This window comes from Nicotiana tabacum, chromosome 3 (genome assembly GCF_000715075.1).
Source record: "Nicotiana tabacum cultivar K326 chromosome 3, ASM71507v2, whole genome shotgun sequence".
Taxonomy (NCBI): domain Eukaryota; kingdom Viridiplantae; phylum Streptophyta; class Magnoliopsida; order Solanales; family Solanaceae; genus Nicotiana; species Nicotiana tabacum.
The window spans coordinates 148,649,028-148,721,116 of NC_134082.1; the positions used below are offsets into that span (position 1 = coordinate 148,649,028).

Genomic DNA, 72,089 nt, shown 5'->3' on the forward strand with positions numbered 1-72,089 from the left:
GTTGGGGTGATATAGTCATTTAAGTTCTATATTTATGCTAAAATATTGTTAAAATATTTTTAGTATATTTTTATAATTGCATTTTTTTATTTTTAAAGCTAAATTGCATATAATTGCAATATTAGCCTTATTAATGTATTATTACATTTATATGCATAAAATTGATCTTCTATATTTTTAAAATGTTAAATATCTATTTTAAATCATTTTAGTACACAAAATTATTTTCCATAAATTATCTATTATTTATAAATTATATAGGGATAAATTGGCTATTTAAAATATAGCCAGATTGCATTTCAATTTTAGTCTTAATTTTAACCCAACCCCAGCCTAATTTCGTATTAAATTACCCGACCCAAAGCCTAAACTTGCTTACCTGACCCAGAACTAATTAAATCATGGCAGTTGATCTAAGAGATCAACAGCTCGTATTAACTCCTTCCTTTTTTAATCCTAAACGACCCTAACCCTATCTCATTCTCTCAAACCCGCCGCCTCTATATGTTCCCATCTCCTCTCCTCTCTCAGTAACTCAACCTAACCCTAGCCCCTTTAACCGCCGACCTCTCTTCTCCGGTGATCTCCCATCAACTCCTAAGCCTCCAATGGCTCCTCTAGTGCCAAGCTTGCCTTCTCTAAGGTTTTCAAGGGCCCATGGCCATATCGACTTGCATCTAGGGTTTGTCACTTGTCTATTCTTGGCTACTCCAGTGTGATTTCGAGCAAAATCATGTTGTATTTATTACGATCCTTGGGATTCTAGACAGGTTATTTCATCTCTATATGGATTTCTTCTAAAACCCTAATTTCTTCCTATATCTCTTAGATCCGTACAGACTTAAAACGATTTGAGTTTGTTTCTTTGATATTTTACACTATCCTTGGAACTCTTTACGAGAATTATATGGTTTCAAGTGTTTTCACCTTCTTCTAAAAAATTAGGGTTTCAGAACTTCTTTTAAAACTTTGTTTAAACTTCTATTTATTGCATATTTCGACTGATTCTATGATTTTACTACCTTTTCAACTCACCTATGTTGAAAGCCCTAATTTTCTAGATTTCTTCGTTTGGTTCTGTGTATTAGCATGACTACTCGTTTCTTGTTTGAGTTTCTGTGACCATCTTGTCTCGAATATGTTCTTATTGAGTTTTTTAGCCTAACTCATATCACCTCTATGTGCTTATGTTCGTCTTGACTGTTCAAGGATCGCTTCTTTCTTTCAGTGTTGTTTAACTTGCATGTTTGATATGCCTGATTATTCTTATCTTATTCTATTTAAATGCTGAATACTGAATCACGACTCTCTCTTTGATTAACTCTGAGCTCCTTATTTCTTGGCTTGATTTGAAAACTTCCCCTTAGACCTCCGAATCTCCTGTTTAAACTTGGTTTATTTTCTTATTTATGGGTACCCATGATACTCTCCTTAAATCAGTAATTTCGAGTCCTTGATTCATTGATTTACTATATGCTGCTTTTCGATTATTTCCCTATTCTACAGCTTTATTTTGTTTTCTTACCTTATTTGGTTAACCGAGTATTTTACTGATTCTGCACTAGCTATTTCCTTAATTGAACTCTTATGTTTTTACCCCTAATTGTCAATTTTGTACCTAATACCCTACTTGATTTCTTTCCTTAAATATTTTCTGCCCATTACTGTTGGTTAACTATCCCTTAATTAAAGGGGTACTTGCATTGATTTGATTCTGATTAGTACTTGATTCCATAATTACTATACTACTATGGTTCTTGCCTTATTTTTACCTAGTTTTAAACTACTATATATACACACACTCTCATTAACACAAACACGCGAACATTGGTTCAAAAACTCTCTTTTTCACACTAAAAGCTTTCTGCTCTCTTTTGTGTCACTTACTACTGTCTAAAGTCAGCCGGCTGCAAGCCAAGGCTGACTACTGGGTTCTCTTCCACTTTGTGTTTACTACCCCCTTTACTAGTATGTTCTAATTTTAATTCAAGTCCCAAAAACAATATGCTTCTCCTATTATTTCAATTTGTCATGTTTCTAATATGCTTTTACCTATGGTTTTGTTGTTCAACCTGAAATTAGCATGTCTACTTCATTGTCTCCTTTACTGCATGATATATACCCCTTAGGATTCCCTTCTAGTATGTCTTAATGTGTCTATGTTTCCCTAATCTCTGGCATTCCCTTTCTTGTGTAACGTAATTGGCTATCCTAAGCTTCTTGATTCTGTATTAACTCTACAGTTCATGTATACTTTAAAAAGTCTTTACCCCCTTTTAAGGGCCCTGGTTCTGTACCTATGTGTATCTATGTTTACTATGTTCCCTATGCTTACCCCAAATCCCCATTACCCCCTAAGTGGATGTGTGCACCTGTCTGACTTCATGTATTGAAGTGCTGATAAACTTCTTCTAATTCTGTATTTAGTTTGGTTGATTGTTGATCACTTACCCTTTTTAAATTGTATTATTCAATAACTCCCTATATATTTTACAAAACCATTTGAAGCAAATGTCTTTTAATATTGTTTTCCTACTGAAACCTTTTAAACTATGTCAAGCACTATCACTCTACTCCTAAGTCACTAGGTTCTGCCCCCTCCACTATGTGTACTGCCTTGGAATCCTCTTGAGAACCCTCTAAACTGTGTCACACTGAGGCTGGCCCTTCCACACTGTACTTATTCAATTTGGTTACCAAGTCTAGGTGTGAGCACTGCCCAGGATCCTTGAGATCCTTAGGGAACTTTGACGCACCTAGACAATGATATTGTCTATGAAATTGGCATTTGAGGCCATTTGAGGTTTTGGGAAATCACTTGGGCCTGCTTCAGGCTCCCTATAGCATAACTTCTTCTTTTCCTTTTTTTTCATCTATTTATGTAATGCATTCAGATGGTCTGTAATAACTTGTAAACGAATATTGGGGTAACTAGTGAAAAAGGTGGGTAGTTACATATTTATGGGGTAATACGGGTAGAAATCATGCTTATAGGACTTTACATTTTTGCTATGTTTGCCTTACCATGTTAGAAATCATGCCTATAGGTCTCAAGTGGTTCCGATAATAGAAATCATGTTTGTAGATCTTAAAATCAAATTCACAAGTAGATACCATACCTATAGAACCTTCATATCTTGTTGTGTTTGTCTTACCATGTTAGAAATCATGCCTATAGGTCTCAAGTGGTTCCGACTTAAAATCAATCTCACAAGTAGATACCACGCCTATAGGATATGATCCAATCCAACTTCTGTTATAACGGATATTACATATGTTTTTATTTGTTATCATGCCTACCATTTTCTAACATCAGTTTTTAAACACAATTAGATATCATGCCTATAGGGAACAATACCAGAAATTATGCGTATAGATTTAAAGCAGTTTAGTTTAAACAAGTTAATCCAGTTCACGATTAGTTCACTTCGAAATTAGTTTAATTAGTGGGTTTTTTTCCTAAAAATGAATTCTTAAAAATTGCTTTAATCAATCATTAGACAACATGCCTATAAGGATTCAAGAGTCTATTTTAAAAAACCTGCCTTGTTTTACTATATAAAATGCAGTTATCAGTATTCCGCGTATAGGCAAGCCTAGGGCGTTTTCAAAATCTTGCAATTCTAAAACTATTTCTGTCACTTAATGTTGTTCTGATTTAATAGGCTAAATAAATCAGTAGGCAAACTGATATGGCCATTACTTCTGAGTTTATAAAATAAACTGCCTATCTTCTGTGTCTTGATATTCACTTAGATATCATGTCTTAGGATACTGTTTAACAAAAGGCCCTTATTTGTGTTTGAGTCGTGCTGCTTGTGTGCATTGTTTGTGGAGGTAAACTTGAGCCTTCAATTGCTTATTTCTTGTGTGCTAAGGTCCTAATTGTTCTTGCATGTCGCCTTAGTATTTCCTCCTTTAAACCTTAGGGGTCTATCTAGAACCACATATAGGTAAAGGTCCTAAATCCCTCCAGGACTATTAAGAAGGGACGGGTAACAGCACGTAATAGAGATCGCTGACCAACACTCGCTTTAATGACCAACAAGGGAGTGGGAAGGGTAGATATGGGATATGATGACTACGCACTAATGTCACGTGTAGCCCCTTATTGAGGAGTGTTTACCGGATATTGTGTGGGGTGATCTTATAGGCTAACCAACCTAGGACTCTTCCTTTCCCAAAATTCCATTTTGTTTAAAACTTTATTTTATACAACTTGTTCAAATCTTTATCTTATTATTTGAGTTATGCAACGTGCTTTACTTGTAACCTATTTGATTCAACTATTTATCTGTTAATGGAATAATTTGTAAATATAAGTTCGGCTGGGACTCATAGTTGTGGACCACGAGGGGTGCCTAAGACCTTCCCCTCGAGATCATTTAGATCCCTTACACTAATCTCTGATCATGCAAACCAATCTAAGAGTTAATCACTCTAGGTTCCCTAACGCACCATAACCTGTTAGGTGGCGACTCTTCAAAAACCCAAATTCCCAAAAGGAAATGAGTTATTACCCCCCATGAATGTTGAAACCCGAACTACTCTCTCTCCGCAGAGGGGAAAAAGGGGGCGCGATAGCATACATAAACTAAACAACAACACATGATATTCCCCAATAGAAGCAAGATTAAATAAATCTGGACTCACCTTGACGCATGCATAAACGATGCATCAACGAGTAATATTCTCCAATAAAAGCAAGGCCGCATGCAACATTCTTACCACTTCACCGAGCCCATCCATCGCCAAGCAAAAGTAAATTCGACCATGTTCAAATTAACAAGTCAATGTTCGACCTCGCTCGAACTCATCACAGGTCACAATTCGACCTCGTTCGAATTCACACCCATGTGACCCCCAGCCATCGCCAAGCGAAAGTAAAATTTGACCTCGTTCGAATTAATAAGTCAGTGTTCGACCTTGCTCGAACTCATCATGGGTCACAATTCAACCTCGTTCGAATTCAGACCCATGCGTCCCCCGGTTGTCGCCAAGAGAAAGAAAAATTCGACCTCGTTCAAATGAAGTCAACGTTCGACCTCGCTCGAACTCATCATGGGTCACAATTCGACCTCGTTCGAATTCACACCCATGCGGCCCCCGTTCACCGCGAAGCGAAAGTAAAATTCGACCTCATTCGAATTAATAAGTCAACGTTTGACCTCGTTCGAACTCATCACGGGTCACAATTCGGCCTCATTTGAATTCACACCCATGTGGCCCCCAGCCATCGCCAAACGAGAGCAAAATTCGGCCTTGTTCGAATTAATAAGTCAACGTTCGACTTCGCTCGAACTCATCATGTGTCACAATTTGACCTCGTTTGAATTCACACCCATGTGGCCCCGGCCATCATCAAGCGAAAGTAAAATTTGACCTCATTCGAATTAATAAGTCAATGTTCGACCTCGCTCGAACTCATCACGGGTCACAATTTGACCTCATTCAAATTCACACCCATGCGGCCCTTGGCTATTGCCAAACGAAAGTAAAATTTGACCTTGTTTGAATTAATAAGTCAACGTTCGACCTCACTCGAATTTACAAGTAAAAACTGACTCCGCCCAAGTTGGCGAGACAAAATTCGACCTCGCTCGAATTAACAAGTCAAACGTGACCTCGCTCAAACTGGAAAGACAAATTTCGACCTCGCTCGAATTAACAAGTCAAAAATGGCTTCGCTCAAAATTGGTAAGACAAAATTCGACCTCGATTGAATTAAACAAATCCAAATTGACTTCGCTCAAATTTGTAAGATAAAATTCGACCTCGCTCGGGTTAACAAAGTCAAGTTCAAATTAGCAGGTCGAATTTGATCCCACTCAGATCAATTACTAGAAGTAAGGGACTTATTGCGAGAAAATCCAAGAAATTTGAAAAAGAAAAGAGAAGGGAAAGACAAAAACATACAAACGAAGACGAGCCGACTATTCCATTCAAAGAAAAAATAAGTATCTTACAAAGGGTCAAAAAGGGGGCCCCTACACAGCCAACCAAATACAAAAAAAAACTAAGTACAAAAGGACAAATTAAATGCACAAAGGTTTCACTCAGCATTATCACTATCCACGCCACCACCTCCCTTCACGCTCGGTTCGACCACTTCGTCTCCACTACCATCCTCTCCAGCATTGTCATCATCGGAAGGAAGCCATCTTCAATATCAGCACCCCCACCAGCCTCCGTTGTCGTAGGGTCATAACCGTAGGCAAAACGAGCCTCACGTGCCTTAGCCCGAGTATCTTCAAAAGTGGCCTCAGGAAAGCTCCCTTCCATCCACAAAACCATATATATATATATCGTTGGGCCTCAGCATGGACCCATAGCTTGTGTCGCACCCCCTTTTTCCCTCCTCTTTTTTATGGGTAAGAGGTTCGGTTTCTACATTCACGGGGTGTAATGACTCATTTCCTTTTGGGGATTGAGTATTTGAAGAGTCGTCACCTAACGGATTATGGTGCGTTAGGTCACCTAGAGCGATTAACTCTTGGGTTGGTTTGCATTACCAGAGATTAGGGTAAGGGCTTGAAGTAACCTCGAGGGGAAGGTGTTAGGCACCCCTCTTGGTCCACAACTGTGGGTCCCGACCAAACTTATATTCACAAATTAGTCCATTACAAGTAAGCAGTTGGATCAAATAGGTTGCAAGTAAAGCACGTTGGATAATTCAAGTAGTAAGATAAAGGTTTGAACAAGTTGCAAAATAAAGGTTTAAATAAAGAAAGGATTTGGTAAAGAGGGGTCCTAGGTTAGTTATCCTATAGGATCACCCCACGCAATGTCCGGTAAACACTCCTCAATGAAGATCTACACGTGACATTAACACGTAGTCATCATATCCCATGTCTACCCTTCCCATCCCCTTATTGGTCATGCAAAGCGAGTGTTTGGTCAATGATTCCTATTGTGTGCTGCTACCCGTCCATTCTTAATGGACTAGAGGGAGTTAGGACCTCTACCTATAGGTAGTTCTAGATGTACCTCTAAGGTTTAGAAAGGTAAAAATTCTAAGTCGACAGTCAAAAACATCTAGGACTTTCACACATAATGGGAGCAATTAAGAGGCTCAGAGTTTCCTCCTCAAACAAACACATAAGCAGCACGACTCAAGCACAGTTAAGGTCTTAGACTCAGAAGTTACACCCTAGTAGTTGCCTAGGGACTCTTTAAAAGTCTGTTAGGATCAGAAAATGTTAAGCAATGGAGACAGTTTCAAAGAATGCATTTTTGAAAATGCCCTAAAGGCTTGCCTATACGTAGAAGTATTGATGTCTATATTAATACAGAAACAAACAGATTTTGAAATAGACTCCTTTAATACCTATAGGCATAATATCTACTGAGATAGTTTGAAGGAACTTGTTTCAGGAAATACTTAATACTTAATAAAACCAATGCAGAAATGAACTAGGCGTGATTAGTCGATTTATTAGACTAAATTAAACTATCAGACAGTATTGCGAGTAGAGCTCCCTATAGGCATGATATCTAGGCGGATTACTGATTTTAATTGATTTGCAGCAACATACAAAAATACTCATTATAACTGAATTGGAATTAAGTCCTATAGGCATGACATCTATTATTGAACTGATTTAAGACATGAATGTTTGGAACCTATATGCATGGTTTCTAAACATGAGAGAATGTAAAACCTTATAGACATGGTTTCTACTTGATGAGCAAACAAACTTAAAAGTAAAGCCTTATAGATAGGATTTCTATTAGGCAAAGCAAACAGATTAAAGAGTAAAGTCCTATGAGCATGTTTTCTATTAGCAAGCAATCAGATTAGAGAGTGAAACCTTATGAGCATGTTTTCTATTTAGGAAAGCAATCAGACTTTAAAAGTAAGGTCCTAAGAGCAGGATTTCTACCCGTATTACCCCATAAAGTATGCATCTACCCACCCTTTTTTACTAAATACCCCAATATCTGTTTATAAAATATTACAGGCCAATGAATGAATTACATAAATAAAATAGAAAATTAAGAAGCTATTCTATAGGGAGCCTTCAATTAGGCCCAGGTTTCCTAAAGCCTCCAATGGCCTCATATGCCTCTGTTCCATAGACAAATTAGAGTCTAGGTGCATCAAAGTTCCCTAAGGATCTCAAGAATCTCGGGCAGTGCTTACACCTAGACTTAGTAACCAAAGATTGAACAAGTGCAATGTGGAAAGGCCATCCTCAGTATGCCAGAGTTCAGAGGGTTCTCAAAAGGATCCCAAGGCAGTACACATACTAGAGGGGGCAGAACTTATTGACTAAGAGTAGAGTGAGAAGTGATGGACACATGTTAAAGAGGTTTTACTAAGAAACTGTATTTAACCAAAGTCTTTTCCTTTGAAAATAATGTAGTAAAATGACAGAGACTTGCTTGAAGAGATGAACAGAAGTCAAAACACCTTAGGATAGGTTTACACATAGCTAGTTCACAGAACCAAGTAAATTCAGTAGTCACACACAGGGGTCAAGGGGTTTGGGATACATAGAACATTTGACTACAAACACATAACCCAGCAAAGGTCTAGGACTGGTTTAGACATGCTCAGAAATAGCTGACACTGGCATAGTCACAAAACCAGACATGAAGAATACAACCACATAGATGGGTGATAGGGATTTGGGGATTCATGAGATATAGGATGGTAAGTACACAACAAGTAAGAGATTATTGGTAAGACATGCTCAGAAACACACATACGGGGAATATACTGATCTAAAGGAAGGGGAAGGCATAATAACTTGCTGATATTGTAAATCTTAACTACAAGTTTCACAACATAACCACAAATAGAAGCAAACTAGAAATAAGAGAAACTGAAACAATAAGAGAAGCATGTTGTTGTTGGAACTTTGAATTGAAACTAGGACATACCAGTGAAAAGGAGAGTAAGCAGAATGAAAAGAACAAGATAGCACAAATGATTAGCCTTGGCTTGCAGCCGGCTAACTTAGACAGTAGCAAATAGCATAAGAGAGAGAGCAGAGATTTTTTTGTATGAGAGATAGTTTTGAATCCAAGTGTTCATGTGTCTGTGTTAATGAAAGACTAGAGTATTTATAGTTTGAAAACATGTAGTAAATAAGGTAAGAATAATAGTAGCATAGTAATTAAGGAACTCAGAATCAGTCAGTCAGCAATCAAGGCAAATACTCCCTTAAGTTAAGGGAATCAATTCAAACGATAAGAACAAGTATCATATAAGCTAAGAAAAAATCAGTACATGACTAATAAGGAAAGAATCAAGGTTCAGAAAGCATAGGGTAGTCAATTGGACTAGGTTCAGAAAACTCCAATTAAGGAACGATTCAGTAAGAACAAATACCACAGCAAATAAGGTAGGGGATCAGTCAGTTTAAATAGACGAGGTAGAGTTTTAGGGTTTTAAAAGAAAATCTTTCAATCAAGCCATCAAATAAGGGAATCAGGATCAATCAAAAGGGAGTCATGATTCTATACTTCAACATATAAATAGATAAGAACAAACAGACGTAGCAAACATGCAAGGTCAGCAATATCGACAGAAAGGGGCAAGTTTTGAAAAATCAAGATGAATACAATCATATAGAGGTGATATAAGTAGGCTAAAGACTCAGTAAAAACCCATTTGAAGCATGGTAACCACAGAGACTTAACAAGAGTCGAGTAGTCATGCTAACACACAGAACCAAAACAAAGACGATCTAAAAAATTATGGCTTTTAACATATGTGAGTTGAAAAAGCAGTAAGAACATAGAATCAGTCAAGATATGCAAGGATAGAAGTTTCAAACATAAAGAATCAATTTAAACAAAGTGTAGGAGAAGTTCCAAAAAACCCTAAATTTTGAAAGAAAGTAAAGCAGCTTAAAGTTGAAGACTTTTCAAGAGAGGTTTGTGAACAGTGTAGAACATAAAAGAAACAGGCTTGAAGCGTTTAAAAAAGGCCCAGATCTATGAAACACAAACGAAAAATAGGGTTTCAAAGGAAACCTAGGTAGAGATAGAAGAACCTGCTTAGAACTTCATAGATCATAACAAATATGGTAGAGCACGTGATTTTTGCTTCACGAAAACTACTCCAAAAGAAATCAAAAATAAAACAAATTTCTTCTGTGTACAATTTTGAGAATTTGCGTGACATTTTTGGTAATTATTTTGTCCGTAAATGTTTACCCTTGTTGTGATTAATTAAAAAATACAAAAATACATGTTGCATGCACATTCAAGATCTAATTGTATATTTGGAATTAATTAAACCATGTTTTATTTTAAAAGAAAGAAAATCACAAAAATATGTATTTTGTTGCATTTTTGTCATTTATGTGTGCCATTGTGTAATTTTATTTTTTAATTAAATGTTTGACTTTGTGTGTTAATTGTTGTTAAGGTTTAATTAACGATTTTTGTAGGCTAATTTTGGTTTTACAAATTATTTTAGAATTTTATTAATTGTTAATTAAAAATAGAAAAAGAGAAAAAGTTGAAAACAATAAAGAACACTCGGTTTGGGCCCAAAACCTAAAATGAAAATAGGCCCAAACGAGCTGGCCCAATGTATTAAACCGGTCCGTCTCCTCAGAGGTGCCCGAACGGCACCGTTTCTGGCACAGTTGAACGGGGCCATTGATCTCAAATGGATCAACGGCCAAGATCACATCTTTCATACTCGTTCCTGTACCCGACCCGTTTCCCGATTCGAACCGACCCCCAATTAAAACCAAACGACACCATTCCCTTTAAGTGTATTGATCTGGGCCCTAGATCTCATCAGATCGAACGGCTCAGGATCAATTCCCCCCCCGCGCCCCCCAAACCAACCCCCACCCCCCTCTCACTTCTTCGTCTCTCTCAACTCAAAGTCCGGTCCCCTTGAAAACCCTAGCCACCACCCCACCCATTCACCTGAAAGTCGGCGGCAACGGCGCCGCTGGCCATGAAAATTACACCCCTGAACCACCATGATCCCCTCTCTCCAAATCCACACTCATCTTACCTAGAATCTTCCCCGAACGTATCGAATCTTCATTTGAAGGTTCGAGCAAAAACCTGATCTACACCAACCGACCCCAGATTCACACCAGTCACGCCCCTGGCCTCATTCATAACCAAACCAAGCTTGGTTTGGTTTGAATCTAGGTAGAGACCTTCGATCCCCAAATCGGACCGTATAAACCCTAGAACTCAAAACCATGGGGGTCTGTCCAGTTTAAAGGAAGAGTTGGGGTCTAATAGACCTTAATCGAGGTGTTCTCAGCCGAGGACACTTCGATTAAAGTCCGTTCGACCTCAAAGAGGTCGAGTCCAGTTCGAGCATGGGTCATTTTGTTCTTAAGCTTCTGAGGTAATTTTCCTTTCCTATTTGTTCCGTTGGTGTTTGTTTATATCTGTTTTTTTTTTGTTTTTGTTTTTGTTTGTTTATTTAAGGTGGTGTATTAATTTTTCAATTTTGTCAATTGATCCCTGTGTCTATCAATATGAAATCACCTCTGTACTTGGTCAAGGTTAATTATTTGCTATTGATTGTATGTGTTGTTCGCGTAGTCGATTCGATATATGTCGTCGATTAGTTTTACAGTCTTGAATGGTAATAATTTGATCCATCCTGCTTTATTTTGATTAAGTCATTTGTCTGAATTCAGTTGCGAACTGGTTATAGGTTGTAGTTTGTTGGATAGTTAGGGTCCACATTGTTAGTTAGCTAAGTTTGAATTGGTTATAGCTGAAGGGACTAAAACAGATTGAAACGGGGGGGGGGGTAAGGCAGCAATTTCAGGAACTTTTAAGAGGGTATTTCCGGATTTAAAAGAGTCTGAAAATGGCTTAATTTGAATGGCTGTCAATAGGGTATTAAAATACCATTAAACTGATACATTGTTTAAGAATAATGGGGAACAAGACTTAATGGCATGGGGAGGTTGATTAAAATAAGTTAAAATACCCATAACTTTGATTAAAAAGAGAAAAGCATGCGGTATGGGGGGCTGTCAGGAATATCATGGGCATTTTCTGATTAGTTTTAGTATGTTTAAGGGGGTATGGGCAGAGAAAAGGTAAAAAAGGTATCAAGGCAGCCTGGTGCTTGCCTATTTTTGCCTATAAATAGGCTCATTTAGAACAAAAGAGGCTGGATTTTTTATCCTCAGAAGCCAGAGAAAAACAAGAGTGTTAAGGCTGGTTGATCCTCATAAGGCTAAGCTTTACATCAAAGAGCTGGAGCTTGTCTTTTTCTTTGAGTGTTTGACAAATCAGAAAACTACTATTTCTTGCATCTGTCTGTGTTCTTTTGGTACTATTGGATTTCAGTTTGGTATTTTCCTAGTTTTCTATTGGTTGAGCACTGTTCCATTGGGTTACGGCTTGATTTTCTGCTTGGTTTTCTTTAAATCTGCCACGGGTTGTCTATTACTGGTTGTTATTGGCTTCACTGGTTGTTGCTGTGTTGCTGAATCTGTTGTGTTGCTGCTTACACTGCTGTTGCTTCTACTGATTTTCCTTTGCTTCTTTGTTTTCCAAATATCAGGTATTTATCTCAACATTGAATGATGTATAAATGTCAAGTTGATTGAAGCCTATTTGGAAGAAAGAATGAAGTGCAAGCACTACTGTTATGGCATTGGTCTCTATGCCGTTTTATTTCCTAATCATTTTGAATGCTCAAGTTCTGTTAGATAGGTAATGGTAATATAGAGATTTGAATAATTAGGATTTGTTATAATTTGTGTAATTTGGACTAAGTGAACCAGTAATATGTGATGGACTGTGATGAAATGAGGAACTATTGAGTATAAATGTATAAATATTTTGGTCGTTGAGTATTAGTTGAGATTGGTTTGAATTGATGGCCGTTGGTTAAGTTGATTTCCAGTATTATCAAAAACACTTTCAATATGTGAATAGGAAGAATGTAAGCTATCGAAGTAAGGTGATACTTTTTCTCAACATGGCAAGTTTTAGATAACGTGAATTAGTATAAAAGTTCGAGTTCTCGAATTCAGAGAGTTTAGAGCAAAGTTGTGGTTTAAAAGGCAGGAATTATTGTTAAGTAGATACAATTAGTAAGGATAATTATAGGCAGTGCATTTTAGGCTAGTGTCACTAGATCTTGACTTTTCAATTCTCATGGTAGCCATGTTAATATTCAATTTAAGCTCGTAAATCGGCACTTTAACAAATTGAGTAATAGTAAGGGATTTGAAACTCGAATTAGTTTGCAATATATTTGTAACTGTGGTTATAGGAGCTTCTGTAGGATAAGGAAGTCGAAGTTCGGTCATCTCCTAATTCACGTTCGCTATCGTACCATTGGCTCATTATTTGGAATACAGTGCGTAGCTTCGGTTTCATTCTTTTGAAATAGATTCGAATGCGGTTTTCCTTAGGTTTAGTTTTAATCCAGTAATTGATTAAGATTCTTTCATTTTTAGAGACGGACAAAAGTAGAAGAATGTAGCCGCTTTAGGATGGTCCTTTTAAAAATAAACGAGATGAGCCTCGCTGGATAAACACATAAACGGCGGGGCCCTCGTTAAATGTATGTATTAAATACTTAGACTTTGGGATGGACCGTTTAGCAAAATTTCACGGCCCTACCCAAAATAATGATACGCTAGTCGCTTTAGGCGCGTATTTAATAATGTTATCTTCTTAAACTCGGGTGCACATTTATGTGACCCAAATCTAAATCTCGACGGAGTCGAAATGTGTCGCTAATCACGGGTGCATTGATTGTGACGTGGTTCGAGATGCATGTCCACGGCGTTGCAAATTCCTTTTAAAAAAAATAATGAATGAGACGAGCCTCGACAAACAAAAATACACAAGCTGCGGGGCCCTCTATACGTGTTGGTAAAATTGCTTAGACTTCGGGATGGACCGTTTAGCAAATTTCACGGCCCTACCCAAAATAATGATACGCTAGTCTCTTTAGGCGCGTATTTAATAATGTTATCTTCTTAAACTCGGGTGCACATTTATGTGACCCAAATCCAAATCTCAACAGAGTTGAAATGAGCCAACAACCACGGGTGCATTGATGTGACGTGGTTCGAGATATATTTTCACGATGTTGCAATTCTCGATAAAAAATAATAATAATGATAAAAGCGGTTAAAAGTTAAAATTCGCACATAGGTTCAACTTGTATTAAATCAGATAGTCAAGCCGAATATGACAGTTGAGCGACCGTGCTAGAACCACGGAACTCAGGAATGTCTAACACCTTCTCCCGGGTTAACAGAATTCCTTATCCGGATTTCTGGTGCGCAGACTGTTAAACAGAGTCATTCTTTTCCTCGATTCGGGATTCAACTGGTGACTTGGGACACCATAAATCTCCCAAGTGGCGACTCTGAATCTTTAAATAAAATCCTGTTTCGATTGTCCTTTAATTGGAAAAACTCCCTTCTACGCCCCTTTGCGGGGTGTAGGTGAAAAAGGAGGTGTGACAGCTCTGGCGACTCTGCTGGGGATTGAACCCAGAATCTTTGGTTCAGGGTTCAGAATTCGAGCTTAGTTGAATTGTTATATTTGGCTTTATTTATTATTTGATCTTATTACATGTTTTGGCCTAAATGTGCAAAATGATGCTTTTTACCGCTTTGATATTATTTGAACTGTACATATAAACTGCGTCGAAACCTTCTCTTCTCACCTCCGGGGATGTACTCACTGGTTGAGACTCCCTATTCTGTTAGTGTTAATACCCTGAAATAAAAGAGGCTCGGAAAGTTTCTAAGTCGACTGGCCTTTTGGTTCCCGGAAAGGAGATCCTTCTTCAATTCGAGTTGTCCGCTCGGGTACACTGTCTAGAACATATACCCAGGTTGAACCTAGAATAACTTGACTTCATGTCGGACCCCTAGTAGGAACGTTTATTTGCATCATGTTGCATTTGACTTAGGGGACTCAACACAGGGTTGGGTCCGTCTAGGTCAAGCAACCTGAAATGAAAAAAGACCATCCTGTTGCATCCTGTTTGTTTTGCACATTTATTTGCTTCATATCTGCATGTTGACCGGCTTCTGAAATCGGGAATTTTTGGAAAATTTGTGAAAAAAGAGAAAAAAAATATAGTAGTGTAGGGATATAACTACTTATTTTTAGAAAAATAAAACCAATATCCAAGTAGTGTCAAAACCATGTCGAAGTTTTGGAAAAAATGAAAAAAATTGTCTTTTTTAGTTTGATTTATTTGAAAAAAAACGCAAAACAAAGGAGTCTTGTTTACAAGTTTAGTTTAGGTTGGATGAAGTACGCCGGTTTGATTCTCACAGGGCGTGAGATACTTAGGCAACCATCGTCGGGTCCAACCTCCACTTTGCAAAAAAAAAAATATAGCCCAAAAATGTCAAAAATTTTAATTTTTCGTCATAGAGTCGGGTGATGCCGTTTTATCAAAAATAGCCGAATGTTCCCAAAAGGGACGCCGAAAGGCTGACTTTGTATAAACGGCCACTTCTGTCATTTTTTTTTATTGATTGGTTAACTCGCACAACCTTAAAATCTTCGTCCCTGAAGTGCTGAAAGGTCGTGTTCGAAAAATCTGGTTTTTTAGGAAAAATAATAAAATCATTTTGAGTTAAATAAATTTTGGTTTGTTTAATCATATTAATAAATGTGCAGAATGAGCACGACTCAAAATGAACCTTTTTCAATCATGAATAAAATCCCCCTCCAGTTGCGGCTATGGTGGAATGATTTAGGCAAAGAAGGGCGTGACGAAGTCAAGAAACATCTGAAAGGTCTCACGAGTTTGTTGGGTATCAGGCCTCGAGGGGATATTATAAGGGCACTGGTCCCTTAATGGGACCCTGCGCACAATGTCTTCCACTTCTCGGACTTTGAACTCACCCCGACTTTAGAAGAAATAGCAGGGTACATCGGCAGTGCTGAGGTTCCGTTGAGGCATAAATACCTGGTTGCTCCAAGAGCCGTAGCGGTGCACCGGTTTTTGGACTCGTTGAAGATAGTCAGAACAATCCATAACCCTGACTTGGCAAAAGGTTTTTGCACTCTGAGCTTCATATACCAAAGATACAGCCACATAGGAGGATTCGACAAGCCAGAAAACAAGTTGTGCAGCAAAAGTAACCGTCGAAAGTGGGATGAACATAGACGGGTTGCTTTCATGATAACCTTCTTAGGGATTTTAGTGTTCCCAAGAAAAACGGGAATATTGACATAAAGATAGCTGGGGTCGTCAGTACTTTGCTCACTCAAAATGATAGCACGCTTGCGCCCATGATTGTATCTGATATGTTCCGAGCTCTCACGGCCTGCAAAGTCGGAGGGAGCTTTTTCGAAGGGTGTAACTTGTTATTGCAAATGTGGATGACCGAACACCTATGTCACCAAGCTCAGTTCCTAAGCCATGGATCTTTTGAGAAAACCTGAATAGAGGAGTTCTACACCAGAATTAATGAGGTCCACCTACCTGAAGGAGTCTCGGCATGGACCTCATATTTCCGGAACCTCAACGCCAGTCAAATACAGTGGACACTGGGATGGTTACCGATCGATGAAGTCATATACATGCCAGCAGCTAGGCCCCATTTTCTCTTGATGGGACTTAAGAACATTCAACCTTATGCACCGTATAGGGTTTTGAGGCAGCTTGGGAGGTGTCAGATAGTTCCGAAAGATGAGGATCTAAGCACCCAAGTGATTGAGATCAGTTCCGATGGCCAGTTTCCTGAAGCAAGGGCCGCCAGATTTGGAGCCAATGTCAATACTTGGAGGTAAATACATGTGTACTGAATCAGGCAAGAGGGGAAGTTTCACCCGGATATCAGGCTTGGTACAAAGGGGAAGTGTCGTCTGGAAGGCCGGCTAAAAGACCTCACCTTCAAGAATTTGCCAAGTCCTCACAAGAACATTGGGACTGGTTGGCAAAGGAAAACGAATATAGGGCCACAATAGGCAAGCTGAAACAGCAGGTCATAAATCTTCAGTTTGAAAAAGAAGTTGAGACCGCAGCCAATGAAGGGGACAGAAAGAAATCAGCCCAAGAGAATGACTCCCTTAGAGCTCAAAATCGACGAGTCATAATGGACGCCGACAACCAACGGAGGACACAGTCCGATAAAAGGTTGATAGCAGGGTTAAGGAATCAGGTCATTGAAAGCCGAAAAGACTTGGAAAGATCCGAGGCTAGCATAGCAAGAATACGGGCCAGATGGGCAAAAGGTACAGCAGCACGAAAAAGGCACATATGGCAAGTGAGAAGGGATTATGAAGGGAGCATTGCAATATTGAGAGAAACAAATTCCACTCTCAGAGATCGGGTCTTTAAACAAGCCCGAGATGCTAGAACGGACAGGGAGCGCTGCTATGATTCAATAGCCCGAATGGAAGAACAAATGGAGAGGTTCCAAGATCAGCTCATTGACAACACTCAAGTATTGGGACTAAAGAATCAACGAATAGAACAGTTGTGTATGGAAAGGGATAGAATCAGGGGTAGGATCGATGAGATTGGGCACTACATCACCACGAAGTGTTTAGCATGTGAGGAAATGCCCCGTGACACCCTTTTCGCCTCAGTCATGGGTTATGTCCACCGGATTATGGAAGAATTAAAAGGCTTGCAAAGAGGTCTGGCCCCAAAGCCCGCGGAAAGGCCGAACGATGCCTCGCGAGCACCAAGATTCAAGGCTTTAATGTATCCCTAATTCAAGTCTGCACTTGTTGTTTTTAAGAGTCTGTTGTCTACCCCTTTGTTCTCTTTTCATATCAAACAATGTTAATAGTGGAGTATGTATTTTGATTGTCTTTTTTCAAATGAGTAGCTTGTAATAGTGGAGTATGTATTTTGATGGACCACTCGAAACAATTGTGGCGGCCTCCAAACTCTGCCCCCTACCATGGAAGCTCGCCCGAAACAGGCATCGACTCCATACCTAGGCTGGTATCACCACCGGCTTCAGACACTGCCAAAACAGGATCACCCCCGAGGATGCCTCGATCAAAAGCATCCCCTCCGACATTATCCTATGCCTCTTTGACGGAGCCTCTTCGTCATCACCATGAGAAAGTTCGTTCGCCAAATGAATCGTGGGGACCTGAGTGTCCGACCGAGGAGCAGCCTCTGAATAACCAGATCTGGATGCGGACGCGATTTGCAGAATAGCTAGATTCTGGACGCCCTCATCCGTAGTTGCCACTAGCATGGGCCTAGCAAAAGAGGCCGACTGATGGAAAGTAAGAGCGGGATCCCTCACCCTTCTCGCCCCTCTCCGACCTGCCAATAAAAGATTCGACCAAATGAAAATGTAAGGCAAAGAAAAATACAAAGCAAAGAACTAGATAACTACGACCGAGACAAGGCGACTTACCTGCGGAAGGTTTGCACCCAAACCTCTCGTGAAAGGGTGCCCATTCTCGAATTCCCATCGTATGAGGTAGAATCGAGCTCATCACCCGCGAATATCAGCAACTTGTGGAGGGGGTAGTCTCTCGGCAGCAAAAATAAAAACTCAACGAGATCGCTAGAGGAAAACAACCAACAACCATTTTTTTTAAAAAAAGAGATGAAAAGAAAGGACTACGGGAGAAATCCTACGCCTCGGGGTACTCAACGGGGTAAGACACAACGTGGTCTGTGCGGACATAGAAGTAGTTTTCCCAAAACCGGCGGTTGGTCTTGTCATCCAGCTTCACCATCAGGCCCTTAGTGGCTCGGTGTCAAAGATGTAGCATGGTGCCCCTATGGAAGCTGGGGACGAAGATATGAAGTAGGTGTTGGAGAGAAACCCCCCGATTGGCCAGCTCCACGTATTTGATGCGCATTAAGAAGAGTTTGCATATAGGAGGAGAGTTGAGCCAGACACACCTCGTAGAAGCGGTAAAAATCCGCTGCCAGAGAAGGGAGGGGAAGCGTGTATCCGATGACAAAAGGGTATGCATAGAAAGTGCAGTATCATGGGCAGTGTATATGCACAACGTCAAAACCCGCTGGAACGAGTTCGATATGCTCAGGTATTCTCCATTTGGCTTTAAATACCGCGAGTGTCGCGACATCCATCGTAGAAAGAACAGGTTCCAGCTCATTCTTAGCAGGGCAATTGAAATTCGTCCTTGCCTTCCCTGGGTGGGGAACCACCTCATCTACCATCGGAAAACTCTCTTCCTCTGCCAGACCCACCCCCTCTTCGAGTAGAGGTATATCGTTTTCCGGTACTGGAGCACCAACAACTCGATCAGGGTTAGAAGAAGCACTAACCATCACTTCGGGTGACTGTATAGGTCGGGAGTGTAAAGAAAGGAGGGTAACAACCACGAGGATTGTTGGTAGAAAAATAAATACGAAGAACTGAAGAAGAAGGAAGAATGCCCTAAGATTGTCTTGTAAACGATTGGGAAACACTACATTCGAATGGGAAACTTTTTCCTACTTATAAAAGATATGGATATGCTCGTTTAAGAAACCAATCGCCGCTTTTTTTCAAAAATAATGGAAGGGGCACGAGAAACGATGCAACACACAAAGAACGTGTGCCATAATGACGTTTGACGAATTTAATGTCATTTCGAACTGACATAGTAGTATGACGAAGCACTCAAAATGTCACATCATCATCTCGCTAAGAGGTGCTCGCACATCGCCCAATACGCTCAGATTTCTCAAAAGTTTTCTTATTGACTAAGTCCGCCCATCAAGCTCGCCCAAAGACGACCTCAATAGGCGGATAGACTAACTATATGGATCGAAATCTGACCACACAAGAATCGGTACAAAAAGGAATGGCGAGGGGTCGATTAAGTCGTGGTTGTATTCATAAGACACCATAACGAAGAGCATCTCGGCCACGATCAAGGTCGAACCATCAGAAAGCCTGTATGGCGAAGTACACACCATGACACTTAGGGAGGTCGACCTAAAGTGCACTTGGCAGATTAGGGTATTCTGGCTAAGGACCATTGGGTAAAGGGGAATACCTATTATATATAATACTAGGTAAGAGAATTTGAAAGGGGGATTTTTCTTTCTCTCTGAACACAAAAGAACGGGAGAATGTTTCTGAGGAAAAACAAGAGAAAGTTTAGAACTTGGCTACTGATCTTTGTAATCACCATTATGGAATCAATAAAGATAGATCTCATAGCTGTTAATGGTGCACCTTCTTTTTCTTCTTTATTTTACAGTACAGAATAGTAGTGTCAAGAATTTAAGCCCGTCATATACATTTGATACCTTTTACAATCTTAAAGAGTTCATGAGCTTAACTATATCCTATTTTTCCTACTCAATATTCTTTGATCTAGAGTTAATTATACTTGGCTATGATTTATCCTTTATTTTCTTATTAATTCGTTTTAAGAAAAGCTTTAACACTTTTTTGGTAAAACAATAATGATGGTGGAAGGAAAGAAATTGAGGGGAAGGGTAAAATGGGTTAAGCGGGCTAGGGTGGGATGTCACGTGGTATCTACCTCATCAAATATCTGTGTCATGTAGGATTGGATGTTCATATTGGACAAACTTAACGAAATAGGTATATATTTGAATCAATAGTATTACGACAGAAATATATACAAATCCAAGATATAACGAGGAATATATTTAAATATTTTCTAAGAGTATATATATTTGGCCTTTTCCGTTTCAAGAATAGCGAGTTGCATCGCAAACCAGGCGAACTGAGCTGTCAATGACGCAGCACCAACACATTAATTACTAATACAAAATTTGGGCTTCTCTCGTTTCCCCATGAACATACCCTGTCAACAAAACTACTTCGCACAGTTCCTTTTCTATTCTTGTCTCACTTCTTCTGTGAACTGAAAACCTAAACAAACATAATTAAAACGAAAAGAGAAAATAGGAATATAAAGATCCGCATCCAGTTGAAATGCTCGAACCAGAACCACCGGCCACCGCCGTCAGTCTACCATCAGAAACGCCGCCACCGCCGTCATCCGACGAGGACTTTTTCTCGTCAGCATCGGCGGCTTCAACGTCCTCCGCGTCATCGCCTTTAACTCCAATTCCTTCACCACAGCCTCATCCGCAGATACCCATTTCATGGCCCCAAGACGGGACCCTAACCCTAGCCTGGGTTACAAATCTAATGCTCGCATTCGATTGGGGATCTAAGAATCTTCCTCCGGCTGAGCTCCCATCGGTGTTACCAGTAGAAGCTTTTGATCGGCTCGTACTGACGGCGTCAAAGATGCTGCATAAAGAACCCAATTGTGTACGTATCGATAGCGGGTCGGGTTTGGGTCCGGAATCGAGGGTTGTGGTGGTAGGCGATGTGCATGGTCAGTTGCATGACGTCATGTTCTTGTTAAAAGATGCGGGCTTTCCGTCAGATGATCGGTTCTTTGTGTTCAATGGGGATTATGTTGATAGAGGAGCTTGGGGTCTTGAGACCTTCCTTCTATTGCTCGCTTGGAAGGTAAAAAAAAAACTTCTTTTAACAAGGGTTTTAGCTGATTGTTGTAACTTGCACAGTTATTTCTAATCTGAATATTATTAAGGTAATGTAGTTTGAAACTCAGTTTTGGTAGATATTAGTAATCCGGATTAATTATGCTGCTATCATACCCGCGAAAAGTAATTTTATTATGCTTATTACGTAGCTACGAGTTGTGTTTCGGTGATAAGATAGAAATATGTGTGTTTGTTTATGGAAATTATATGAGCAAAAGTGATAGTTGATCAGGAGTGTCACTTTACGGGGTCACTTTGCATGGAGAGTTAGATTCTTGTAGAACTTGTGGAGCTTCTGTTTAGAGAGAGATATTTTCTCACTTTGTCTATGACAACGCCATTTAACATTTCTAAGGGTGCACAACGACAAAATACTGAAGCAAAATGAGATGGTGATCTGTAAACTATTAAGTACCAGAATTCATATCAATTCATGGTAATATGTAGAATAGGGATATTCAGTTTTGTGTTAGGTTTTATTACCCTTTGTCTTCCTAAAGTGCTGTATCAAAATGAATTTTCCTTGGTTATATTGCTTCAGTCTTGTACCTTGTTTTGCTGGGAGATAGTGATATGCGTCAAGCAGCTGTGAGTTTATAGCACCTTACTCTTGATATTTTGATGTTTGTGGCTTTGAACTCAACTGGTCCTCGAATATGAATTCCTATGAGATATCAGACAAATGCAACAGTGGATATTTAATGGAGCTGTATGTTTTTCAGGTTTTTATGCCCAGTAGGGTGTTTCTCCTTCGTGGAAATCACGAGTCAAAATATTGTACCTCTGTGTATGGTTTTGAAAAGGAAGTTTTAGCCAAGTATACGGACAGAGGGAAACATGTCTATAGGAAGTGTTTAGGATGCTTCGAAGGACTTCCTCTTGCCTCCATTATTGGTGACAAGGTCTATACTGCACATGGAGGTATTTTCCGCAGCATTCCTGTCACTCCAGCGAAAAGAGCTAAAGGGAAGAAGAATCGCAAAATAGTTTTGAATCCTGAAGTAAGTGCTTTATCTCTTGGTTCTTTGGAGGAGTTATTAAAAGCCAGGAGATCTGTCCTTGATCCTCCTTGGGAAGGTGCAAATTTGATACCTGGTGATGTCTTGTGGTCAGACCCATCAATGAAGCCCGGACTTTCCCCGAATAAAGACAGAGGAATTGGTCTCTTATGGGGTCCAGATTGTACGGAAGAGTTTTTGAAGACGTTGAACTTAAAGGTATACTGCCTAATTTTTATTTCTTTGTATATGCTCTTTTCTTGTTGTTATTGACACCGCCCTGCCGCTAAGTTAATTCTAAATTGTCTTTAACCAGATCTTATAGTACATTCTTATCATTCATTTCTGAATGAACATATACAATATAATGTGTCTTGTTTGACGGTTTTACGGTTGAATGATGTGATTGAACGTACTATTTGTCAGAATATAATCATTGAGTGTGTAGTTCTTGGATTAGATTTCAATAGCTTCTGTTTTAATTATGTTTAGTTGAGGAGTAAGTAGAAGGTTACGACTTACCAGGAGTCCAGGACAGCTACATGTCGAGGAACAAAGGTGATTTTTCTCATATATAAGGGAAGTAAAAGAAGAGGTGGAGTTAAATTGGAAGGTTTAGGTACCCCTACATGGTAGTTTTTTTAATTGTTACCCCTCCATGGTGGCTTATTAAATCCTTCCGAAACTAAATGGAAAGGAGAAAGTATACCACTCTTGTTCACTTCTTACCTTTCCAATCTTATCAGACAACTGGGTGCAAATTGATTAATATCTCACCTAAGTAATGAAACCAGCTATTTTCTCTTCCTACCAGCTATTTTCTCTTCCTTTACTCTCCCCTCAATTTTCTGGAACCAAACATGGTGTTAACCTTTGTGCTAGTTCCTGCAGTTTTTGATTCATCCATCCATGAGAGTACATCAGGAAAGGATTCACAAACTGCAGTTGCTTTATTATTATTTTTTATCTTACCCCCCAAATTTTCACTGGGACATATTTTTACATTGATGTATTTTAACTTGGTCATAACAATTCAAATATACTTTTTTTGTAACATATTAAGTCACTTAATATTTGAATCCATCAGTTTTCTTCTCATATGACTGACTCTTCAAATGGTGGGTCGTTGCCTGATGTGTATACTCATGGAGTTCTGTGCTCATCTCATTGCCATTTCAACCTGTATGATGAACTTAGAAAATCTACTATCAGGCAAGAGAAATGATCCAGTGTACTTTCAAATGGAAATTAATTAATTATCTGAATGTTTTGAGTTCACAAGAAGAATTAGCATAACCAATCCAAGCAACTCTAAGAGGTTGTCATGACATAAGATTTCTTGCGCGTGTCCTATCCTTCCTGTGCAGGGTAACGCTCTTTCCTTAGTTCCGAACTTTGGTTATTAATAATAGGACAAGGTCGTACGTTTTCATATAATACAGTGTGCTCTCCTAGGTTGTGGCCTGTAGGGCTCTCATCTCACCCTTACTTTCGTCTTGTGGTATTATGGACTTGCTTTTCAATCAAACTGATTTCATAACCATAGAGAAAGACTCCTTTGGGATCAGTCTGCAATCCTGGATGTAGTAGTCAATTATGCGACCTACAAAGAGTTGATGCACCTCTTTTGAATGTTAATCAGAAAAGTCTTTTCATCCTCGTCCACCTGAAGGGGGTTGGGTGTAGCATGTTTTTCTTGAGGAGAGCACTGCTCTCTATCTAGCTGCAAGGCTATAGTGTTAACCAATTACAAGCGCATAAGTTTTAGACATAGCTATACTGAGAATCTAAGAAAAGCATGCAATTTCCCGTAAGACAATGATCTGGTTGTTGTTTCCTAAAAACTAGTACATAAAGATAGTAGTGCACATTAATACCTGAAGTTCTTTGCTCTTTCCAACATAGCCAATCCAATGTAGCTGGACACCAGATATTTCCTAGAGATACATACTGAACAACCTCTGGAGATGAATTTACTTGTATTTTGAAAGGCAAAACCAACTCAGATTTAGCTTTATCGTGCTGCAACATCGCTTAATAAGGATGAGATAACACTCTGTTGGACATTGTAGCTGTAATAAGTCGCTAGTGTTCATTTTTTCCTGGAATTTTGTTTTCAAAGAAATAATATTTTCTTCCATAAATGTAGTCCTATCGTTTAATTGAAAAAAGAAAAAGAAAAAGAAAAAAGCTAAAAATGGTATGAGATCTTAATCGTAAGTATTGATAAATAAAAATTGCAAGTATCTATCAACAGAGCATCTAACCACCTAAATACTGAGGAAAAAGTGAAGAAGCACAAAGGATTAAACATATTTTTGGGAGAAATAGGCCTCTTGAGTAATAATTCCGATGTTCAGAGTTATTCCATCTATCCTTTGTATTTTCCGATTACGTTGTTCACATAGCTTTAGGTTCTTGTATTTTATGTGAGCTCAACACCTCCCTTTGTAACCTTTAACAATGAGAAACTTGCTAACATTTTGGTCTTCAATTGTTGCTGCCTCAGTTGATTATAAGGTCACATGAAGGTCCAGATGCAAGGGAAAAGCGACCTGGACTTGGAGGAATGGATGTGGGGTACACTATAGATCATGTTGTCCCATCCGGGAAACTGATTACAGTATTTAGTGCCCCAGACTATCCACAGTTTCAGGTATCTTCAATTTTGTCATTCACTATTCTTTAATCAGAAAATTCACCTTACAAGGTCACCTTTTGTCAACAGTCAGAGTTTGTATTTTGTGTTATACACGAGTATGGTGTTATCTTCCCTCTATGAAAACCTTTGTCGTGTTTACTTTCAGCCATCTTGTAGAAGGGTAGTGCCGTTACACTATGTTATTGTTGATAGAATATGTAAATGCTTGTAAGCTTTGTTAATCCTGAATTACTTTTCGTGAAAATATGTGCCTGAGCATACTGATGGCATATTAGGAACATTTATCTTCTATTGCCATGTGCTTTCGATGATTGCATCAGTCAGATGTAGAAATGGGTAATAATGAGTTGCAAGGTGTCTTTGTTCTTTGGCAACCAATATTTACCAAACATGCATAAAGAACTTCATTCTTCAGAAGTCATATCTTTCATATGCATCCTTTTGGCTAGAAAATTTATGGACTGGTCAGCGAATGATTTCCAATTAGAAGTCGGACAATTAATGCAGAGAAGGATACTCCTTGACTATGATTTTGTAAGTTTCTTAAAAGTGTTCTAGTCTAAATTTTCAGGTGGTGAAGTTCTGGTGATGCTTTTTATAGCAAAAAGACCTGAAGTATCTGAAGTATGGCTAGCATTAACCGAAAAAGATATCTAAGAAAGCTGTAAGGAAGCTTGTAAGGAAAGTTGTAAAGAAAGCTTAAAGTGAAATGAACATAATTTGATTTATTATGATGATTGGACGGTGTCCATTTTTACAAAAGTGTTCTACGTGCGAGGCTAGCTGTTATGTGCCTAGATCGCTTTTCTAACGTATCCCAATTTAATGCAAAAATCTTGGCACGATCTAGTTAATGACAGACTGCCCTACTTTTTGTTCGTCTGCACGGTTGCATGTTGAAGAGTAGTTTGTGGGCTTGATTAGTCATATTATAAACTGAATTTCCAATGACATAACCGGCTGTGTCTCTGTACTTGGCCCATTTTTTGGTGGAGTCCCAATAATCTTTCATGCTTTCAGCCTGGTAAAGGGAAATAAAGCCCACATTGCTTGCTCAGGTCCCTGCCCAAGTTTGGTGTTAACACAACCAATTGTCACTTCTAGGAGTATTAAGAAACATGCAACACTTTTTGCAAGTTTCCTAAGGTTCTATGAAAATAGACTAAATTTAGGCATTCAGCATGCAAAAAGTTTAAAATATATCTGATGCCATTTTCATACCTGGAAGCTGCAGTACAAATGGAGAAACTTATCTTTCTTGTTTGTGCTCGTAACTGCAGGCAACAGAGGATAGATACCGAAATAAAGGAGCATACATTATTTTGGAACCTCCTAATTTTGACGTCCCTGTTTTCCGTAGTTTTGAAGCAGTTACTCCAAGACCAAAGGTATAGAACAATTTGAAGCATTATCTTCTGTTGAACTGGATTCATGGGGTGTTCCTTCGCTAATAAAGAGTAAATTTTCTTTAAAGTTACTTGCATCTTCCTTGCTGTTGAATTTTGTAATAACATTAAGTAAATTATTGTGACAGGTAAATCCGTACTATGATTTTGAAGATGTCATTGATTCTGATGAAGAACTAGACTTGGCATCTATGGCTACATGAAAGTGGTTCCCATGATCAGTGTGGCGTTTGCAAATCCTATCTTATTTGTACAATATTTGTACATGTTTCTATATTGTTTTTGAGGTGATATGAGTAAAATTACTGCTAAAGTATTTATTCCTCCAAAGCTGCCTTGCCCGATAGAGAAATATGTATCATGGTTTTTTACTCGGAGCACTAGTGGTACAACTCTTTTTGTATCAACATTTATATTGGTTGCTTCTAGTATAACTAATGTCTTTCATGCTGCTTGTTTTTGCAACCATGGAGGACTTTACGTACATGTTATGCTTTTGAGAAGGTTTGTCTTTCAGTGAAATGTCCACTTGATTTCTCCAACCTTCTTCAGGACTTGAAGACTTCTCATTTAGATGGTCCAAAGTTCTGGTCTTGGGAGAGTTGTTATATGTTTTTTCAGATTGATCCATATTAATTAAGCTACATGTTTGTCAATGGGAGATGGGACTATATTATAAGGTTCCCTTTGTTATGTTGTAAGAGTTGCGGGGTTATTTGGTAGTAGTTTCCAATGAGCATGAAGCCTCCTATCTTCAAGTTATTCTCTACTCTAGTTTTACCTCAAAGGAAACGAAGAGTGGAAAACAGAAAAATTAGAAGAAGAGTCGGAACAATCCTATTATACAACCGACATTGCAATATGTTGGTTTTTTTTATTACGTTTCTTGTTGGATTAACTCTTTGGTGGTTACTTGTTCGAAACACAAGAGTACCTGAACAATTTCACGGCCTTTGTCCTAGGATGTTCTGTGGCAGGTAATTAAGAGAAAAGCTGCATGCTCTTTTCCTTTGTCTTGACTCTTGATAAAAGCTTTTATTTTCTAGAAACATGTTATTTGTACTCCATGATACTTTAACCGACACTTGAAAAGCTACTGCCTATCTCCAAAAGCTTGGCTTCATCGTCATATTGTCCTCTCCTTCATTATTGCTACTGCACCGAAGCTTCCATATCCAGCTCCAATGGCTGTGGTTGCAGAATTGCAGCTAGTGGTCGGAGTTTTTTTAAATTGGAGTTGAAGGCGGCAAATTGATGGGGGAGGAGAAGAAAAAAAGCTTTCTTTTATAAGTGTCAACCACTGTTTGGTCCATTTTCATGGCAGCCGCGTGAATATCACTCCATTTTCAAATAGACTATAACTAAGGTGTTAACATAGGCACATTTAGTTGAGTACTAGTAGTAGTTATAATCTCACGCATAACAAAATTCTTTCCGGTTTGCCAATGATAAAAACCAAAAACCGAAAAAGCAAACTGAGAAATCCTAACCAAACAGAATTTACTTTGGTTCAGATTGGATTGTATATCTACAGCACCAAGATTCCAAAAACCAATAAAATAAAATAAAACAAAATAATCAGATGAAACCCTTCTTATTGAATATTGATGCAGATGTATCCCAAGGGAAATACCGTAGAAAAAAAAAGAGAGTAATAACCATCCGCATTACATTTCAGCTCAACAAAAAATTCATTATGGGCAGCAAATATTGGATTATTGCAAAGAAATGCAATGTACAAGATCTCCACAAAAAGTCCAAATAAATCCCACTGAAAAGGCACACCCTATCCCCACAACAAGATCCAAAAAATAATTTAATTAACTGCAATATTATTATATTTAATCTCATCCCACTCTAACCAGACCAACATATGAAAGTAAATACTAGTTAATTAGCATTCCTTTCATGTTGTTCACCCCAACCAAAGGGGACAGCGCTAGCACACAAGGACGAGCACAATCTTAATATCCCTTCCTCATCTTAATGGACGACTGGTCCAGGTGTATGAAATGATCCCAACATGAGAAGAGAGAAAATATTAGTTCTTCAACTAATGTTACACGGCAAATCAGGTAGCGCAGCAATCAATTATGTCAATTAACACTAACAGCAGATTTCTTCCATGGAAGCTTTTGCTCATTGGATGAACCATCCATAGTTGGAGCTGACAACTAGACCAACTTATTCTGGAATCCGCACTCTAGACCATAAAAGCGTGAAGAGTTGGGAATCCTGCTAAAATAGGAAGTGTGCAATCAGCAAGCAACCTTAAAACTCATAATTTTAGGTTTAGAGTGGAGAAATCCATAGGGGCAGTCTCTTCACCAGGAAACCTTAAGTTATTCTGTTTTCAATTCCCTTCAGATATGCAATTACAAAGATTCACCCTCCACTCTTGTTATGAAACAATTTCTATAACACAAGGAACGACGAAGAGACCAGAAAAGAGAAAGCTTAGAAACCACCAAAAAGATGAAGTCAATGGATTAGCATGCACGGCAAAAATATAACTACGAAGAGATAATAGGGAGATTTAAAATAAAAAACCAAAAATGACAGTTATGGTTCCTGATTTAAGAAATCAGAGTAACATCGTAACCATGCATGACATATAAAAATGATTACTTGGAGGTTTTCTTTTTCTTTTGATAATTAATGGATACTCCCAAGAGATTAGTCAGAACTGATAATATATGCCTGAATGTGCCATAAATAGGTGTTTCACTAAGAAAATTACCTTCACTTGGTTGGGAGCCACTGACATTCTACACTTGATCCATTTAAAATCGAAAAACGAAAACAAAAAAATGAAGCAGCTCCTTTAAAACTGTCCTTGGCAAATGACAATATTGTTCACAATCAGGAAACTAGTACCAAAACCATTCAAATCCTGAGTTGAGCCCATGAAATATAAAGGAAAACAAAAAATTAAAAACATAGACCAAGTATTACTGAAATCATGTTACTAGCTTATGATTAGTGACCCAACTTTCTTTTAAATACTTGAAATTATCACACTCGCAGAGTTTCACACATGAATGCTCTCGCAAATTTTCATCCCCTTATCGACCTCTCTCTCTACCACTCCCTCAAGGGAGAGACAGGATGACATTTATAAATAGATTGGTTGATTTATGTTCACACAAAACCGACATTCCGTCATCGTTAAACCATTTCATGAATACAAAAAAGACCAGCAAATCCTTGTCATTACTCATTACCTTAAATTATGCATTTTGCTGGACTTGCCGGTGTAATTGCAGAATCCAATCCTGATAACCATTAGAGCCACCAACTGAGTCCTCAATTAGATGTGCAAGCAAGAAGAAGCCTTCTCTAGGCTGTTCACCTTGCCTCACAAGATGGCATAGTTGATAATATGATCTGTCACTCTCCCTTTGCTTTTTAAGCAAGCCCAACAGTTTTCTTGACATTTCATTATCTAGCTCTTGAAGTGAAACCTGGTTCTCAATAGAAAAGAAGAAACAAACATTAGAGACTGCAAAACAAGCAGAAAGTTTGCAGGAGTTGAATTCAAATATCAACACAGTGAAGGTCATAGAGTTTATTTGGTATGACAATGACATAAGAGCTTAAACAGAGATGTGACGATTCGTGTAGCAGACCCTAACTTGTTTGGGACTGGGGCGTAGTTGTTGTAGTGAAGGCCATAGGGTTGAATCAGCAAAGAGACCAGCTGAGTCAAAACATTGTTCCTCTATTCCAAATTAAATGCCCCAAGTTCTGTCTTAACTCAGGTTGTGCCTAAGTTGTGTCCTCTCTCCAAACAGGTGAAGTCATTCCCTGCACTATCAAATACCTTTTTTGGGGGGTGGGGGATAAGCAAGAAATGGAACCACCCTTATTATCAAAAGAGTAATGGTAGACCGAAGACCAGATCTTTCTTTGTTTTTTTGATAACTGAGAAATCCCAGAGGGCTAGTGAAGCACAGTTCAAATTCCTCAATAACTCAACCTAATCTCCAACTTTTTCACAACTTTTATTAAAAATAACACTTCGACTCATGACTTAATATTTGTGCGAAAAGAAAATGGGGCACTTAGATTCGGAAGAAGGGAGGACCATGCACCCTTTTTTAAGGGTTTCATAAGCAAAGAATGCCCTATAAGTAAACTCATTAATAATTCCCAGTGAACATCATATCACCTGTAAACAAACTTATTCTAAAATGAAGATGTGAACTACTCAAACAAAGATTTAAGACCTATCTCCATCAAGGGATCTCTTTCAAAGATCCAGACTAAATTTAAAATTGCAAGGCAACCAAAGAGCAGTAGTTATCTCTTTTTAAATGCCAAAATCATTATGTGGGTCTAAATTTCTTATCTTCCACGTGCTTCTTTAAGTGACATACCACACTGTCAATAAAGTGTAGATGCTAAAGAACCATAAATTGTGTGCACTTGCTATTTTTTGGACAACATATCGTTATCGACTTGGATCTCCATTCCAACTACTTGGATCTCAGCATTTCAGGGAAGTGACAGATCTGAGCACTCAAGATATTGACGGAGTATGTGCCTTCACCAGAGAAGATGATGTTATGAATGAAGCTCTTCTTTAATTGCAAACCTAGCCACATGCTAGCTAGTGCTGCTGACTACTGTATGCTCCGAAAAGCAAATATACGGGAAGTTTCTACACCTTCAGGGAAAGGAACTCATATGGGAAGTTTTTGAATCTTTGGGCCTTCATTATACACTTGCACAAAGGGAAAGAAATCCTGTTCTGAGACTAACCACAAACCAGAACGTGCAAACCAACTAAAGTACTTCTAAAGTACAACTCATCCATATCTAGGAACAAAAATAAAAGAGAAATCCCAAAATATGTCAAAAGACTGCCTTAAGCATGAACAATTCTGTTAATATAGTAGACAAGGCACACAATATTAACCCTGAGTTTCAAAGTCCCATCCAGTACTCTGCTCCATTGGTCATAGGAGTGAATAAAGTTAAGATGATAACATCTAGAGCTGAACACACCAACACACTAGTAGAGAATTTCATCATCCAAGGAAAGCAAATATATAGAGGTCTAAACCAGAAACAATCCCGTTTTAGCAATTCTGTTTACATGCAGGCTAAAAGGAGAGCAAGAATTAGGCAAATGTTAAGGATTCTACAGTTTTGAATGACGTGGTATTAAAGAAAATGACAATAAATCAGTGAGAATAACAACAGGGGTAGAGCTACAATAAAGAAGACAAAATTTAGAAGATGGCAAGAGTAGAACCTTTAGGAGAAAAATGACAAAGTATAAGCAAAAAAGAATTGGAGACACTCATCTATAACCTAGTGGGGACCAATAAAGGATTGCGTGCTCTTTCTACATAAGGGGGCGGGCTCTAGCAGTAGCTTCCAGCACTTGCCTAAAGGCCAGTGTTGATTAAAGGAACTAACCCTAAATACAAATGCCTGAGGGATGATGCTACAGAAATTAGTCGCATAGAGTAAACAGAAGACTATAAACAATAAAGAAACAAATAACTTATGATCCATGTAAAATTAAAAAAAGAGGCTTGTTCAATTAAAAAAGATGGTATAGGTGAAGTTGAATGGAGATTTTATATCCTTTTAATCAGCAACATCTATACATGGTGACACTTTCGACATGCGCTCCCTGGAACCACTTTGAAAAATAAAATGAGAACATTGCTTTTGGCTACCTACATCCTATTATCCATTGTCAAAAGTCTACTCAGATATTACCAGTTAAACCAAACCAAAATAAGTACCAAAGTAGTTGGTAGTAAAAGTGCACATTCAATTTCAGATGGCCCACTTTTTGGTCCACTCAGCACCAAATGGAACCTATTTAATATGGTTGTGAGAAGATGTGGTGATCTAAAAAGCTTACCTTAGAGTAGTCAGCAGCAAAGTTTTCTCCGAGCAAGTGCTTGATCATATCAGGAGAAAGCATTCTACCAAACCAGATGACAAACCGGAAACCATCATCGTAGAGATAGAGACCCTGGGGATCTAAGCTCTCTTTTGTAAGTGGAATCCCTTTCAAGATGTCTTTAGACTCCTCAGGTGAAGATGGTTTCTAGAAATAGAAAATTATTATGTTTTAGAACCTTTAAAGCATAATGAGCAACAATGTGGAAGGGCTGTCAGATGCATACTCTTAGAAGATATTCATCTATACGGATCAATTTAGGATACAGAAGCTTCAACAATCTTTTAACGGGCAAAGCCATCATGGTATATCCAGCAGCACATCGTTCATCAAGCTGAGCATCAGCAAATCCACCATGGAGGGCTGTTGATTTGCATAAAGCTAATCCATATAATGGCAAGTACTTCAAAGATTCTGGATATATCATCCTTCCAGCCACACGGTGCTGCACGGCATGGAGATTTCGATATTCTCTAAGAGCTTTCGCAATCCTGAGTTGAACAGAATTTCGAGCCTCTTCCAATTTAGAGGTCAGAGTTTTCTCAATTGCTGAAAGACAAGAACTTCAGCGTGAGAGACCTAAAAATACTAAAGGCGAAGGTTTAAAAGTCAAATGACCAAATACAGGAAAAGTATAGCAAAATTTACCAAGCCTGGTAAAAAGAGAAATGATGGCACCAGTATCAGCCAGGCGATACATTTCTCCTAAATCTGAAACAACAGGTGCTGCTGCCGTGTGTACCCTAATGCGCCTTTCTCCAGAAGATGATGTGTATCTTTTAATCGTTAAGAAAGTGTTCCAGGAAACCAAGTCAAGTAGAATTCGTCACGGGAAAATTCATTCATTACCTAAAAGATATATAAAAGGTAGGAAACTAATGCTTCTATAAAATATTAGCCTTCTTTTTAAAGACTGGTGCAGGAGTACTCAAGAAAAATACATGAAGTGAATCGAGACCAAAACAGCATTTCATGCTAAAGGATACAGTAAAGCAATTTGGAAAAATACTGTCTGGGAAGTGAGTAGTGTTTCTTCAAGGGATAACTGCATTGCATATGCTTTATCACAGTCGACAGCAGGAAGTGCTATTAGATCAGTGGATCTCAGCATGAAGTTCCCATGATAAGTTGTAAAACGGACACCTGAAAGCACCATAAAAAAACACCTTAATGACCATTACCAACATACAGTCCACAAGCTCGCCCTTTATTTCACGTGGAAGAGGAATCCAGCTTCTAGGTTAGAGTAATATAGCAAGATTACCTTTTCCACATCTTATACGCATGACAGACTCCCAAGCAGTTTCCCTTGTAAGATCTCGGGTTAACTCATGATAAAATCTATCTTTGTGAATGGAAGCTTGAAAACTTGGATAGTAGTATACCTGACCACCTGTATACTTCGCAAGCGTCCCTACAACATGATTGAAGAAAATTATACACCAATATTTCATGAGGCATACGTACCTAGACATTACCAACTGTGGTAACCAAGATTACGAACTCCCTTTATGTGTAGCTTATAATAAAAAAAATTGAACCTTGACTATAGCGATACGGAGGATACAGAAGGTTTCAGTATACCAAATAGTGTAAAGCACGACATATGTTTTCACAGTTAACTCTGTAAGTGATTTGTTCCTCTAATTCTAGTTTTGCTTATACTACTAGTGAACTTCAAACTGAAAGAACATCAAAGTTCCTTGCAGTAGTCACTAAGCTGGCCTTCCCTGATTGCCTTCAGCTCAAGGTCCCTTTATGGAAACAAGATTATGTTTGATAAAGCAAGACACTCATAGAATCCAGTGAGAGAATTTTGGGCATACAGAAAAAGAAAATGCTGGCGTAGACCTAAGTATTCATCAATGGACAACTTGAGAAGGGGGAGGGGGGGGGGTATTTGTGGGTTGGTGTTCAAGGAATCAGAAAGGATACTAATCATCTGTCGTTGCTCACAGGTTGACTACACAATTGGGGACCCAAAGCTTTATAATAAATCAAGTGTGTCATCCAACGAAAGCGGGGGAAGGGAAACACGAGCTACAGATTATAAAGGATCAATAGTGGAGAGAGAGATAGCCTGGAACATCACCACTATGTCACTTTTGGTGCTTATGGAATGAGGAAGAAAGAGTGCGTCAATGATGTAAAAGGCATCAAAAGATCCTTCATATTTCACTTCTTAATTTGGTGTAAAGAGAGAATACCGTGTTCTATAGACAATTGGCAACTTGATTAGATGCCAGTAGACAACTTCGCTTGAGACAAACAAACAATCTGTACTAACTTTTGACAGCGACTTGATGCTAGTAATGAAAATTTTGACTCATCAAAAGGAACAATTAAAAATGAAACGAGTATTTCAGCTTAAAATGAAACACAGTTTAAATTTTTAGAGCAGATGTCCTCTATTGTGAAAGTTCAATTACCTAATGTAGCTATGTCAGTATATTTGTCACTGAAAGCATATATATTGACTGCTATCTGATACTTAGTGAAATCAGCAGCCATCTGTTTATAGAAAGGATCTTCAGGGACTCTCAATGTATGCTCTTTATCAGTTCCATAAACACGAAGATCATCTCCTCGCAGTCTTAAGCGGCCAACACCAAGTGATGGAAGACTGCTTTGAAAGATCAGCAATTTACCGCCAAGTTGGCTCTGGAAGCAGAGAGACGATATTAGTTAGTGTGAATCAACAGAAGGAAAAAAAAAGGAGATTTTACATAATGGAAAGGAAAAACTTCTTTGATACCAAGAACTTGAAAGTCATAAAATCATGTGAACAGCATAGAAAGTTCGCGCACCATAACCATGAAGGCTGCTTTAAGAGCTGGACCAAAAGCTGACTCCACATTTACATTATCCTGAAACATTGAAGGAAGGCTGTCTAGAAATGCATCTACCACAGTTCTTGATTCTGACAAGTTGACAAGGAGATCATCTGGCAATGGCACAAATACATCTTCGAGATCTGACATGACCATCATTTGAGGTTGAGTGAAGGACGACTGGTCCAAGATGAAAAGAATCTAGTTATTTAACAGTAAATGGATATTGATATTATGTGATAAGATTAATTATTACTCAGCTGACTTGCCTTCATGTTGTAAAAGTGTACTGTACTGTCATAAGTTATAAACCCGATCTGTGTTCTGGGATATCCAGGCAAGCTGTCCAAACAGTTCTTGATTGTTTGTGCTAAAACCTGTCATAGATGTATAAACCAATTATAAAGGGCCTACCAGATAAACTTGCAATTTAACAGATTATTCTACAAAAAATTGCTCTAGTAGTCAACACAAACAGAAGTTTAACAAGGCAGGCAACTGATTCTGACTAAAAGGAATATCGAATGAAACAACCAAATGAACGGAGACTCTCATGCTCATTTGTATACACATTCAGGCTTATCTATGCGACTGCTTTCCCAAAAGCATTCTAACATAAGGTGGTAACAGCAAGAGTTGCATCAACAAGCCACATGATAATGGACACATACAGAATCATCTCCTAGTTAGGCAACTTCTATGTATACTGGCCATAATTGAACATATTTTGAATTGATTTGTCCTATGCTGCAGGTAGATTCAGACTGGAAGCTCAATAACTAAAAGAACAGAAGTTCTTACCTCAAGCATTCCACTTCTCACAGCAGTCACAGATACATCGATGAGAAAAAAGTACAGGGGTGGCATCGGAGGCCGGACCATGTACTCAGCCGGAGCAATAAAGTCCACGCTACCTTTGGTAAGTTCAGGCCTTTGATCCAAATCGACTCTTCTGCCACTGGCATCCAAATGGGCGAAATATTCACCAGGAACTAGACATAAAGAGGATTAAATGAGCCCATGCATTTCAAAAAAGGACACAACATTCTACATCCTCAATATGCAATGGTAGCAATGAGAATCCGCGAGATTATTTAAAAATGACAAAAAGCACAACAACATAGCTGGGAGGCCCTGAGGCCCCTGACATTGGATGCTAACTTGTGCATATATGGCAATGAAAACAATACCATAAAGGCACATTAAAACCAGGATAGCTCTTCAGCAGTCACAATCAGAGAGGGCATGGTGGAGTATCAAAATTCTCTTAGCAGCAATTTGAATGAAAGGTGAGTAACGAGTAGAAGATAGACTGATAAAGATGCAATGAGCAGAAAGAAAGGTCTACATAGAAGTTTTCATTCATTAATAAGATAGTATAGTTTAGGTTTAAAGTTAAGTGGGGTCAATACCAATTAGTTAATCAAGGTTAAGGTTGTTTATAAAATCGGGACCAGAGGCGGATTTACATGGACCCGAGCGGTGTCACGGGACACCGCTTCGTCGAAAAATTATACTACATATGTATATAAAAATAATAAATAAAACAGAAATACAAGATAAAATCATTAAAAGTGACACCACTTGCATCAAAATAGCTCAATAATCTAGTGGTTGATACCTTCAAATTTGATGTGAGAGGTCTTGGGTTCGAATTCCCTTGGCTCCACAATTATTTTTTTTGACTGTTACAGGCCTATTGCTAAAAATAGTGACACCACTTATGAAAAATCCTGCGTACGCCACTGATCGGGACGCATTTGCTCTTGTAAGTTGTAAGTAAGTTACTTGTTAGGAAGCAATGACAGCTTCGTGAACATTAACCCACCTCCCTCCCTCTCTCTCCCAACCCCCTCCCATCCTACCCACAAATTAGGAAGTAACAAAACTTCTAATCAGAAATGCAACAGAATATTCAAGGAGGAATTTGACTATTCTAGCTACATATTACTGAAACTTTTAAGTAAAAACCAAAAGGAGAGCTCCGACAATAAACTGGTTAAAAACTCAAGAAATGAAGCAACATTATTTACCTTCATTAAGCAATGCACATATGTTACATCTCCACTTTCTTCCACTGTCAGTAAAAGTCACATAAGGATTTACATAAGTGCGACACCTTCTACAGCGGATGATACCAGTTGGGGCAAAATTAACTACAGGAACTTCCTCCTGCATGACGTATATTTTGCACGTAGAGCAAGTGAGATTCATATGAAGCCCTAAAAACTGTAACAATCAAGAATATAAAAGAGTACTATGTTATGAATACAAACCCCATCAGGAGCCTCGGCGAGAGGACAAACAACTGCTCCAAGAGATAAGTGCCACCTTGAAGCCAAAGACTGAGAATTCGGAATGCCACTAGTTGTTAGCCTCAAAAATCTAGAACTACAGTTCATGGGATACATATCAGACAAAACGTTCTGCTCAGGGTCATCTTCAATTGGTCTCGGTAAGACTTTAGAATCAAGGCCGGAATCAAATGATCCTGGAACAGACCCAATAGAAAAGGAACTGAAGTCTTCCACCAAACCCTGAATAGCTGACATAGGAGGCGTCGATCCTGGATGTTGAGATGTTAGAGGTGGTGGTGCTGCATAGCCTCCTTGTTGAGCAAGATATGGGGTAGAAGCTGCTGGCACTGGTGGGACATAGCTGCCTGGCTGAGAAGGATATGATACTGATTGTCTAGGTGGAGCCTGTGTAAACCCTGAAGGCTGCTGACTTATATACCCAGGAAAAGAAGATTGAAAGCCAGGTCTAGCAGCAGGATAAACTAAACTAGCTGGAGGAGAAGACGGCTGCATGGTTGCTCTGGCAGCAGAAAACTGGGATGGTATGGATGCCTGATGAACATTTGGTCTAGGCTGCAGTGTACTTGCACCTTGAGGGGGAGATCCCATCGGAACTGGAGGAGGTTGGATTTGTGGATGATGGGCAACAGGAGGTGGTGAGAAAGGACCTGAAACAGGTCTAACTGGGGGTGCTAAAACAGGCTGTCCCGGCACTGAAGTGCGTGGAGGTGGTACCTGAGCTGTAGAAGGAAACTGCGGTGCTGGGAAACGCTGGAAAGGGCCAGTGCCTGTCAGCCCATATGGAGGTGCCGATGTTGGAGGTGGCATACCGGGCGGCATCGGTCTAAAAGTAGAGGTCCCTGGTCCAACCATGGGGCCAGATGAAGACGGAGATGACATAGCTGGAGAAGAAGTAGGAGGAGCAGGCCGAAAAGCAGAAGCATCAGATCCAACTACTGGAACAGATGATTGAAAAGGACTTGCACTCTGCGGAACACCAAAAGGTGTAGTAGCAGGCCTTGAGGGAAAGGTTGGTCGATTGGGGTATTCGGTGCCCATGGTCACAAAGGACCGCTTCCTGATGTTTTTCCACCAAAACAAACAAAAAGGCATGTCATTATTATATTAGCACAAAAAAAGCAATGCAAGACTTATACATCAGCCGAAAATAGTAGGAAAGCAAAATATTTGCAGAGTTAAAGTACAATGCAAGAATGCAAAAGGGAAAAAAAGGCAAAAAAAGAAAGATAAGGACAAAGGAGAAGAAAAACAGCTCTGTCTAAGTAGTTAAATACTTCACCTGAAGCTTTTATCATTTTGTCAATGAGCAGTCCGACGAGTTTGACAGCAGATAAGGAATACTTCCGAGAAAGAGGGGACAGGGCAAAGGGTAATACCAGTTGCATTTCCTTTAGTTGCCTACTGCGCAGAGAATCTGTTTCTAGTAGCTAAATTCTTTTTTGTTTTTCTTTTCTATAAGAAGTCTCTAGTAGCTAAATCTCGTGGAGGAACACTTTAATGAAAGCCAAATCAGAACAGGTTTTGCAGGTTTTGCCTCTATCCTGATATCTTCCTTTAACCCCAGCATTAATACTGTCCCAGTAGTCTACATTCCACCATAATAGATGACAAAACAGTTACATAAGAGCAGTAACAGTAAATTATCTGTAAAGAATAGTTTATTAATTAAAATTTCTTTCTTTATCAAAAACAATAATACAATCTAGAGCAACATTCAACTCTGAGGCTGATGTTCATATCCTTTATTCGAATCAAAGTAGCATTAGCACCATTAATTCTAACAAGTAGCCAAAATCCATACGTAGTTTAACTCAACACATAAATAAAACTATATCACTCAACAATAGAATTCAGCATCTGGTCTCAGAAGATCAAAATTAAAGCAAAATCAAATTCCTTGATTCAAAAAAGGTCCAGTATTTGTAACGAAACAACAGTTCCTAATCGCACAATCAATGAGAAATTGCAATAGAAGTCATCGATTTGGATTAAGATAGATGACCTGATGATAGATCTCGCCGGGACTCCGCCGGAATAAAAGTGGAATTGGAGTAGAGAGAATCGGCGATCAGCGGCAAGCGAGGTCGACGCAATGGAATGTTTTAATAAAGCATGTTTTTTTATTCTCCTTTTATGTGAAGAACTAATAAGATCCAATTCCAAAGCGAAATATAAAACCCAGAAATTTTACTTGCAAATTGGCAAGGGTAAATATAATAGGATTAAGTTATCTTCTGTTATAAATATATTATATTATGGATGTTCATTTAGTACTCCGTTGTAAATGAAGCTTATCCATATGGGACTCCACCGTAAATATGTTTATCTATTTAGTACTCTATTGGAAATAAGCTTCCTGAAGAAGCTTATCACTTCGGTACCCGGTTATGGATAAACATTACCATACGTAGAAGATTATCCATACCGGGTATAATAAGCTTATCCATTCAGTAGCTTACCATACGTAGAAGATTACCATACGTAGAAGATTATTCATATCTGGTATAGTAGCTGCTTACACAGCAGCTTGCAGTAGCAGCTTACACAGCAGCTTCCTTTCTTCTATAAATAGAAGAGATTTCAGTTCATTATGTACATCAGTTTGAATTCGAATAATATATCAGTTTCTCTCTATACTTGTCTTTACTTTACAGTCTTTATTTTATAACACGTTATCAGCACGAGACTCTGACATCTCGAGCAAATACTTTGAAAGTATTAGAGGTAAGAACTTTCTTTTCCTAAATAATGTCAAATCTTTCTAAACTTGAATTTGTAGTCCTGGATATATCGAGCAAAAGCTACATGTTTTGGGTGCTTGATGCTGAAATTCATCTTGATGCGATGGGTCTGGCAGACACCATCAAGGATAAAAATCAGGCATCAAACCAAGACCGTGCCAAAGCAATGATATTCCTACGCCATCACCTTGATGAGGGCCTGAAAATGGAATATCTCACTATTAAAGATCCAGTCATACTGTGGAATAATTTGAAAGATAGATATGACCACCTAAAGATGATTGTTCTTCCACAGGCACGTTATGATTGGACTCATCTAAGGCTACAAGATTTTAAATCTATCAGTGAGTATAATTCTGCTATGTTCAGAATTATTTCCCAATTCAAATTATGTGGTGATAATATTACTGATCATGATATGTTGGAGAAAACTTTCACCACTTTTCATGCCTCGAATATGCTACTGCAGCAGCAATATCGAGAGATGGGATTTAAAAAGTATTCTGAACTTATCTCACATCTTCTTATAACAGAGCAACATAATGGGCTATTAATGAAAAATCATGAAAGTCGACCAATTGGTTCTTGTCCATTCCCTGAAGTGAATGAGACGAACTTCCACCAAGCTAAACGTGGAAGAGGTCGTGGCCCCAGTCGTGGTCATGGCCGTGGTCGGGGAAGAAACCCCAATCACGGTAATAATAATGCACCAAAGAAACCTCCTCACCACCAGAAGTGGAAAAGGAAGGAACAAAAGCATGAAGCGGTGCAAACGCCAAATGCAGAAAATGCATGTTATAGATGTGGAGGAAAAGAGCACTGGTCACGTACCTGTCGTACGCCAAAGCACCTGGTTGAGCTTTATCAAGCCTCCCTGAAGAAGACAGAGAAAAATGCTGAAGCAAATTTTATTTCTGAAGATAATTTAGACTTCATGCATTTGGATGTAGCTGATTACTTTGCACTCCCAGAAGGAGAAACAAGTCATGTAATCGGTAGTGAATCCGTAGAAATGTAAATATTTCAATTTTTGTTGTTTGTAATAGATAGTATGATTATGTAATTGTTGTACATAAATAAAAGTTATGCTTTGATAATGATGTTTACTATAATATATTTTATTTATGTTATTTTGAAGAATATGGATAACCCTCAAATTATGTTTGGATCAAAGACAAATCATGAAGATATTTGTGTTATTGATAGTGGAACAACTCATGCCATATTCAACAATCAGAAATACTTTTCTTATTTGCATAAGGAAAAAGCAAATGTTTCAACAATTTCTGGTAATATAAGTTTGATTGAAGGCTCCGAAAGAGCCATAATATTTCTGTCTAAGGGAACAAAACTTATTATAGACAATGCATTGTTCTCCTCCAAGTCCCGAAGAAACTTGTTGAGTTTTATAGATATCCGCCGAAATGGGTATCATGTTAAGACAATAGATGAAATGAACAGGGAATATCTTTGTATTACAAAGAATATTTCTGGCCAGAAATGCATTGTAGAAAAGTTACCAACTTTATCTTCTGGCTTATACTATTCAAAAATTAGTACAATTGAAGCACACTCTATCGTAAACCAGAAGTTTACGGATTCAAATACTTTTGTGCTTTGTCATGGCCGTTTGGGCCATCCCGGATCAATAATGATGGGACGAATTACTGAAAATTCGAGTGGGCATCCATTAAAGAACTTGAAGATTCTTACAAATGACGAATTTTCTTGTGATGCTTGTTATCAAGGAAAAATGATCACTAGACCATCACCAATAAAGGTTGGTATTGAATCCCCTGCCTTTTTAGAGCGTATACATGGGGATATATGTGGACCTATTCACTCACCAAGTGGGTTGTTTAGATATTTTATGGTCCTAATAGATGCATCTTCAAGATGGTCTCATGTGTGCCTACTATCATCTCGCAACCTGGCGTTTGCAAAGCTATTAGCCCAAATAATTCGATTAAGGGCACAATTCCCAAATTATCCTATAAAGGCTATTCGCCTTGATAATGCTGGAGAATTCTCATCTCAAGCTTTTGATGATTATTGTCTATCCGTTGGGATAAAAGTTGAACATCATGTAGCTTATGTTCATACTCAAAATGGCCTTGCAGAGTCATTTATTAAACGCCTGCAATTGATAGCAAGATCACTACTTATGAAAACAAAATTGCCCACTACTGCTTGGGGCCATGCTATCTTGCATGCAACATCACTTATCCGTCTCAGACCGACACATTATAATAAATATTCTCCGTCACAATTAATTTTTGGTCATGAACCAAATATTGCCCATTTACAAATTTTCGGATGTGCTGTATATGTGCCAGTAGCACCACCACAACGTAGTAAGATGAGACCACAAAGAAGGATATGAATATATGTTGGGTTTGAATCACCCTCTATTATTCGTTATCTTGAACCATTAATAGGAGATTTATTTACTGCTCGATTTGCAAATTATCGGTTTGATGAAATAAATTTTCCACAATTAGGGGGAGAGAAAAAGGAAATCAAAAGAGAAATTGTGTGGAAAATTTCATCATTATCTCACTTTAATCCCCGTACCTCTATATGTAATCAGGAGGTCCAGAAGATCATCTATTTACAGAATATAGTAAATCAAATGCCAGACGCATTTACTGATTTGAAAAGGATAACTAAGTCACATATCCCAGCAGAGAATGTGCCTATCCGAATTGATGTCCCAGTAGGACCATATACTAGCATGAGAGATAGTGAACCTAAAGCACGCCTGAAGCGTGGTAGGCCTTTGGGTTCTAAGGATCTAAATCATCGAAAAAGAAAATCGACAAATGATCAAAACGATACTATGAAGGGATCTCCTGAAGAGACCCAAAATCTGATTAGTTCTGAGATTCCTGAAGAAATTAATGAACCCGAAGCTCATGTGAGTGAGGAACTTTTAATAAATTCGATCGGTGATGGGATTAATTTAAATTGATCTGAAATAGTGGTGGATAATATTTTTGCATATAATGTTGCACTTAATATTATGCAAGATAGTGAGGATCTTGAACCTCGATCTGTCGAAGAATGTCGACAAAGATCTGATTGGCCAAAATGGCAAGAGGCAATTCAATCGGAATTGAAGTCACTTGCTAAAAGAGAGGTCTTTGGACCAGTAGTCCAAACACCTGCTAGTATAAAACCAGTTGGTCATAAATGGGTTTTTGTGCGAAAAAGGAATGATAAAAATGAAGTTGAAAGATACAAAGCTCGCCTTGTTGCACAAGGATTCTCACAACGACTTGGAGTCGATTTTGATGAAACATATTCACCTGTTATGGATGCCATAACATTTCGATATCTCATCAGTTTAGCACTACATGAAAAGCTTGAAATACATCTAATGGATGTAGTTACAGCTTATCTGTACGGTTCACTTGATAATGAAATTTATATGAAAATCCCTGAAGGATTTAAAATGCCTGAAGCAAAATCTCAGGAAATGTATTCAATCAGATTACAAAGATCTTTGTACGGTTTAAAGCAATCTGGGCGCATGTGGTATAATCGCCTTAGTGAATATTTGCTGAAAGAAGGTTACATAAATGATGTTATTTGTCCATGTATTTTTATAAATAAAATGACATCAAAATTTGTTATACTTGCTGTTTATGTTGATGACATAAATCTTATTGGAACTCCAGAAAAGCTCCAAAAGGCAATTGAATATCTTAAGAAAGAATTTGAGATGAAAGATCTTGGAAAGACAAAACTTTGTCTTGGTCTGCAAATTGAATATTTAGCAGACGGGATCTTTATCCATCAATCTGCCTATACAGAAAGGGTCTTAAAACGCTTTTACATGGACAAAGCGCACCCATTGAGTACACCAATGTTTGTTCGATCACTTGAAGTGAATAAGGATTTGTTCCGACCTCCAGAAGAGGACGAGGAACTCCTTGGTCCCGAAGTACCCTATCACAGTGCAATTGGTGCACTAATGTATCTTGTTAATGCTACAAGGCCTGACATAACATTTTCTGTTAATTTACTAGCAAGATATAGTTCTTCTCCTACACGGATATATTGTAACGAGATTAAGCATATATTGCGATATTTAAAGGGAACTCTTGATATGGGTTTGTTTTATGCTAACAAAGATAGTGCAGACCTTGTTGGTTCTGTAGATGCGGGTTATTTATCTGATCCCCATAAAGCTCGATCTCAAACCGGCTACGTATTTACGTATGGAGGTACTATCATATCATGACGCTTCACAAAGCAATCTATTGTTGCTACTTCTTCAAATCACGCTGAGATAATAGCTATTCATAAAGCAAGTAGGGAATGCGTATGGTTGAGATCAATAATTCATTTTATTCGAGAAAAATATGGTTTGAAATGTGAGAAAATACCCACAATTTTATACGAAGACAATGTTGCATGCATATCCCAATTGAAGGGAGGATTTATAAAAGGAGATAGAACGAAGCACATTTCACCAAAATTATTCTACACACACGATCTTCAGAAAAGTGGTGACATTGCTGTGCAACAAATCCGTTCAAGTGATAATCCAGCAGATTTATTCACTAAATCTTTGCCAACTTCAACTTTTGAGAAGATGGTATACAAGATTGGAATGCGGAGACTCAAATATTTGAAACAAGGTTTTCATCAGGGGGAGTAAAATACGCGATGCACTCTTTTTCCCTTACTAAGATTTTTTCCTATGGGGTTTTTCTTATGAGGTTTTTAATGAGACACCTAGCAATGCGTATTACTAAATATGTGTGCTCTTTTTCCTTCACTAGGATTTTTTCCCACGTGGTTTTCCTAGTAAGGTTTTAATGAGACACATTATCTTTTAATGAACATCCAAGGGGGAGTGTTATAAATATATTATATTATGGATGTTCATTTAGTACTCCGTTGTAAATAATCTTCATGAAGAAGCTTATCCATATAGGACTCCACTGTAAATATGTTTATCTATTTAGTACTCTATTGGAAATAAGCTTCCTGAAGAAGCTTATCACTTCGGTACCCGGTTATGGATAAACATTACCCTAGGTAGAAGATTATCCATACTGGGTATAATAAACTTATCCATTCAGTACTCCGTTATGGATAAACATTGCTCTTAGTAGAAGATTATCCATATCTGGTATAGTAGCAGCTTACACAACAGCTTGCAGTAGCAGCTTCCTTAGCAGCTTGCAGTAGCAGCTTACACAGCAGCTTCCTTTCTTATATAAATAGAAGAGATTTCAGTTCATTATGTACATCAGTTTGAATTCGAATAATATATCAGTTTCTCTCTATACTTGTCTTTACTTTACGGTCTTTATTTTATAACATCTTCTTTTTTTTATACAATAGGATTAATTTCCTTTTTGTTTTTGGATACAATAGGATTAAAACATTAGAAGGAAAAGTTTCATTTTTGCCCCAAGGGATTGTATTTTCGTTTACAGCCTCCTCCCAGCTTTACCAAATTGCATTTTGGCCCCACTCTGAATTTTTTCACAGTTGATACGTTTTCTTTTTCTTTATCAAAAGATAAATTAACAATATCCGCTGATGTTCAGTGTGTTCTAATCTTTTTAGGTGATTCTTTAATCCGGAAAACAAATCCAAATAGTGACTAAAAAGAATTCCAACGAAATATTTTGCCATACTTTTTTTCTTTTTCATTTCCCCCCTCAGTTTTACTGCTTTATTATAAATTATAGATTTTGACCGAATTTGTATATATATATATATATATAAACTTTAGTTACTTTCTGTAAATAGAAAAACTAAGATAAATCTTGTAAATAAATTTAAATATTTGTATATATACTTCTTCTTCATTTTTCCCCTCTTTGGCCATTACATGTTGTGTTTGAATATTATTATCTTTACTATATATATATATATATATATATATATATATATATATATATATATATTTATATAATCTTTAGAGATTTTTAATCCCGAAAACAAATCCAAATAGTGACTAAAAAGAATTCCAACGAAATATTTTGCTATACTTTTTTTCTTCTTCATTTTTCCCCACAATTCACTATTACACGTTGTAGTTTTTGAAACATGAATTCTTTACTTTCTTTATATATATATATATATGATATGATATGATTTATTATTAGTATCAATAAGACTGAATAAAGCATGTAATTCTTTGATGAAATAGTTGCAAAACATACACGTCGAAATCAACAAAAATGATATAATTAAACAAACATGATGAAGTTTTAAAAATAGTCATGATATGTCACGACCCGAATTTTCTGTCCTTAGGAGTCGTGATTGCGCCAACTAATGTGAGTTAGGCAAGCCGACTGTTTGTACAAATACTTTTTTACCCATTTTATATTCTTTAACAATTATGAAGCAATAACGTATAGACAACAGAATTTACAGTAAGCGGAGAAAAAGCAATAAACTATCTGAATATGTATCCAATACAACTGTTTGAGCATCGACTACCCAGAACTGGTGTCACAATTTCACAGACGGTCTAGGAATACTACATACAAAGTCTGAAAGATAAAAGATACATTGTTTCTGAAATAAGTAAATGAAACATGATAAAGGGATAGAGGGAGACGCCAGCTCCTGCGGACGGCTACAGGACTACCTTGGATCTCCGTGTGGACTGAAGGTAGCCACCCAAGCTATGGTCCAAAAGCTACTGCTCCAGGATCTGTACAGTGCAGATTGTAGTATCAGCACAACATGCCCCATGTGCTGGTAAGTGTCTAGCCTAACCTCGGCGAAGTAGTGACAAGGCTAGGACTAGACTACCAAATAAACCTGTGCAATTTAACTATATACAACGTAAAAAGGAGAACAATAATATACAGTCAAGTATGGGAGGGGTAACATGCTACGGGGAACTATCAATTTAGAATAGGAAGACAACGGGTAATTAAAAGGAACAACATATCTCAGATATCAACAAAGAATCAGGAATCAATAAGTGCACGACATCACCCTTCTGCTTTTACTCTCGTCCTCACCAAAGCAATCAAGTAATGAAAAAGTGCACGGCATCACCTTTCGTGCTTTTACTCTCGTCCTCACATATAATCAATATAATCGGCACAGAATTGTACATCGTGTGGCACTACATCACCCTTCGTGCTTTACACTCTTCCTCACAAATCATACACGGCATCACCCTTCATGCTTTAACACTCTCTCACCAAAACAATACACAGCATCACCATTCGTGCTTTAACACTCTTCCTTACCCAAACAACAATCACAAACAATAGGGCAAAGGAATAAATGAAATTACAATAATAATCTTGGCAAGGGAACAATAGTTCAACAATCAAGTCCCGATGAGGGAATAACATCAAAAGAAACATCAATACCCCGGCAAGGGAGATAACATTAAAAGCAATAATATCCTAGCAAGGGAGGCCACATAATAATTCTCTTATTTTTCTCACTTTTACTTCATAACTCACTTCACAACCTGAGCCAATACTCTAAAAGGTTCAATTACCACTTATACTTTCATATTTCACTATACAACTTAAGTCAATGCTCCTGAATGTTCAAATGTCATAATTACTTCCACAAACTTTGCCCAACAATAGAAATCGTCACCAAAGCATGAATAATACAACGAAGTCATCATAATCATAATATAAGACTCACGGGCATGCTTGACACCAACGTATAGATACTCGTCACCATGCTTATACGTCAACTCAACAAATACTGTATAGCAAATAGGACTCGACTCCTAATCCCTCAAGCTAAGGTTAGACCAAACACTTACCTTGATGTCACGAACACAATTCAAGTCTCTACTATCGCTTTACCTCTTGATTCCACCACCAATTCGCTCGTATCTAGCCACAAGTTACTTAATTACATCAACAGATGCTAAATGAATCAATTCTAATGCATAAAAATAAGTTTTCTAAAGTTTTACCCAAAAAGTCAAAAATCGCCCCTGGGCCCACATGGTCAAAACCCGAGGTTCAAACCAAAACCCAATTACCCATTCCCCCACGAACCCAAACATATAATTTGTTTTGAAATCGAACCCCAAATCGAGGTCCAAATCCCCAATTTTTGAAAAACCTAGGTGTAAGCACGTGATTTTTGCTTCACGGACAATCGCTCCAAAAGAAAACAAAAATAGTGACCAGTGACCTCGCTGTACAAATTTTCAATTTTTCATGACATGTACTGCTAGTCATTTGTGGTTCGTCCCATTTTGCATTTGATCTTATCAAAATACAAAGTATATCTGTCATAGTAATCAAACCGTAATTCGGTCGTTGAAAGAAAATTCAAAAAATATATATATGCATCGTTCGTTCTAGGTTGTGATTTAATTTACTTAAACATTTTAATATGGTGTGATAATTGTGTTGAAGTGTTACATTGTTGTTTGTTTTAATTTCATTTGTTTTATTATTTATTTTGTTATTTCATTTTTGTTTTAAAATTATAGAACAAAGAAAATAGTGATGAAAATTGATTTGGGCCCAAGAAATGAAACAAAAATAGGCCCAAAACCGGCACAAGGACCCAGTCCAAGTCAGTCCTGCCTAAACACTGATTCAAACGACGCCGTATCAACATCCTTATCAGAACCGTTGATCTGACTCAAACAAACGGTCCCGATCAGGTTGATCACTTCACCTCAACGACGCCATTTCAGGTAAATTAATCTGAACCGTCCAACCCTTTGATCCAACGGACCCAGGCTTTCCCCCTAAACCCGTCAAACTTTGACCCGATCCAGCCTTACCCGGTCTCACCCACTATCAAGCCCAAACGACACCGTCTTCCTTAAGTGAATAGATCCTGGCCATAGATCTCATTTGATCCAACGGCCAGGATCTAAACCCCTAGATCGTATATAAGCTTTCTATCGTACCCCACGCCCCCTATTCGAACTCCCCTCCACTCATCGTCCTCACCAAACACTGAACCCCCCCGAAACCCTAGCAGCCGCCCTGATTTCCCTTTAACCAGAACCCGGCGGCATGAACGCCGATGACCACCTCCTGAACACCCTAGGACCACCTCACTCTCCTGAACATGGATCTGTTACCCCTAGCCTCGAATCACCTTCCTTCGTCTCGAATCTTCATTTAAAGATTCGAGTCGAACTCTGACCTATACCAAACCTCACCATCTTCGTACCAGACACTCCCATGACCTCCCTCGTGACCAAACCAGGCTTGGTTTGGTCCGAATCTACCCACAACTCCTAAAAAACCAGATCTAAAGATCCAAACCCTAGAAAACGAATAGCCTTGGAATCCGGCTAGTCTTAACAGGGGTTTGAGGTCTAATAGACCTTAATCAAGGTATTCTCGTGTGAGAACACCCTGATTAAAGTTTGTTCGGCCTCAAATGGTCAAAGTTGAGTCGGACTTGTGTCAATTTTGTTTGGACATTTTTCGGTAAGTTTTTTTTTGCCTTTCTGTTTTATTCGAGTGGTAATTAAGTTGTTAGCATGCTTTGTTGTGATTGCTTGTTATTTCTGGTATTTTTCTTAATTCCTTCCATCTTTGTAAGGCCTTTATTTGGTCGTTGGTTTGTCTGTGTGTGTTCTGAATGTATTCTGTGATATACATGATCGTCAATTAGATTAATCGTCAAATAAGTTAATTCATATAGGTTCCCAGTAATTGAACAAAGTTGTCTGAAGTCATTCGGGACTCTGTACGTGTTGTTTATATGAACGACTGATTATTATGTGTTACGATTAATATAGTCGAGTCGATGTGTGTCGTCAATTAGTTTCAGTCATTAATGGTAACAACTTGATTCATGTTGTTTATTTCTGTTGTGATCGTATTTGAATCCCATTAGGAACTGAATTGTATTGCCTACTGATTTTGTTCGATTTGAATCAAAAACATCTAGGGGGTAGGTTATAATGGCAGTTCAGACTTTGATCTTAAATGGATGCCATGTTTACTTGTAGGCAGCATGTGTATGGTCAGCTGTTAAGGAATTAAAATAATTGGACAACATGTGTTGTCAGATTATATTCCTGCTGCCCATACTTTGGCTAAATAAATAAGAGATTAGGACACTTTAATAACAAAAATAGAGAGGGGCTGTCAGGGATCTCATGGGAGTTTTGTTATTTAAAATAACTGAGTGGAAAAACAACAGGGAGGGGGAATTTTGAGTTGTCACACCGACTGTAAAGTGCTGAATTCAGGCTATAAAAGAGGCAGACCTTCCATTTAGAGGGAAGAGATTTTTTTGGAGAGATTTTTGGAGTCTGGGGAAAGGGTTTTCTTAGGGGCTGGACTTTTAGTCTTCAGAAAAAGGGAAAACAAAGAGAAAACTTTCGTAACACTTTAACTAAACACTGTCCAAAACTGCACAAGGAACTAAGTTGGTTGAGCTGTTCTGGCCAAGTCAGTTATTCTAACTAGGTTTATTACTGTTCCATTAAAAGAAGGCTGTGTGTCTTCTGTTGTGATTGTTACTACACTGAGTTTTCTGTGTGCTGTGGATTGAGTTTTAGTCTTCCTGATTGTCGGAACTGTAATGGTTATTTGCTGAGCTTTGTGGTTATTGGATTTTCTGTTGCTGTTACATTCGATATCTTGGGTTTTCTGCTGTCTTTCTGCTCTGTTTTCTGGGATTGTCTATCCATTGCTCGATCACTTGTTGAGCTTCATCATTGTGGCTGTTTTGGTTGTTGTTGTGTTGTGTTGTTTACCTGCTGCTGCTGTGCTTGCTGTGTATCATTCAACTGATCCTCTTCCTTCTTTTGTTCTCTATATCAGGTACACGTCTAATACACTGTCAATGTAATTGGAAAATTGAGCATGAATACAAAAGAAAAGACTTGAAGAATGACTTTTATACATAGATTGTTACATTAAATGTCATGTACTGTATAATAATTTTCATTCCTGTTTGGATAATAGAAGTAGCCTGCATGCCTAGTATATATCAATGTAGATTAGTTGAATGTTAGTTCATATATGTATGCTGTTAGGTGAAAATATTCCCACCGCAATAAGTTGTATCTTAAACTTAGTTTAATTGTGTAGTATATTCTTTAATGTAGGCCAAGCATGAAAACTATCCACCACTAGTTAAGTTCTTTCCCTTCTGATAAATGGTCTCACATAACTGGTAAACCATACTTTAGAACAAAGAACACAAAGCTTGCAATCTCAACCTCATGAAGGTCGAGCCCAGGTCAAAACAGACCAAGCAGGCCCGCATCGAACAAACAGTGGCCCAGGTCAGGCCCATCCCGCATGAGCTGGATTTGGGCCCGTAATGTTCAATCAGCTGTCCGTGTGCGTAATCACGTTTACTTATTCTGTAAAAGCATTTTGAATCCTACAATAAATAAGCCTACAAGCATGTAATTAACTAGGACTATCTTTGTTTTCTATTAGTAGAGACAAACGCGACAAGAAACGTAGTTGCTATAGGATATCCTTTTAAAATAAGGACGAGATGAGCCTCGACAGAAATAAAGAAAAACACACAAACTGCGGGGCCCTCGTTAAATGTATATATCGAAGCATTCAGTTCCCAAGGTGGGTCGTTTAGCAAATCTCACGACCCTCCCGGAATAATAACGCGATAGCCTCTTTAAGCGCGTATTTAATAATTTTACCTTCTTAAATTCGGGTGCACATTTATGTGACCCAAATCCAAATCTCGACGGATTCGAGATGTGTTTCTAATCACGGGTACATTGATTGTGACGTGGTTCGAGATGCGTGTCCATGACGTCGCAAATTCCTTTTTAAAAAACAAGAATGAGACGAGCCTCGACAAACAAAATGTACAAAAGCTGCGGGGCCCTCTAAATGTATGTATATATTAAAGTATTTAGAATTCGGGATGTGCCGTTTAACGAATTTTTACGACCTTCCCCAAACAACAAGACGCTAGTTGCTTTAGGCGCGCCTTTAACAATTTATTTTCCTTAATTCGGGTGCACATTTATGTGACCCAAATCCAAATCTCAACCGAGTCGAGATATGTCGATAACCACGGGTGCATTGATGTAACGTGGTTCGAGATATGTTTTCACGACGTTGCAATTCTTGTAAAATAATAATAACGACAAAAACGGTTAAAAGTTAAAATTTGCACATATGTTCAATTTGTATAAAATCAGATAATCAAGCCGAATATAACAGTTGAACGACCGTGCTAGAATCACGGAACTCGGGAATGCCTAACACCTTCTCCGGGGTTAACAGAATTCCTTATCCGGATTTCTGGTACGCAGACTGTAATATAGAGTCATTCTTTTCCTCGATTCGGGATTAAAATTGGTGACTTGGGACACCCTAAATCTCCCAGGTGGCGACTCTGAAATAAATAAACAAATCCTGTTTCGATTGTCCTTTAATTGGAAAAAACTCCCCTGCACCTCTCGGGTGCGGAAAAAGGGGGTGTGACAGCTCTGGCGACTCTGCTGGGGATTAGCAACCCAGAACCACTAGTTCAGGGTTAGAAATTCGAGCTTAGATAAATTGTTATATTTGGTTTTATCTGATTTTTACATGTTTGAGCCTAATGTGCTAAATGCTGCTTTTACCGCTTTGATATTATTTGAACTGTATATAAATGTGCCGAAACCTTTCTCTTCTTACCTCCGGGGAGAAGCTCGCTGGTCGAGGCTCCCTATTATGTTAGTGTCAATACCCAAAATAAGAAAGAGGACGGATAAGTTACGAAGTCGGACGGCCTTTTGGTTCCCGGTAAGTTGCCCCTCCTCGACTCGAGTCGTCCGCTCGGGTACACAGTCTAGAACATATACCCAGGTTATAAACCTAGTATAATGAAACTCTATGCCGGATCCCTAGTAGGAACGCTTATTTGCATCACGTTGCATTTGACTTAGGGGACTCAACACAGGGGTTGGGTCCGTCTAGGACTAGCAACCGGATATGAAAGGACCATCCTAATGCATCCTTATTTGTTTTCCGTGCATTTATTTGTCTCGCGCCCGCATGCTGACCGGTGTTTGAATATTGAATAAAATTGGAAACAAAAAGAAGAAGAAATAGCGGTTAAGGAGTTAATTGTTTATTTTTGGAAAAATAGCAATGCCAAAATACTGTCAAAACTCTGCCGAAATTTTGAGAAAATGAAAAAAAAAACATCTTATTAGTTTGTTTTATTAAAAGCAAAGGAAAAATAGAAAAAAAAAAAGAAGAAAAAAGGGTCGTTGTTCTGTTTTGTTTTCAAAATATATAGTTTGTTTTGTCATAAAAATGAAGATGAAAAAGAGTCTTATTTTTTTAAAAAAATGTTTTTTTTTATTTTTATGAAAATCCGAATATATATATATATATATATATATATATATATATATATATGTCTTTATTTGTTGCAAAAATATTTGTCTTGCCAAAAAGTCTTGAAAAGACCTCCTTTCTCCTTTTAAAGTAGTCCTTTCATTTTTTTTTTTTAAAAAACGAATCTAAATAAAGTTTCTTTTATTGTATTCACTTGGCATAATCACCCTAATAAATGTGTAGGATGAGCACGATACAAAACGAACCTTTTTCAGTAATGACCAAGATCCCTTTTGAGTTGCGATTATGGTGGAACGACTTAGGCAAAGAAGGGCAAGACAAAGTAAGGAAATATCTGAAAGGTCTCCCGGATCTACTAAACGTTCAGCCTCGGGGTGATATTATCAGATCATTGGTCACTTGTTGGGATTCCGCACACAACGTGTTCCATTTTTCGGACTTTGAGCTCACCCCGACATTGGAAGAAATAGCAGGATACATCGGAAGTGATGAAGCCCCTTTAAGGTTCAAATACTTGATTGCACCTAGAGCTGTCACGGTACACCGGTTTCTGGATTTCCTAAAAATACCTCGAACGTTCCACCATCCAGATCTTGCCAAAGGATTCTGCAGTCTCCACCTCATATATGCTGGATACGGCCACGTGGGCGGATTCAATAAGCCGGATTTCAAACTATGCAGTAGAGGCAACCGACAAAAGTGGGACGAACACAGGCTAGTGGCTTTTATGACAGCCTTCCTGGGTCTTATAGTGTTCCCTAGGAAAGATGGAAACATTGATCTAAAGGTAACCGGGGTCGTCAATACTTTGCTTACCCAAGATAAAAGTACTCTGGCGCCTATGATTATGGCTGACATTTTTCGGGCTCTCACTGCTTGTCGAGCCAGGGGCGACTTTTTCGAAGGATGTAATCTACTATTGCAAATGTGGATGACCGATCATTTATGCCATCGCTCCTCGCTCTTGGGTTATGGTTCGCCCGAGAAAACTTGTGTTGGAGAATTCTACACGAGAATCAAAGGGCTCAATTTACCTGAGGGAGTCACATCATGGACCTCATTTCTCCGAACTCTCACTGCCAGCCAAATCCAGTGGACGCTCGGATGGTCACCTATTGAGGAAATCATATACATGCCGGCAACCCGGCCTCACTTTCTGTTGATGGGACTAAAAAGCATCCAACCCTATGCACCGTATCGGGTTTTGAGGCAACTTGGGAGGTATCAAGTGGTGCTGAAAGATGAAGATTTGAGTACCCAAGTGATTGAAATCAGTCCGAACGGTCATTTCCCTGAAGAAGAAGTTCGCCAAATCTGGAGTGAGTGCCAACATCTGACAGCAAACACTTGTGTAATAGATACAGCAAAAGGGGAAGTCGTCCCCGGGATATCACGTTTGGTTTAGAGGTAGCCTGTCCTACGAAAAACCGGCTAAGAGACCGCATCTCAAAGATTTCGTAGAATCGTCCCAAGGGAAATGGAACTGGTTAGCAAAAGAGAAGGGTTATCGGGCAGAGATCGGTGATTTGAAGCTACAAATGGACAGTCTGAAATTCAATAACAGCGTAAAATCGCGGCGGATCGAAGCAAAAAGAATAGATTGATCCGAGAGAATGAAGAACTTAAGGCCCAAATCCAAAAATTGAGATTGTCTCTTGATGAGCAGCCCAGAAGTCGATCAGACCAGCAGTTGATAAAGGGTTTGAAAAGAGAAATCACAGAATGGCGAGATGGGTTAGAAGAATCCGAAAAGGTCATGGCAGAGCTCAAGGCACAGTGGGGAACAAGAGTAGATAAGCATCACCGGTGTTTGAACCAATTGAAATGTGACCACGAGAAGACTGTTGCCAAAATAAAGAGAGAGATGGCTACACTTGAGTTTAAAGCAGTTAAGCAGGCCAAGGATTTCCAATTGGAGAGTAGATACTGTTACGACTTGTTGGCCCAAATGAAGACAGAAGTGCGGCAGCTGAAGAATCAGCATATACAGGATTCACAGGTATTCAAGACGTGCAGTGATCAGATAAGACACCTACTCATAGAGAAGAAACAAACCAGAGATAAGATCAGGGCCATTGCCCACGCCATCATCAGACGGTGTCGGCGGTGTGAGAACATGACCAGCGTTACCGTTCTCTCAGCAGTGATGGGTTATGTCAAACAGACCATGCACGAGTTGGAGCAGCTCGAAAGGGATCTCGCACCTAGAACCGCGAAAAGGCCGAATGATGCCTCGCGGGCCCTTAAGTTGGAAAATTAATCTTTGGTCGAGTCTTGTTTATTTAGGCTTTGATGTTTTCCCATATGGTGTTTTCTTTTCTTTTGGTCAAATCAGGTTAAGAACTGAGGAGTCTGTACTATTGCTATTCTTTGTTTGGAGTAATTTGTAATAGCAAAAATTTTGAGAATGAATTTAATGATCCCAAAAGAATTTTTGCGTTTCTTTACTTTATGGTAGAACTACGCCTGGTCTGATTCTCGCGGGGACGTGATACGTAAGCAATCCCCATAAGATTCGACCGTTTTAATAAAAAAAGAAAGAAAATACAAAAAATAAAACAAAATGCAGGGTTTCCCAAAGTACTTTAAAAAGGGGATAAATGAGCAAGCCGGGATGACGCATGTTGTTCGAAGCAAAGCATGTAGAAACGGTTAACTGCCTAGGAGCATTGCATCCTCTATGTGTTATGATCAAATCTGTTAAGCTCTAATGCTAAAAAAGTTTGTTGATTGAATTCAGACAAGTTAGTTGTTAAAGAACTCTGGCAACACACTCCTACCAAACCAGATCCAAAGGACCGGTAGCAACAAACATGACTACTTCAGAGAATAGTAATGAGGAAGAAAGGCCGATGAGCCAGTTGTTAAAAGAAGCGATGGAAAAGATTGAAAGGATGGTACTAGAGATGAATAAAATGCAGCTAGCCCTAGCCAAAGCACAAAAGAGCCCTGAGCCACTGGGGCACATGCCGGAATACCCTCACTCCGGCCCTTCAACAAGCCTCCCAAACCCCCGTTATCATCAAGAAAGAAGCCCTCATGATTCCCAAGCTCCACCACCCCATCAACCTCTCCCAACACCCAGTATTCCCACTTTTGTGGGACCCACATCAGCCCCCTTGCAAAGAACGACCATGTGAGCCATTGTTTCAGGCTCACGATACACAATACTATCCCCCTAAGCCTACATTCCATGCACCCGAACCACATGCTTACAATCTACACTTGGAGGTACCGACAGAGATTGAAAAGCCGGTTAAAGCCCCTGAACAGGATGAGGTATTGAGAAAGTTCAAAAGCCTGGAGCAGTCCTTCAAGAACCTACACGGATTGGGCAACCAAGTCAGCGTAGCTTACAAAGATCTATGCCCTTTCCCAGACGTCCAACTCCCGGCTGGGTTCAAGATGCCTAAGTTTGAATTATATGAAGGACACGGTGATCCCATGACACATTTGCGGGGATTCTGTAGCAAAATGAGAGGGGCAGGCAGCAAGGATGAGCTGCTAATAGCTTATTTCGGCCAAAGTCTGAGCGGATCTGCGCTAGAATGGTATACCAGGCAGGATTCCAGTAGGTGGTACACTTGGGATGATCTGGCGCAGGCTTTTGCAGGTCATTTCCAGTACAATCTCGAGATAGTCCCTGACCGTCTCACATTATTAAGAACTGGGAAGAAACCCGGGGAAAGTTTTCGCGAGTTCGGGTTCCGCTGGAGAGAACAAGCAGCTAGAGTCAATCCTCCCATGAGAGAGGGAGAGATGGTGGACTATTTCTTGCAAACATTGGATCCAACCTACTTTGGTCACTTGGTGACAACGGTTGGAAAATCCTTCAACGAGGTGGTCAAAATAATGGTCATGATAGAAGAGGGTCTGAGGTCTGACAAAATCTTGAACTACTCGGCACTCAAGGCCACGACTCAGGCTATTCAAAGCGGCACGGGAGGTGCGCTGCGAAGAAAGAAAGAAGAAGTTGCCACGGTCGAGGCAGGCAGTTGGTCCAGGGTTGGCAAGCCACACTACAACCAACCCAGACCTCACAGGCCAAACTACCCATATAACCCCCCACAACATTTCTATCCGCCTCGAGAACCACATTGCTCCGTCACCAGGCCCAAGCATACACTCAGCCTCCGGTTCGCCCGCAATGGTGCGCGCCGGCTCCCCAGAACATATATACACCACCACAAACCACCTATCCTCCACCGAGGGCATATAGAAACCCTCTAGGGGCAGGTTTTCGGGGAAATCCAGATGCAAGGAATGACAGGTTGCGGAAACAGAGAACTTTCACGGAGTTGGGAGAAACCTACACCGCTTTGTTCCACAAGCTGAGGCAATTGGGTTTGTTTAGTCCTGTCCAGACTCGAGAACCAAATCCCCCACCTCAGAATTTGGATCGATCAATAAGTTGTGAATACTGCTCAGGGATGCTCGGGTATGATACCGAGAAGTGTTGGAAATTGAGGCATGCCATACAGGATCTTATCGACACCAATAAGATCGAGGTCTAGACACCGGAGGCTCCTAACATCAACCAGAACCCACTGCCAGCGCACCACGAGACTCACATGATTGAGTTGGTGTATGAGGGAGGAGAGTTGAGAAGACCCTCACAAACAGTGATGATGATCCAGGCCGCTCCGAAAGAAGTCTCAACTAGTGGGGGAGCGAGGGTACAGTCACAGGAAGAAGGAGTCAAGCCTGTAGTGATATTGGGAAAGAGCCCGTCCGCCGTAACAAGCAAACCCGAGCCAAACAAGTTGGTAATATTAGGGATTCCGCCCGCACCAGCAGTTGTGTTGAAGGGGGTATATAGAGAACTGGTAACCGTAAAGCCTGTAGTCTAGCTGCCGATGATTGATAGCAAGGCTGTGCCTTGGAAATATGAAAAGGCGGTGGTAATGTACAAAGGAAAACAGGTGGAAGAAGTTAGTTGTGAAGCGCAAGGGCTGACTCGATCAGGTCGATGTTTTGCTCCGGTAGAACTAAGGAGAACCAACCTAGCTACAACCAAGAAACCTGTATTCGAGGAAGAGGCTGAGGAGTTCCTGAGGAAGATGAAAGTGCAGGACTACTCCGTGGTCGAACAGCTGAGAAAAACACCGGCCCAGATCTCACTGCTGAGAAAAACACCGGCCCAGATCTCACTGCTATCATTACTAATCCATTCTAAGGAGCATCGGCGGGCCCTGATGAAGATATTGAACGAAGCTCATGTGCCCAACGAGATTTCTATAAACCACTTGGAAATCATTGCCAACAATATTTTCGAGGTGAACAGGGTAACATTCTCAGATGATGACCTGCCGATGGAAGGTACAGAGCATAATAAAGCTCTATACCTAGCTGTCAAATGTGAAGACTCGGTGGTAACTCGAGTATTGGTGGATAACGGCTCAAGTGCCAATATTTGTCCACTATCTACCCTGAACCAACTAAAGATCGACCACGGAAGAATCCACAAGAACAACATCTGCGTCCGAGGTTTCGACGGAAACGGAATAACCACTGTGGGGGATGTTGTACTTGAATGGACCATCGGTCCAGTCCTGTTTACCATGGAGTTCCAGGTGTTAGATGCCACAGTTTCTTATAACCTTTTGTTGGGACGACCGTGGATTCATGCAGCCAAAACAGTGCCCTCCACCCTACATCAGATGGTGAAGTTCGAGTGGGAAAGACAAGAGGTCGTGCTGCACGACGAGGACACGACGTGCACCATGGGCAGAGCCATTGTACCTTTCATAGAGACCGCTGATGACAAAGGTCCTTGGGTCTACCAGATTTTCGATACAGGGTCGGCCAACAAAATTTCTGAAGGAGAAATCATCCCGCACCCTAGGGTAGCTGCCGCAACAGTCATGATGGTCTCAGAAATGCTGAGTAATGGATTTGTGCCAGGAAAAGGCCTGGGAGTCGAGCTTCAGGGGATGGTCCAACCTGTCTACCTTCCTAAAAATCTGGAAACTTTCGGATTGGGGTTCAAACCAACCGCAGCAGATAGGAAGAAGGCGCGAAAAATGAAGAAGAGGGTTTGGTTTCTGCCCAAACCGGTGCCACGTCTTTCAAGGTCTTTTGTCAAAGCAAGTGCCAAGGGGTCGCCAGTCCCAAAGATTCTAGGACCATTGATTGGTATGGATGGGGACCTGAATCAGGGTTTCGAGAGGCTGTTTGCTGATGTCAGTATGGTAGAACCTGGAGAAGGTTCCAGCAAAACAGAGATACAGTTTGTGGGGCCTGAGGCCAAAACCAACAATTGGACGGTTACTCCTCTTCCTGTCCGAGGGGAGTCTTGGTAGTAGGCTTTGATTTATGTTTTGTGTGTTTTTTTTTGTTCGGATTATTCCAGGGTGTAATCCAAATTTTACTTTCGTTTTTGTAAAAGTGTGAACCCTTTTATCCCGCAAGTTTAATAAAGTTCTCTTCTTTTGTCCCATTTTAATTTTGTTTTGTTCTTTTTTTCTTTCTGAATAGTTCTCTTTTTACTAGTTATAATGACATGGCATGCACAACGGATCTTCGACCTAGTCTAATAAATCAATCTGAATCCGACTCAATGATGCAAGAGGTCGTTTGCGACGATGAATTTGAATATGACGAAGATAAGGCCTTTGAAGAGATAAACCGAGAACTATGCCAATTTGAAGAAAAACCCAAGCCTAACCTAAATGACACTGAGGCTGTAAATCTAGGAGACGCTGATAACGTCCAAGAAACCAAAATCAGCATCCACATTGAGCCGAATGTCAGGGAAGAATTGATCAAAACCCTCATGGAATTCAAAGATGTTTTTGCATGGTCATATGACGATATGCCTGGATTAAGCACCAATTTAGTGGTTCACAAATTGCCCACTGACCCGGCATACCCTCCGGTCAAGCAAAAGCTAAGGAAGTTTAAAACAGAAATGAGTGTAAAGATCAAAGAAGAGGTGATTAAGCAGTTGCAGGCGAAGGTCATTCGGGTCACTCGATATCCCGAGTGGCTGGCCAATGTGGTACCAGTTCCAAAGAAGGATGGGAAAATCAGGGTGTGCGTCGACTACCGCAACCTCAACAAAGCAAGTCCCAAGGACAATTTTCCATTGCCCAACATCCATATCTTGATCGATAATTGCGCTGGGCGCGAGATCGGATCCTTTGTAGATTGCTATGCGGGTTATCATCAAATCCTAATGGACGAGGAGGATGCGGAAAAGACAGCGTTTATTACGCCATGGGGAACTTACTGCTATCGGGTAATGTCGTTCGGATTGAAGAACGCCGGGGCAACGTACATGCGAGCAATGACTGCTGTGTTTCATGACATGATACACGAAGAAATTGAGGTGTACGTCGATGATGTGATCATAAAGTCTTGGCGTTAGGAGGACCATGTAGCAGACCTAAGGAGATTTTTCCAAAGACTCCGAAGGTATGATATCAAGCTCAACCCGGCCAAATGCGCATTCGGGGTTCCATCAGGAAAGCTGCTAGGATTCATCGTCAGTCGACGGGGGATTGAGTTAGACCCATCCAAAATTGAATCCATCCGAGATTTGCCACCGCCGAGGAACAAAACAGAGGTAATGAGTTTGCTGGGTAGGCTCAATTACATCAGCAGGTTCATCGCTCAACTCACAACAACTTGTGAGCCCATATTTCGGCTGCTGAGAAAGGATGCTGCGGTAGGTTGGACGACAGAGTGTCAGGAGGACTTCGACCAAATCAAAGGGTATATGTCTAATCCACCCGTATTGGTCCCGCTTAAGCCTGGGAAGCCCTTAATTCTTTATCTGACGGTCCTGGAAAATTCATTCGGTTGTGTACTGGGGCAACATGATGACACGGGAAGGAAGGAGCAGTCCATCTACTATCTTAGCAAGAAATTCACAGTACATGAGGTCAAGTATACTCAACTCGATAAAACATGTTGCGCCCTAACTTGGGTAGCTCAGAAGTTGAAGCACTACTTGTCTTCGTATACTACTTATCTCATATCCCGTTTGGACCCATTGAAGTATATCTTTCAGAAACCTATGCCCACAGGAAGGTTGACAAAATGGCAAATTCTACTCACAGAGTTTGATATCGTCTATGTGACGAGGACAACCATGAAAGCCCAGGCGATGGCCGACCATCTGGCAGAGAATCCCGTTGATGAAAAATACGAGCCCTTAAGAACGTATTTTCCCGATGAAGAGGTAATGCATACAAATGAGCTGGAGTTACCCGAAGAACCGGGTTGGAAGCTTTTCTTCGATGGAGCTGCAAATGCGAAAGGGGTTGGAATAGGAGCAGTACTCATTTCTGAAACAGGACGCCATTATCCTGTTACGGCTCAACTACGCTTCTATTGCACCAACAATATGGCCGAGTACGAAGCTTGCATTTTGGGTCTACGATTGGCTGCGGACATGGATGTCCAAGACGTTTTGGTCTTGGGAGAGTCGGATCTCTTGGTACATCAAATTCAGGGTGAATGGGAAACGCGAGATCTAAAGCTCATACCATACCGACAATGCTTGCATGATCTGAGCAAACGATTTCGATCGGTGAAGTTCAAACATATCCCGAGAGTTCACAATGAGGTTGCGGATGCCTTGGCCACCTTAGCATCAATGCTACACCACCCTGACAAAATATATGTTGATCCTCTGCACATCCAGGTCCGTGATCAGCACGCTTACTGCAACGTCATAGAAGAAGAAGCAGATGGCGAGCCTTGGTTTCATGATATCAAGGAATACCTCAGAATGGGGATATATCCAGAACATGCCTCTAGAGACCAAAAAAGAGCCCTTCGGCGTTTGTCGAATGGTTTCTTCCTCAGCGGAGGAGTATTGTACAAAAGAACCCCGGATTTGGGATTGTTGAGATGCATAGATGCCGGTCAAGCCACGACGGTTATGGCAGAGGTACATGCTGGAGTTTGTGGGCCACACATGAGCGAGTATGTATTGGCAAGGAAGATCCTTCGAACAGGGTGTTATTGACTCACCATGGAACACGACTGTATCACTTTCGTGAGGAAATGCCATCAGTGCCAGATACATGGAGATCTGATTCATTCTTCGCCAACAGAGTTACATACGATGTCAGCACCCTGGCCGTTTGTAGCATGGGGCATGGATGTCATCGGACCTATCGAACCGGCAACATCCAACGGTCATAGGTTCATTCTTGTGACCATTGATTACTTCACCAAATGGGTTGAGGCTAAAACCTTCAAGTCGGTAACCAAAAAGGCAGTGGTGGACTTTGTTCACTCCCATATCATCTGCAGATTTGGAATCCCAAAAGTGATCATCACGGATAACGGTGCGAATCTTAACAGCAGCCTGATGAGAGAGGTGTGCCAACAATTCAAGATTACCCACCGCAATTCCACCCCATATCGTCCCAAGGCGAATGGAGCGGTCGAAGCAGCCAATAAGAACATCAAGAAGATACTGCGAAAGATGGTGGAAGGATCCAGACAATGGCACGAGAGATTACCCTTTGCTTTATTGGGTTACCGCACTACTGTCCGGACTTCTATAGGTACAACTCCTTATTTGTTGGTGTACGGAACTGAGGCCGTAATACCAGCGGAGGTCGAAATTCCATCCCTCAGGATTGTCGCTGAAGCCGAGATTGATGATGATGAATGGGTCAAAGCTCGATTGGAACAGTTGAGCTTGATAGACGAGAAGAGATTGACAGCGGTATGCCATGGTCAGCTGTATCAGAAGAGAATGGCGAGAACATATAATAAGAAGGTGTGCCCCAGGAAGATTGAAGTAGGGCAGCAGGTATTGAAGAAGATCCTCCCACATCAGGTCGAGGCAAAAGGCAAATTCGCCCCAAATTGGCAAGGGCCTTATATCGTGACCAGAGTATTGTCCAACGGTGCTTTGTGTTTGACAGATATCGAGGGGAGATGTGTCGACATGACTATCAATTCTGATGCAGTCAAGAGATATTATGCGTAATTTCTTTAATTATGGCAATTTTGGTTCGTTTGTTTGTATCTGGTATTTATTGGATAATGAGATGACGGAGGCAATTCTTTCTTCTATCCAAACACTTTAACCCTTGTTTCCCCCTTTTGAGCCTTAAGTTATTCTTTCATACCCCTCTTTTGGAATCACTAATGGAAAAAAAAGAGAAAAGAAAAGAAAAAGAAAAAAAATCTTTAAAGGAAAATGAAAAAGAAGGAGAAAGAAAAGAAAAAGAAGACAAAATCATAAGAAATACAAAACCGTGGGAACTACGTTTGACCTGATTCCTCGAAGAGGATACGTAGGCACCTCACGGCTCGGTCATAATGTGCATAATAGGCACAGTGTGCGTAACGCACGTAGCTCAACATAAGTGTAAAAAAATAAAATTCCCCAAGCAAGAAAACTGGGGGCAGAGGTTATATTTTAAGTTCCAACAAAGGTTTGATTCCAAAAGTTGTAGCAGATCACCCATCAAATTATTTCATTTTGATAGCCTTTCTTTAGCCCCACACCAAAACCAACATCGACGTCCAAAAGACCTCCCGATCAATATCCAAGAGATGCCAAGTCAGGCAAATAAAGCCGAGAATAATACACCGATCCCCAGCAAAGAAGAGGATCATAAGACTAGGAAGGAATTGATGGTCAAAGGAATCTCCAGAAGAGAGGGTCGTATCGACAACACCCCGATTCCTCGATGAAAAATAAAATGAGAGAGTCTTATCGGTGAAAACCTTCATAGGTACCGAAAGGCGACGTAGGATGAGAGATATAAAATGAGAGAGTCTTGTTGGTGAAAACCTTCACAGGCACCATAAGGCGCCGGGAGATGAGAGAAAAGAGAGAGTCTCATTAGTGAAAACCCCTCGAAGGGCACTATGAGGCGCCAAGACAGATCAACAAAAAGCGACCACATTCGCAACGAAATGGACACTCATTTATCATCCCCGGCAAGTCAGACCATCGGGCCAATCGATTGATACAACTAGACTGGGTCGGGAATCTATGGTGCACGTCATGATCACGGGGACCAGTCATGTCCTCCAGATAAGTTCTTCTGAATTTCTTCTCCCACCAAATACTGGTTCAGAAAGATTTTCTCCTTTTTCTATCTTTTATTTCTCTTCCTAAAAATTTGTCTTGAAAAGGATTTTTTCAAAGCTTACTACCAGAGACCGAAGGGGAATTCATCCAATACAGGATAACCCCAACAGTCCTAAAGGCTGGCCCCAGGCAATGCAATGTTGTGCCCTGCGTTTTGGAGGAAGTGAACTCCTAAAGGGAGTGGTTTCGGTAGTAAAAGCAGACTCCCACAACATTTACTATAAAGAGAAAGCAGAAAAGGGGATAAGTTGAAAACCAATCCCCAGCAGGCCGAAAACCCCCAGCAAGCAATTTTGTCCACCAACCAATTATGGGGGGCATAAAGCAAGAAAAGGGGAAGAGAGGAAAAGTCATCCGCCGGAAAGGCACCTCCTCCCACCACAATTAAAACTAACTAAATCCTTTTGTCTGGTGCAGGAAAACAAAGGATTGATGATGGCAGCAAGACGCAATGCCAGGGAAATCACCAAAACCGGGGCAGAAAATTTTCTGCCGATTGTCAAAAATTTTCTCGGGAGAACGAGGAAATAATTTCAATACATTTAAGTTCTAGGTCGCCCACCAGTAAAATGCGGAAATACTTTTAAGTTCTAGGTCCCCCACCAGTAAAATGCGGGAATACATTTAAGTTCTAGGTCGCCCACCAGTAAAATGCGGGAATACTTTTCAGTTCTAGGTCGCCCACCAGTAAAATGCGGGAATACATTTAAGTTCTAGGTCGCCCACCAGTAAAATGCGGGAATACTTTTAAGTTCTAGGTCGCCCACCAGTAAAATGCGGGAATATATTTAAGTTCTAGGTCGCCCACCAGTAAAATGCGGGAATACATTTAAGTTCTAGGTCGCCCACCAGTAAAATGCGGGAATACTTTTAAGTTCTAGGTCGCCCACCAGTAAAATGCGGGAATACATTTAAGTTCTAGGTCGCCCACCAGTAAAATGCGGGAATACATTTAAGTTCTAGGTCGCCCACCAGTAAAATGCGGGAATACTTTTAAGTTCTAGGTCGCCCACCAGTAAAATGCGGGAATACATTTAAGTTCTAGGTCGCCCACCAGTAAAATGCGGGAATACTTTTAAGTTCTAGGTCGCCCACCAGTAAAATGCGGGAATACTTTTAAGTTCTAGGTCGCCCACCAGTAAAATGCGGGAATACATTTAAGTTCTAGGTCGCCCACCAGTAAAATGCGGGAATACTTTTAAGTTCTAGGTCGCCCACCAGTAAAATGCGGGAATACATTTAAGTTCTAGGTCGCCCACCAGTAAAATGCGGGAATACATTTAAGTTCTAGGTCGCCCACCAGTATAATGCGGGAATACATTTAAGTTCTAGGTCCCCCACCAGTAAAATGCGGGAATACATTTAAGTTCTAGGTCGCCCACCAGTAAAATGCGGGAATACATTTAAGTTCTAGGTCGCCCACCAGTAAAATGCGGGGATACATTTCAGTTCTAGGTCGCCCACCAGTATAATGCGGGAATACATTTAAGTTCTAGGTCGCCCACCAGTAAAATGCGAGAATACATTTAAGTTCTAGGTCGCCCACCAGTAAAATGCGGGAATACATTTAAGTTCTAGGTCGCCCACCAGTAAAATGCGGGAATACTTTTCAGCTCTAAATTTTGGAATCAGTAACCCCACCTGAAGGCGGAAGGATACAACAGAGATCCCCAAGCAGGAAACAATAAAATCCCCAGCACCAAGAAGCAGAAGGCTGCAAAGGCAAGCGCGCGATTCAAAAGGAAGAAGGAACGCGTCTCGAGAGAAGCAGTTTGGGAACGTTATAGCATGCCCAACATAACAATTTTGATGAAGAAAGCCATACCACTGAAGAAACCATTGGAAGGCTTAAAGAAGAGGGCCATGTTCCCAGAAGATCAAGCAAAGTGATGAAAACTAGCATTCAGAAAAGGCGAAGGACCAGTATCATCCCCCAAGTTCACAAAATAAAGGCATCGGAGGAAAGCGCTAGCCGACAAGAAAGCAAGTCAACAAGAACAAGTTGAAGATAGATGAGATCTCATGATCCATAGTCTAGCTTAGCATCTTGTTTTTCCTTTCAGAACAATGTAACAAGGAGATCGGTGAGCGGTAGCATCCTACAGCAGCATGCAACAGTGCACGACAACAACGAGCACTACAGTCACACGGTAGTCCCAGCTACCAAAATTTCCCGAACTACATTGACCTGATTCCTGTTCAGCCTAGGATATGTAGGAAACCTCTGAAGCAAAGGTTCGGTCAAATCTTTTTCAAAAAAAAAAATGTTTCACACGGAGTACTCAGACGAGCAAAAATCGCCCGCTTTATCTTTGCGCGAAAACCCTTCGTGTCTTCGGGCAAAGAGGGGCAGCTGTAAGCACGTGATTTTTGATTCACGGACAGTCGCTCCAAAAGAAAACAAAAATAGTGACCAGTGACCTCGCTGTACAAATTTTCAATTTTTCATGACATGTACTGCTAGTCATTTGTGGTTCGTCCCATTTTGCATTTGATCTTATCAAAATACAAAGTATATCTGTCATAGATCAAACCGTAATTCGGTCGTTGAAAGAAAATAAAAAATATATATATGCATCGTTCGTTCTAGGTTGTGATTTAATTTACTTAAACATTTTAATATGGTGTGATAATTGTGTTGAAGTGTTACATTGTTGTTTGTTTTAATTTCATTTGTTTTATTATTTATTTTGTTATTTCATTTTTGTTTTAAAATTATAAAACAAAGAAAAGAGTGATGAAAATTGATTTGGGCCCAAGAAATGAAACAAAAATAGGCCCAAAACCGGCACAAGGACCCAGTCCAAGTCAGGCTTGCCCAAACACTGATTCAAACGACGCCGTATCAGCGTCCTTATCAGAACCGTTGATCTGACTCAAACAAACGGTCCCGATCAGGTTGATCACTTCACCTCAACGACGCCGTTTCAGGTAAATTAATCTGAACCGTCCAACCCTTTGATCCAACGGACCCAGGCTTTCCCCCTAAACCCGTCAAACTTTGACCCGATCCAGCCTTACCCGGTCTCACCCACTATTAAGCCCAAACGACACCGTCTTCCCTAAGTGAATAGATCCTGGCCATAGATCTCATTTGATCCAACGGCCAGGATCTAAACCCCTAGATCGTATATAAGCTTTCTATCGTACCCCACGCCCCCTATTCGAACCCCCTCCACTCATCGTCTTCACCAAACACTGAACCCCCCCCCGAAACCCTAGCAGCCGCCCTGATTTCCCTTTCACCAGAACCCGGCGGCATGAACGCCGATGACCACCTCCTGAACACCCTAGGACCACCTCACTCTCCTGAACATGGATCTGTTACCCCCTAGCCTCGAATCACCTTCCTTCGTCTCGAATCTTCATTTGAAGATTCGAGTCGAACTCTGACCTATACCAAACCTCACCATCTTCATACCAGACACTCCCATGACCTCCCTCGTGACCAAACCAGGCTTGGTTTGGTCCGAATCTACCCACAACTCCTAAAAAACCAGATCTAAAAATCCAAACCCTAGAAAACGAATAGCCTTGGAATCCGGCTAGTCTTAACAGGGGTTTGAGGTCTAATAGACCTTAATCAAGGTGTTCTCGTGTGAGAACACCCTGATTAAAGTTTGTTCGGCCTCAAATGGTCAAAGTTGAGTCGGACTTGGGTGAATTTTGTTTGGACATTTTTCGGTAAGTTTTTCTTTGCCTTTCTATTTTATTCGATTGGTAATTAAGTTGTTAGCATGCTTTGTTGTGATTGCTTGTTATTTCTGGTATTTTTCTTAATTCCTTCCATCTTTGTAAGGCCTTTATTTGGTCGTTGGTTTGTCTGTGTGTGTTCTGAATGTATTCTGTGATATACATGATCGTCAATTAGATTAATCGTCAAATAAGTTAATTCATATAGGTTCCCAGTAATTGAACAAAGTTGTCTGAAGTCATTCGGGACTCTGTACGTGTTGTTTATATGAACGACTGATTATTATGTGTTACGATTAATATAGTCGAGTCGATGTGTGTTGTCAATTAGTTTCAGTCATTAATGGTAACAACTTGATTCATGTTGTTTATTTCTGCTGTGATCGTATTTGAATCCCATTAGGAACTGAATTGTATTGCCTAATGATTTTGTTCGATTTGAATCAAAAACATCTAGGGGGTAGGTTATAATGGCAGTTCAGACTTTGATCTTAAATGGATGCCATGTTTACTTGTGGGCAGCATGTGTATGGTCAGCTGTTAAGGAATTAAAATAATTGGACAGCATGTGCTGTCAGATTATATTCCTGCTGCCCATACATTGGCTAAATAAATAAGAGATTAGGACACTTTAATAACAAAAATAGAGAGGGACTGTCAGGGATCTCATGGGAGTTTTGTTATTTAAAATAACTGAGTGGAAAAACAACAGGGAGGGGGAATTTTGAGTTGTCACACAGACTGTAAAGTGCTGAATTCAGGCTATAAAAGAGGCAGACATTCCATTTAGAGGGAGGAGATTTTTTTGGAGAGATTTTTGGAGTCTGGGGAAAGGGTTTTCTTAGGGGCTGGACTTTTAGTCTTCAGAAAAAGGGAAAACAAAGAGAAAACTTTCATAACACTTTAACTAAACACTGTCCAAAACTGCACAAGGAACTAAGTTGGTTGAGCTGTTCTGGCCAAGTCAGTTATTCTAACTAGGTTTATTACTGTTCCATTAAGAGAAGGCTGTGTGTCTTCTGTTGTGATTGTTACTACACTGAGTTTTCTGTGTGCTGTGGATTGAGTTTTAGTCTTCCTGATTGTCGGAACTGTAATGTTTATTTGCTGAGCTTTGTGGTTATTGGATTTTCTGTTGCTGTTACATTCGATATCTTGGGTTTCCTGCTGTCTTTCTGCTCTGTTTTCTGGGATTGTCTGTCCATTGCTCGATCACTTGTTGAGCTTCATCATTGTGGCTGTTTTGGTTGTTGCTGTGTTGTGTTGTTTACCTGCTGCTGCTGTGCTTGCTGTGTATCATTCAACTGATCCTCTTCCTTCTTTTGTTCTCTATATCAGGTACACGTCTAATACACTGTCAATGTAGTTGGAAAATTGAGCATGAATACAAAAGAAAAGACTTGAAGAATGACTTTTATACATAGATTGTTACATTAAATGTCATGTACTGTATAATAATTTTCATTCCTGTTTGGATAATAGAAGTAGCCTGTATGCCTAGTATATATCAATGTAGATTAGTTGAATGTTAGTTCATATATGTATGCTGTTAGGTGAAAATATTCCCACCGCAATAAGTTGTATCTTAGACTTAGTTTAATTGTGTAGTATATTCTTTAATGTAGGCCAAGCATGAAAACTATCCACTACTAGTTAAGTTCTTTCCCTTCTGATAAATGGTCTCACATAACTGGTAAACCATACTTTAGAACAAAGAACACAAAGCTTGCAATCTCAACCTCATGAAGGTTGAGCCTAGGTCAAAACAGACCAAGCAGGCCCGCATCGAACAAACAGTGGACCAGGTCTGGCCCATCCCGCATGAGCTGGATTTGGGCCCGTAATGTTCAATCAGCTGTCCGTGTGCGTAATCACGTTTACTTATTCTGTAAAAGCATTTTGAATCCTGCTATAAATAAGCCTACAAGCATGTAATTAACTAGGACTATCTCTGTTTTCTATTAGTAGAGACAAACGCGACAAGAAACGTAGTTGCTATAGGATATCCTTTTAAAATAAGGACGAGATGAGCCTCGACAAAAATAAAGAAAAACGCACAAACTGCGGGGCCCTCGTTAAATATATATATCGAAGCATTCAGTTCCCAAGGTGGGTCGTTTAGCAAATCTCACGACCCTCCCGGAATAATAACGCGATAGCCTCTTTAAGCGCGTATTTAATAATTTTACCTTCTTAAATTCGGGTGCACATTTATGTGACCCAAATCCAAATCTCGACGGATTCGAGATGTGTTTCTAATCACGGGTACATTGATTGTGACGTGGTTCGAAATGCGTGTCCATGACGTCGCAAATTCCTTTTTTAAAAAACAAGAATGAGACGAGCCTCGACAAACAAAATGTACAAAAGCTGCGGGGCCCTCTAAATGTATGTATATATTAAAGTATTTAGAATTCGGGATGTGCCGTTTAACGAATTTTTACGACCTTCCCCAAACAACAAGACGCTAGTTGCTTTAGGCGCGCCTTTAACAATTTATTTTCCTTAATTCGGGTGCACATTTATGTGACCCAAATCCAAATCTCAACCGAGTCGAGATATGTCGATAACCACGGGTGCATTGATGTAACGTGGTTCGAGATATGTTTTCACGACGTTGCAATTCTTGTAAAATAATAATAACGACAAAAGCGGTTAAAAGTTAAAATTTGCACATAAGTTCATAATTGTATAAAATTAGATAATCAAGCCGAATATAACAGTTGAGCGACCGTGCTAGAACCACGGAACTCGGGAATGCCTAACACCTTCTCCCGGGTTAACAGAATTCCTTATCCGGATTTCTGGTACGCAGACTGTAATATAGAGTCATTCTTTTCCTCGATTCAGGATTAAAATTGGTGACTTGGGACACCCTAAATCTCCCAAGTGGCGACTCTGAAATAAATAAACAAATCCCGTTTCGATTGTCCTTTAATTGGAAAAAACTCCCCTGCACCTCTCGGGTGCGGAAAAAGGGGATGTGACACTAGGTTCTACCCAAAACACCCAATTTTCCCCATGAAAATCATTGATTTTGAGTTGAAATAATGTGAAAAGATGTTAAAGATTGAACATAACTAGTTAGAAATGACTTACAATCGATTTAGAAGAGAAGTTGTCTTTGAAAAATTGCCCAAGAGTGTTTTGGTTTTGAAAGAATGGGAAAAATGAAAGATTTTCGGCTAAGTTATAAAATTGCAGGTCTTGGCGACCAGGGTTTGTAATTGCGAACCCAGACTTCTAATAAGCTCACATTTGCGAATTGACCTTCGTATTTGCGAAGTCACTTTTGCGAACAATATGTCGCATTTGCGACGACTGGCCAAAAGGGGAAACATCGCATTTGCGATAAATTCCTCGCATTTGCAAGGTAGGATGGCCTGGGCTATTTTCGCATTTGCGACATAGCCTTCGCATTTGTGAACTCGCATTTGCGACATAGCCTTCGCATTTGCGAAGCCTGCAGGTCTGCAATAGAGCAGCTAGAACCTGCAATTTCCCAAGTCCAAAAATCCACCCTGTGGCCTATCCAAAACTCACCCGAGCCCTCGGGGCTCCAAACCAAATATGCACACCAACCTAAAAATATAATACGGACTCGCTCGTGCATTCAAATACTTAGATAACATCAACAACTATGAATTTAGCATCAAAATCATGAAATTTCTTAAGAACTTCAAATTTTCCAATTTTCTCAAATACGGTCCGATTCACGTCATTTCAAGTCTGTTTC

General features: G+C 39.7%; 2 protein-coding genes across 4 annotated transcripts; one reads left to right on the top strand and one right to left on the bottom strand.

Annotated features, from left to right (window-relative positions):
- Nucleotides 1–20,603: 20,603 nt before the first annotated feature.
- On the top strand, nt 20,604–26,977 carry LOC107786602 (serine/threonine-protein phosphatase 7). Its single transcript, XM_016608113.2, has 5 exons — nt 20,604–21,392; nt 22,150–22,644; nt 24,935–25,081; nt 26,368–26,475; nt 26,622–26,977. Exons 1-5 carry the CDS (start codon nt 20,844–20,846, stop codon nt 26,694–26,696), a joined length of 1,374 nt encoding a protein of 457 aa, XP_016463599.1. The 5' UTR covers nt 20,604–20,843; the 3' UTR covers nt 26,697–26,977.
- A 1,096-nt stretch (nt 26,978–28,073) lies between these two features.
- Nucleotides 28,074–39,751, bottom strand: LOC107786601 (protein transport protein SEC24 A). 3 transcript variants are annotated; one of them, XM_075250049.1, is made up of 15 exons: nt 39,571–39,707; nt 38,848–39,153; nt 37,527–38,625; nt 37,284–37,422; nt 36,052–36,242; nt 35,520–35,627; nt 35,227–35,430; nt 34,849–35,080; nt 33,684–33,833; nt 33,406–33,562; nt 33,068–33,195; nt 32,646–32,968; nt 32,378–32,566; nt 29,718–29,957; nt 28,074–28,728 (listed from the first exon to the last, which is right to left on the bottom strand). In XM_075250049.1, exons 3-14 carry the CDS (start codon nt 38,604–38,606, stop codon nt 29,724–29,726), a joined length of 3,135 nt encoding a protein of 1,044 aa, XP_075106150.1. In that variant the 5' UTR covers nt 38,607–38,625; nt 38,848–39,153; nt 39,571–39,707; the 3' UTR covers nt 28,074–28,728; nt 29,718–29,723. The 3 variants fall into 3 exon arrangements, with proteins under 3 accessions (XP_075106150.1, XP_016463597.1, XP_075106149.1); XM_016608111.2 differs by lacking the exon at nt 38,848–39,153 and having other exon boundaries at nt 39,571–39,751; XM_075250048.1 differs by lacking the exon at nt 38,848–39,153 and having other exon boundaries at nt 28,074–28,731; nt 39,571–39,717.
- Between the last annotated feature and the right edge of the window lie 32,338 nt (nt 39,752–72,089).

What these genes read in the sequence shown, in the direction of transcription:
- LOC107786602 (XM_016608113.2), top strand. Translation starts at nt 20,844, where the DNA reads ATGCTCGAACCAGAACCACCGGCCACCGCCGTCAGTCTACCATCAGAA. An exon ending in TTCTATTGCTCGCTTGGAAG is followed by an intron (nt 21,393 to 22,149) that starts GTAAAAAAAAAA and finishes TATGTTTTTCAG; the next exon opens with GTTTTTATGCCCAGTAGGGT. An exon ending in CAGACTATCCACAGTTTCAG is followed by an intron (nt 25,082 to 26,367) that starts GTATCTTCAATT and finishes TCGTAACTGCAG; the next exon opens with GCAACAGAGGATAGATACCG.
- LOC107786601 (XM_016608111.2), bottom strand. Translation starts at nt 38,606, where the DNA reads ATGGGCACCGAATACCCCAATCGACCAACCTTTCCCTCAAGGCCTGCT. An exon ending in TACTGACATAGCTACATTAG is followed by an intron (nt 33,834 to 34,848) that starts GTAATTGAACTT and finishes ATCATGTTGTAG; the next exon opens with GGACGCTTGCGAAGTATACA. An exon ending in TTTTTCCAAATTGCTTTACT is followed by an intron (nt 33,196 to 33,405) that starts GTATCCTTTAGC and finishes AACGATTAAAAG; the next exon opens with ATACACATCATCTTCTGGAG.